Source organism: Meleagris gallopavo, chromosome 1 (assembly GCF_905368555.1).
Source record: "Meleagris gallopavo chromosome 1, MGAL_WU_HG_1.1, whole genome shotgun sequence".
Lineage (NCBI taxonomy): Eukaryota > Metazoa > Chordata > Aves > Galliformes > Phasianidae > Meleagris > Meleagris gallopavo.
Genome location: NC_139404.1, coordinates 158,522,585 through 158,594,673, shown reverse-complemented (window position 1 = coordinate 158,594,673; position 72,089 = coordinate 158,522,585). Strand labels below are relative to the sequence as shown.

The window sequence follows — 72,089 nt, the reverse complement described above, 5'->3', positions numbered from 1 at the left end:
TCTGGAGTGTCCAGGTCTGGAGCCCCCAGTACAAGAAAGACAGGGAGCTGTTGGAGAGGGTCCAGAGGAGGGCCACAAAGATGATTAGGGGACTGGAGCACCTCCCCTACAAAGACAGGCTGAGGGAGCTGGGCTTGTTCAGCCTGGAGAAAAGAAGGCTGCGAGGTGACCTCATTGCAGCCTTTCAGTACCTAAAGGGAGCCTACAAATGGGTGGGAAGTCAACTATTGTAAAGGGCAGATAATAGCAGGACAAGGGGAAATGGTTTTAAGTTGAAGGACGGAAGATTTAAGTTGGACATCAGGGGGAAGTTCTTTACAGAGAAAGTGGTGAGGTGCTGGAACAGGCTGCCCAGAGAGGTTATGCATGCCCCATCCATGGAGGTGTTCAAGGCCAGACTGGATGGGGCCCTGGGCAGCGTGGTCTAGTATTAAATGTGGAGGTTGGTGGCCCTGCATATGCGAGGGGGGTTGGAGATTCATGATCCTTGGGGTCCCTTCCAACCCATTCTGTGATTCTGTGAAAAAGAAATTTTATTTCTGCTTCCTAAACGTTTGTGACTCCGTTAGTCTTCCTAAAATTCTATGATGTTTCCTCATTTCTATACTGGAGATAGGACTGGAGATAGAGAAAATAAGATGATGAGTTCCAAAATATGTAAATAGCTATTTTTTTTAATCTCAGTGTATCTCTTGACCTTGTGAGAAATAATAGCAATAATAAAAAAATAAAATACAAAGCAAACGAAGAAATTAGAAGAGCAGCAACAGCTACAAAAAACAGTAAGTTTTCTATTGTGATGGGCCAAATAGGTATAAAGGAATATAGAAAGTTTTATATATGTGTGTGTATATATTTATATATACACGTACATACATATACATGTATATATACATACACACACACATATATATATACATACTTATATTTCTGTTTTCTTATTCTTTTTATCACTGAATATTTGGGCTTAGTTTTTCCAACTTGTAGGAAACATTCCAACTGCTTCTTACTTTGAAATAAAATCACACAGAACCACAGAACTGTAAGGCACCTCTGGAGATCATCTAGGTCACTCCCCTGCTAAAGCAGGTTCCCTAGAGTAGGTTACATGGGAAAGTATCCAGGTGGGTTTTGAGTATCTCCAGAGAATGAGACTCCACAAATTCTATGGGCAGCTTTTCCTAGTGCTGTGTTGCCATCAATGTAAAAATATTTTTCCTCATGTTTCTTGTGCTCTAGGTTTGTGTTCATTGCCCATTGTTCTGCTGCTGAGCACTACTGAAAAGAGTCCGGCCTTATCTACTTGACTCCTGCCTATTAGATATTCATAAGCACTGATAAGAACACCCTTCAGTCTTCTCCAAGCTGCACAGTTCCAGGTCTCTCAGCCTTTCCTCATACTGGAGATGCTCCCCTCCACTGGACTACCTATCTTCGTATTTCTTAATCTGGGGAGCAGAGGTCTGTTCACAGTAATACAGATATGGCCTCACCATAGGGCAGAGTAGAGAGGAAGGATCACCTCTCTTGACCTGCTGGGCATGCTCTTTTTAATGCAAGATATCATTGGTCTTCCAGGACAAGGGTGCACAACTGTCTCTTATCCACCAAGACACTTGGTCCTTCTCTGCAGAGCTCCTTTCCAGCAGGTCAGTTCCCAATCTGTACTTGTGCATATGGTGAATCCACTCGAGATGTAGACCCCTACACATGCCCTTATTAAACTTCATGAGGTTCCTTTCCACCATGCTCTCCAGTCTGCTCAGGTCTTATTGATTGGCAGCACAGTCTTCTGGTGTACCATCAGCTAACTTGATGAAGAGACAAATGCATTCTGTCTTTTCATCAGGGTTATTGATGAGTATGTTGGATATGACCAGTCCCAGTATCAAATACCTGAGGAACTCCACTTTCTACAGGCCTCCAACTAGACTGCTGATCACAATCCTCTTAGCTTTACTATTCAGTCAGTTCTCAGTGCACCCCATTGTCTTCTAATCTATCCCACACTTCCTAAATGTGCTAATAATAAATCCTTATATATATATATTAAAAAATATATATATATATATATATTTTTTTCAAAGAAGAATAATTGTGGGGCTGAAAATAGGGATTTACTGATGCGTTTGTTGCCTTTTTTATTTATTTTTTTCAATCATCTGGTCTCCCTCAATTTAGTGTCATCTATAAATTTGACCTCAGCAAGTGTCTTGCTATCTGCACAGTCCGAGCTTCTTTCTATTACTAACCTAGCAAGCCTTGTAATCTTGCACACCTTCATTCTATGTTGTTCCATGTAATACAACCTTCACATCAAGGTAGGGAAAACAAACAAACAAACAATCAAATAAATAAAAAAGCCTTATGCCCTCAGAGAGGGCTCATGAGATCAAATCAGCTCAGGAAGGACTTGGACCATTATGTCAGGGTATGATATCTGGATTCAGGTGAAGAGTTTTGGTAGTTATTTGTAGCAACTTGATAAGACTATGGTGCTCTTGAAGGGCTAAGGTATATTTTGAAGAAATGTCACACTATAAGAAGTAATTCAACTAGTTACTTTAAAACCCATTATGCAAAATGTCAGTGTCACCTAGCTAGCTATCTCAACCTCAGCACAATTTCCTTCCAAATATTATGATATTTTATTGAGGCTAGAGGTCTCTCTGAGTTCTTAGCCTAATGAATAGCATTTTAAGAAAAGTTAAATTGTCAACCTACTATTACAGTTGGATATTAGGAGCTAATAAAAATGCTACATAAGTGGAGTAGGATAGTATGTGTTTGCATCTCAGATTGAAGTACATAGTGCATACATTTTTTGACACTGACTTGTTTTTGATTAAATGATGGTATCTATATATTTCCAGTAGTCTTTTGGATCCTAAGTTCACCAGTGCAAATCTCATTACAGTAAAATGGGTGGCGATTGAGTAACAAAAAGGCATCAGAATACAGAGTTCATTCTCAAGAGGAGTACAGTAGTGGTGACTGGAGTTTAATCTTTTGCAGTTTTGCATCTGATTTATTATTTCTGCATATTTTCTGACATATTCTGTTTACTTGTACTTTGTTCATTGTTAACCACCAAACTATCTTTGCATATGAGCTATTAGTTAAAATTATGCAGTAACCTCCACACACATCCCAGTGAACAGAAAAAACTTGTTGCTCAACTACTACATATTTTAGACCTGTTTTATAGTAATATTCACAGTTAAGCTCCAACAGACACCAGGCAACAGACATGCTGGCATAGCTAAAGAAAACTAAAATCAGCTCAGATCAAAGCAAGATAAGTCTTGAGACAGTACGCTGTCAGGTCAGTATGCAGCTTATGACTTTTTACTAGTAATGGGAAAATCATGCTTTTTTTTCAAATTAAATTTATTTAAATATCTGCGTGTTTAATACATCAGTCAGAAGTCTAGATTTTTTTTCTCACTGAAATCAGCTATTGGAACTTGTATCACATTATTCTAGTCATACTTTTCTGAAACAAAAATGATGACTCAAAATTCCAATAAACTTATTAGAGAAATTACTTCAAATAGTATGGCAGTTTTTTGGTAGTGGTCGTGTTTGTTTGTTTGTTTTGTTTTGTTTTGTTTTCCAATCCGTACATAAAGATGCTCAAGATCAGGCTGGACAGGGCTCTGAGAAACCTTATCTAGCTGTCGATGTCCCTGCTCACTGCAGGGGAATTGGACTAGATTACCTTTGCGAGTCCTTTCCACTCAAACATTTTAATAATGCTATGATTCAATGATTATAAATAACTAACAAACCTAGCCATAACTCCTTTATATTCTGAGAGGTTACTTAACTCACACTAAACAACATAGAGTTAGAGGGAATGATAGAAAAATGTAATTGATAATTAACAAGAAAGGAACAATCAAATGAACAGAAGAACCAAATGAGTTATTCTGTTGTGAAGAATCTACTAAGAAACAGACCCTAACAGATATTTCCAGTTTCTGCCCTCTTTAAGAAAAAAACAAAAAACAAAAAACAACAAAAAACTCAAATTTCCATTATAGAGAAGAAAACAGACAAGTTTTTTCTAAGAATGCAGAAAAATTAAATGCTTATACTGTCATTTTACCCATGGTGAAATACTTCATATAAAATTGGTGGATGAAACATTAATGAAAGTATGCTAACACTTTCCTGTTTGAGAAAAGTAGTATTAAATCAGTATTTCAGTATTCAAATGGTATTTCATTTTAATTAGTTTCTCCTTGGCAAATATTATATGTATTTTTTATGATTTTTTTTTTTTTTTTTTTTCACTCGGACGGTGGTGATGAACAGGAATACGTTGCCCAAGGACCTTGTGGATGCTCCATCCCTCGATGCATTCAAGGTCAGGCTGGATGTGACGGCAGCCTGGTCTAGTGGTTGGCAACCCTGCCCACATCATGGGAGTTGAAACTGGATGATCCTTGAGGTCCTTTTCATCCAGACCATTCTCTGATTCTATTATTCTGTTCTATGATTCTGTATATTCATAAATTAACTATGTTCTTTGAAATTAATTTAGCAATTTTTAAAATCAAACTATTTTAAAAAGTGTCTTCATAACAATTGCTTAATTAACTTGCTATTTAAAAATAGGTTTCAGTTATTCTAACAAAATTTTACTTTCAAACTTCAGAGCATGGAAACTTTAAGGATGTAATTAGAAAACTGAAATATTTCCCTAGTTTTGCCCAGTTTTTCTTAGGCTTTTCATTTTCAATGATAATAATTCATAATAGATCACACAAAAATTCTATTTGTATATTGTCATTCTATTTTTATTCTTAAAAATTAAGATGTATTTGTTTGGTCTTTTGTTTGTTTGTTTGTTTAAAGAAATTTTGATGAGCATGTTCATCCTGATGCAATACTAATTTTCACTTGCTTTATTTTATTTCCCAGCCAGACCAAGTACACTGACAAAACTATGCAGCTTGGAGAAAAACAAACAAACAAACAAACAAAATCAAAAGAAAACAAAACAATGCCAAGGCTGGTGACCACTAAACTCAGTAGTAGATTGGATGTTAGCCTTTTCTCTTGTATCCATAAGTGAAAACACAAGTGACTAGTGGAATGCACCCATTTTTGTATTTACTTCTCTTCTGATAAAGTCATAAAACAGATAAAAATATTTGGAAAAAAAGTATAATTTATTTTGGAATAAATAAATATGTAAATCTCAAGATTGTTCAGCATTTATTTATATAAAAATACAGTGCCACACAGATGGTCATTAAAATCATTGGAATTTCTAGTATTTGTCTCCCTGTAAAATAGAAGCAACAGTGAGAATAAGTGGTATGTGGTTGAAGTGATGATTGCATTATTTACAAACTGTGAAATATTGTGGAAAACTGCCCAATTCTTTTGTCATATGAAAGTGAATTATATGTTTGAGAAGACAGTTATTAAAATATTTATAAGAGAACTGCACTGATACCAATTATGTCATGTCAATATTTAGCAGTACTTAAGCATGGCTTTTTATTTAACATGGAGAGCGTGAGTAGATAAAATAGAAAAATGTCTTTAATTCTGCTATGATTTGCTGTTTATTTTACTTTTCCATAGCTGGAATTCTGCTTCCTACACTTGACTTTTAATTTATTTTTTTTTTCCTCTCTCTCTAAAATTTGGCATGTATTATATATATATTTATATGCCATAATTTTGTTTCAGAGCCTATTGATAACACAGGAGTTTTGATAGTTAAGTTGCCTAAGTTGCCATTTGTATACATGTACTTGGATTTCTTATGACCTTAATAAAATGATATAGAAATATTTCAGCTACAGGAAAAAAAAAATGATACAATTAACACTAAACTTTTGACAGAATGAAGCTGATACCAAAAATTTAAATAGACACTGCAAAGAAGATAGGGTTAAGAAATAGGGATGGAAGACTTCAACTTTCTTGTTAGATAAGAGTCTTCAACAAGAAGAACTTAGGGTGAAAATGCATATTTGGAACTACAGTTCTGAATTGATCTACAATTTGAAAATTCAACATTCTTTGCTATATTTTTTTAATATAAAAAGAAATCCAGTTTTTGAAGAGCAATGTTTTTAAAATTTTTGTAGTAGTTGCAGAATCATCTACTGGTAATCTTTCATGGAAATTTTAGGAAAATGTGGCTAATAAAAATTTTAGAAGTTTGTTAAATCAGCAAAATATTAACTGAATGAGGGGTGGTCTCATTTTATGACAATACCCTGTCCTCTTGGAGGGCAGACTTTAACCTCTTTAGGACCATGGTTGAGAGAGTCCCATGGGAGGTAGTTTTGGAGAGCATGGGAGCCCAGAAAGGCTGGGAATTCTTTAAGGAAGTTATTTTAAAGGTTCAGGAGCTGACCATCCCCAAGGCACGGAAGACAAGCCAACAGGCAAGGAGGCCGGACTAGCTAAACAGAGACCTTTGGCTGGATTTCAAGAACAAAAGGAAAGTTTATGGTCTCTGGAAGAGTGGGCAAGCTACTTATGATGATTACAGGTATGAAATGAAGCTGTGCAAGAAGAAAATTAGAAAAGCCAAAGCCCAGCTAGAACTGAACTTGGCCACTAAGGTAAAGGAAAATAATAGGTATTTTTATAAATTCATCAAGAGCAAGAGGAGGGCTAGCGATAATCTCCATCCCTTGTTGGATGCCGAAGGCAACTTGGTGACAAAGGATCAGGATAAGGCTGAGGTACTTAATGCCTTCTTTGCTTTGATCCTTAATAGTAAGACTTGTTACCCCCTGGGAACACAGCCCCCTGCAGTGGTTGATAGGGATGTGGATCAGAATAGCTCTGCATGATCCATGATGAGATGGTTTTGGACCTGCTCTGAAAGCTGGATGCTCACAAGTTCATGGGGCCGGATGGATTGCACCCTAGACTGCTGAGGGAGTTGGTGGATGTGTTTGCCAAGCCACTCTCCATCATTCTTCAACAGTCCTCGTTAACTGGGGACTGGAGACTGGCAAATGTGATGCCCATCTTCAAAAAGGGCCAGAAAGATGATCCTGGTAGCTACAGACCTCTCAGTCTCACTTCGGTGCCTGGGAACGTTGTGGAATGGATAATCTCCAGAGCTATCATGGTCAACCAGGGGATCAGTCCCAGTCAGCATGGGTCTACAAATGGTAGATCCTGGCTGACAAACCTGATTTCATTCTATGACAAGGTGACCTGCTTAGTGGATGAGGGTAAGGCTGTTGATGTGGTCTACCTGGACTTCAGTAAGGCCTTTGACACTGTCACCATCAACATTCTTGTGAAGAAGCTGAATGGTCACGGTTTGGATGGGCGTACACTCGGCTGGGTGAAGCACTGGTTGGATGGCCGGGACCAAAGAGCTGTGGTCAGTGGAGTTAAATCCAGTTGGCAGCCAGTCATGAGCAGTGTCCCCCAGGGCTCGGTGCTGGGGCCACTTCTATTTAACATCTTTATTAATGATCTTGATGAGGGGATTGTGTGCACCCTCAGTAAGCTTGCACATGACACCAAGTTAGGAGAGAGTGTTGATATGCTTGAGGGGAGAAGGGAACTACAGAGGGACCTGGATAGACTGGATCAATGGGCCAAGGTTAACTGCATGAATTTTAATAGGGCCAAGTGCTGGATCCTGCATTTTGGTCACAACCCTAGGTAACCCTACAGGTGTGGGGAGGTGTGACTGGAAAGCTGCCTGATGGTAAGGGACGTTGGTGTACTGATGGACAGTTGGCTGAATATGAGCCAGCAGTGTGCCCAGGCGGCCAAGAAGGCCAATGGCATCCTGGCTTGTATCAGGAATGCTGTGGTGAGCAGGACTAGGGAAGTCATCCTGGCCCTGTACTCAGCATTGGTGAGGCCTCACCTCAAGTACTGTGTTCAGTTTTGGGCACCTCAGTACAAAAAGGACGTTGAGGTGCTGGAGCAAGTCCAAAGAAGGGCAACAAGGCTTCTGAAATTTTGCCCTATGAGTAGCGACTGAAGGATCTGGGGCTGTTTAGTCTGGGGAAAAGGAGGCTGAGGTAAGACATTATTGCTCTCTTCTAGTATCTGAAAGGTACTTACAGCGAGAGTGGGGTTGGTCTCTTCTCACTGGTGACAGGTGACAGGACGAGGGAAAATGGCCTCAAGTTGCACCAGAGTCAGTTTAGGTTGCATATTAGGAAACACTTCTTTACAGAAAGGGTTGTTAAGCACTGGAATAGGCTTCCCAGGGAGGTGGTAGAGTCACCATCCCTGGATGTGTTTAAAAGCTGTTTGGATGTGGTGCTCAGGGACATGATTTAGCTGAGGGTTGTTAGTTAGGGTAGTATGGTTAGGTCATGGTTGGACTCGATGATCTTTAAGGTCTTTTCCAACCTGTGTGATTCTATGATTTTATGATTCTACTGACATATAGCCTTAAATATGAGACTGCTATTATTCTCTGTTTTAAGTATATAATGTATGGAAAGAATGAAAAGGAGGAATCATGATGTTCCTTGCAACTGCGATATTGTCTTTGAGAGATTTCTGCCTATTTGTTTGTTAGAGTATTTATTGTTATTACATCTACCACATTTGAAGTTAGATTTTTTCTCATAATTCTTTCCTTTCCTTTCCTTTCCTTTCCTTTCCTTTCCTTTCCTTTCCTTTCCTTTCCTTTCCTTTCCTTTCCTTTCCTTTCCTTTCCTTTCCTTTCCTTTCCTTTCCTTTCCTTTCCTTTCCTTTCCTTTCCTTTCCTTTCCTTTCCTTTCCTTTCCTTTCCTTTCCTTTCCTTTCCTTTCCTTTCCTTTCCTTTCCTTTCCTTTCCTTTCCTTTCCTTTCCTTCCCTTCCTTCCTTCCCTTCCCTTCCCTTCCCTTCCCTTCCCTTCCCTTCCCTTCCCTTCCCTTCCCTTCCCTTCCCTTCCCTTCCCTTCCCTTCCCTTCCCTTCCTCCTTCCCTTTCCCTTTCCCTTTCCCTTTCCCTTTCCCTTTCCCTTTCCCTTTCCCTTTCCCTTTCCCTTTCCCTTTCCCTTTCCCTTTCCCTTTCCCTTTCCCTTTCCCTTTCCCTTTCCCTTTCCCTTTCCCTTTCCCTTTCCCTTTCCCTTTCCCTTTCCCTTTCCCTTTCCCTTTCCCTTTCCCTTTCCCTTTCCGTTGGAAAAGACCTTAAAGATCATCAAGTATGACCATGACCTAATCATACTACCCTAACAAACAACTCTCAGCTAAGTCATGACCCTGAGCACCATATCCAGGGATGGTGACTCAACCACCTCCCTGGGAAACCTATTCCAGTGCTTAACAACCCTCCCCTCCCTTCCCCTCCCCTCCCTGTTCCAACCTGAATGATTCTATGATTCAATGATTCTACAATCATCAGGCACTATCTTCTGACTGCCAACTGAAAGCTATATTTAAACATATCCTATATATAACTGGAATGTAGGATTAGATGGATATAAACTCTTTAGGAAAGACAGGCAGGAGAGAAGGGGAAGGGGTGTTGCCCTCTACATCAATGGACACCTGGAGTCCATGGAGATCTACCAGATGAGGAGCTGACAGAGAGCTTATGGCTTAGGGTTAAAGGGAAGGCAAAGGAAGGAAACGTCATAGTGGAGGTCTGATACAGGCTGCCTGATCAAGAAGACCAAATGGACAAGGAGCTCTATAAACAGATAGGGGCAACTTTGCATTCACAAAACATGGTCCTCATGGGAGACTTCAACCACTTCAATATCTGTTGGGGAGACAACCCAGCAGTGCACCAGAAATCGAAGAGTTTCTTGGAATGTGTTGATGATAATTTCCTATTCCAAATAGTACAGAAACCAACAAGGAAAGGTTCTATGCCGGACCTTGTCCTCATCAATAAGGAGAGGCTGGTGAGTAATGTGAAGCTCAAGAGCAGCCTTGGCTGAAGTGACCATGAAGTGGTGGAGTTCAAAATCCTTAGAGCATCATATTGGGTGCACAGCAAGCTTGATACTATGGACTTCAGGAAACCAGACTTTGAACTGTTGAGGGAACAGGCAGGGTGACATGGGATAAAGCCCTGGAGGGAACAGGAACCCGAGAAAGCTGATTGGTATTCAAGGAGGAGGTGGAGGAAGATCCAGGTGAGGGGCCCTCCTCAGAACCACCATTATCGGAGAAGGCAAAAGGAAAAACTAAGGGACATGCAGAATAGAGTGATGAAGAGGAAGTCTCTATTACTACTTGTCGGCCTCTGAAGATGACTGAAATCCAAGGCTCAAGAAAGGAGTTTACACAGTGCCCGAATGAAACTCTTGTTTCCTGACGTCATGGTTTCATGATTTTTGGTTATCAGTATTCCACATCATAACATCATTAATGCACTGGGGGTTTGACTGCTGATGCTCAAGTTCTGAGTGCCTGTCCGGAGGAGAAGAAGAACTACATTTCCCCAGGGGGCTTTGCAGTCAGCGAGGAGATATAACTCCTGGCAAGGTCACCTGATGTTCTCTTCTTCACCTGCGCTTCTTCATTGGCTCAACTGGACTGCACTTCTCATCTCAGCGTTGTGGTGAGGCCGATCCACCTTCCAGACACACACTCTTTCTCTCTCTCATTATATTCTGCTGATACTATATTTAGTAAATTTGTTTGTTTCACCTCAGATTGTTGCCACTGTTATCAATTATTTCGGGGTCCCCTATTTTCCTTTTCCAGGGGCGCGGATCCGCGGATCTCTTCGCCCTTCTAGTCACGGAACCAGACCGAACCAGCCCATAAGCCGTTGACATTCTTGGTGGAGAATGCGGGCAACAATTGCTTTTTAGCTTTTTGAACAAATCTCTCTCTCTGCTCTCAGAGAGCTTCATTGGGAAAGTTTATCTGTTCCACCAGTACTGTCTGAAAACGTGACCTTGAAAAGTCCAGGCGGACTGCCAATACTCTAGGATATTTGTAAACTTTGAGCCTTGCTATCTTGCTTCTGTAAAAGAAAAAAAATGCTTTCTCTTCTGAAACTGCCTTTCAAGGGGCTGCATGCCATTGTTTCTTCTTTTTTAATGCTAAAAACATACTGGGCCTTAATTAAGTTCACCACTTTGCTCTATGGAGCAATAGGTATATATAATCAATTGAAAACACTGATGGAAATAACTATGTGGCATCTGCATACTATGTGGCATACCATTCCAGAGGGAGCTGCTAATTTTACAGGACTGGGGATTTTTAAGCAGGTTTCCAGCCTCTCCTTTGAATTCTTTATGCGGATTTTCAATGCTCACCTGATCACGTTATTAATCTCCGTGAATGTACTGCTCACCATTTCACTCATTATTAGTATTTATTATATTTTGAGGAAGTCTGCCCCAAAACCAGAAAATACTGAGTGGCAGGGAATGTGGAGAGGCCTGGGAGAGACTTTAGAGAGATGGAAATCTTCGGTGTCATGGAACTTTACTCCTGAACATCTGAAAGACCCTGAAAATTTAAACAGATATTTGAGACAGGAATGTCGCGGCTCAGGCAGATCTGAGGAGGCACAAATGATTTGGGGCCTGGCTAATGCTTATCGGGCCTTATTCAATACTATCCTGGAGAGGGAAAGAGTTTGTGAAATTGAAAAGGAGAGTCTCAGGGAAATAGTCAAAATGAACGAGACAGTCTCCTGGTCGAGAGAAACAGCCTCCAATCTGAGAGAGATGCCCTCCAAATTGAGAGAGACTCCCTGCAATCCAAACTCAACAGTCTTCAATCTCAACAAGACACCCTCCAATCTGAGCTAGATACTCTCATAATCGAACGAGACAGGCTCCAAGCTGAACTGGAGGATGAGAGCATTGGAACTGACCGACCTGATCAACTACAGGAAACACCACAATTGATATCAGTTGCCCCTGTAAGAGGACAGAAAATGAAACGAATCTCGAGTCAGTTAGAAGAGAAGAAAGAGGAGGAGAGAGGTCCAGAGGAGTGGCTCCAAGATCCACAAGAAGCACTCCTGAGTCCAGGGGAGGGGCCCTCAGTAAGACCACGGTCACCAACGCCTATGAGGGCAACAAGAAGTCCTGAAAGAGTTAAGAGGTGAGCAAGACATCTTTACCACTGTTGATCGATCTCTGAAAATGAATGAAATTCGAAGTCTGAGAAAATACTTCTCACATCACCCAAATGAGCCTATTGCCACTTGGTTACTTCGATGCTGTGACAATGGGGCCAACAGTGTGTGGCTAGATAGTAGAGAAGCTCGCCAACTGGGTGGCATTGCTAGGGACTCAGCCATTGACAGAGGTATTAGTACATGCCAGAACCAGGCCTTTACCCTCTGGAAGCGGATGTTGTTAGCTGTAAAAGAAAGATACCCCTTCAAAGACGATCTGATGCCTGAGAAAAAGAAATGGTCTGATATGGAAGAAGGCATCTGTTATTTAAGAGAATATGCTGTGGTGGAAATGCTACATAGCCCCGATTTCATTCCTAACGAGCCAGACCAAGAGCATGATCCCGAGAGAGTCAGGTGTATACTAAACATGTGGCGTACATTCACAAGGACTGCACCAGAAAGGTACGCCAGCACACTTGCAGCAATGTATGGCAGAGGGGAAAGAAAACCCTTTATAAATGAATTGGTTATAAACTTCAAGACTTTGAGTTACATTTATGCCCTCTACGAGCTTGTGTTTCAGCCATTACAAAAGTAGCTGAAAAGCTGGACAGAATGGAGAACAAACAAGAAGATATAATAGACAAACTATCAACCGTGCCTGATGCTGATGGACCCACAGTGGTAACAGATACATCCAATGGAGACCAGAATTCCCAAAACAGCCTATTGGAGGGGCTGATCAACTTGATTTCCTCCCAGCTGGTGGCATCCAATGTCTCAGCTATCAGAAGAAGACGTTCCCCTGCTTGAGCAAGTGACAACAGTAAGACCACATCACATTTTGCCTTGTGGCATTACCTACGTGACCATAGAGAAGATATGAAGGAGTGGCATAAACAACCTACCCCTGTACTTCAAGCACGAGTAAGAGAATTACAAGACAAATCCACCACCAAGGTGAACTTCTCCAAAAAGGTGATTGCTCCAGTTGCTGCAGACAATGAAGGTAACAAATAGAGGGGCCCTGCCCCCAGCTGGGGGGGGAAAGGGATAATAGAGTTTATTGGACTGTGTGGATTAGATGGCCTGGCACATCAGAAACACGGGAATATAAGGCCCTGATGGATACTGGTGCACAGTGCACTCTAATGCCCTCGAGTCACCAAGGGACAAAATCAATTTATATTCATGGGGTGACTGGAGGTTCCCAAGAGCTGACTATGTTGGAGGCCAAAATCAGCCTCACTAGTAAAGACTGGCAAAAGCACCCTATTGTGACTGACCCAGGGGCTCCATATATACTTGATATTGATTACCTCAGAAGAGGATATTTTAAGGATCCCAAAGGGTATCGATGGGCCTTTGGAAAAGCTGCTGTAGACACAGAAGCAGTTGTCTATTTTGCCTGGCCTGTCAGAAGATCCATCTGCTGTGGGGTTGCTATGAGTGAAAGAGCAACAGGTACCAATTGCTACAAAAACGATGCACAGACGGCAGTACCGCACCAACAGGGATTCCTTGCTCCCCATTCAGAAGCTGATTCACCAACTAGAGAATCAGGGAGTGATTAGCAAGACTCACTCACCTTTTAACAGCCCCATATGGCCGGTGCGTAAAGCCAGTGGAGAATGGAGGCTGACAGTGGACTACCGTGACCTGAATGAAGTCACACCCCCATTGAGTGCTGCTGTGCCAGATATGTTAGAACTCCAATATGAATTGGAGTCAAAAGCAGCCAAATGGTACGCCACCATTGATATTGCTAATGCCTTTTTCTCCATTCCTTTGACCAAAGAATGTAGGCCACAGTTTGCTTTCACATGGAGGGGCATTCAGTATACCTGGAATCGTTTGCCCCAGGGGTGGAAACATAGCCCAGCCATTTGCCATGGGTTGATCCAAGCTGCACTGGAACAGGGAGGTGCTCCTGAGCACTTACAGTACATTGATGACATCATTGTGTGGGGCAACACAGCAAAAGAAGTTTTTGAGAAAGGAGAGCAAATAATCCAGATCCTTCTGCGTGCTGGTTTCGCTATTAAGCGGAGCAAAGTGAAAGGGCCTGCCCAGGAAATTCAGTTCCTAGGTATAAAGTGGCAAGATGGCCGTCGTCACATCCCAACAGATGTGATCAACAAAATCGGTGCCATGTCTCCACCCACTAATAAGAAAGAGACACAATAGTTTCTAAGTGTAGTGGGTTTTTGGAGAATGCATGTTCCAAACTACAGCCTCATTGTAAGCCCCCTTTATCAGGTGACACGGAAGAAGAATGATTTGGTGTGGGGTCCTGAGCAGCAGCAGGCTTTTGAGCAGATTAAACAAGAGATAGCCCGTGCCGTGGCCCTGAGGCCAGTACGGATGGAACAGGATGCGAAGAACATCCTCTACACTGCTGCTGGAGAGAAAGGTCCCACTTGGAGTTTGTGGCAAAGAGCCTCAGGAGAGACCCGAGGCCGACCCCTGGGATTCTGGAGTCGGGCGTACAGAGGGTCTGAAGAGTGCTACACTCCAACTGAGAAGGAGATCTTAGCCGCTTATGAGGGGGTTCGGGCTGCTTCCGAAGTAATCGGTACAGAAACACAGCTCCTTCTGGCACCTCGACTGCCAGTGCTGAACTGGATGTTCAAGGGAAAGGGTCCCTCACCCATCATGCTACTGATGCCACTTGGAGTAAGTGGATTGCGCTGATTACGCAGCGAGCGCGGATGGGGAATCTCAACCGTCCAGGAATCCTAGAGGTGATCATGGACTGGCCTGAAGGTAAAAAGTTTGGAACACCGCTAGCAGAAGAGGTGTCACGTGCTAAGGAGGCCCCACCATATAATGAATTACCAGAAAATGAGAAGACATATGCCCTATTCACAGATGGATCGTCTTGTATTGTGGGGAAGCATTGCAGATGGAAAGCTGCTGTGTGGAGCCCCACACGACAAGTTGCAGAGGCCACTGAAGGAAAAGGAGAATCGAGCCAATTTGCAGAGGTAAAGGCTGTCCAACTGGCCTTGGATGTTGCTGAACGGGAGAGGTGGCCAATGCTTTATCTTTACACTGACTCATGGATGGTGTAAATGGCAAATGCTCTATGGGGGTGGTTACAGCAGTGGGAGCAAAACAACTGGCAAAGAAAGGGTAAACCTATTTGGGCTGCTGACCTGTGGAAAGATATTGCTGCCCGAATAAAGAATATGGTTGTAAAGGTGTGCCATGTAGATGCTCATGTGCCCAAGAGTCGGGCTACTGAAGAACAGCAAAATAACCATCAGGTAGACCAAGCTGCCAAAATTGAGGTGGCTCAAATAGATCTGGACTGGCAGAACAAGGGTGAATTATTTCTAGCTCGGTGGGCCCATGAGACCTCGGGTCATCAAGGAAGAGATGCAACATATAAGTGGGCTAGAGACCGAGGGGTGGACTTAACTATGGACACTATTGCGCAGGTTATTCATGACTGTGAGACATGTGCCATAATCAAACAAGCCAAGAGGATGAAACCTCTCTGGGAGGAAGGGTGATGGCAAAAGTATAAATATGGGGAGGCATGGCAGGTTGATTATATCACCTTGCCATGAGCTCGCAGCAGTAAGTGTTATGTGCTTACCATGGTGGAGGCAACAACTGGGTGCCTTGAAACATATATAGTACCCCATGCTACTGCCCAAAACACCATATTAGGTCTTGAGAAACAAGTCCTATGGCGACATGGCACCCCAGAAAGAATTGAGTCCGATAATGGAACTCATTTCAAAAATTCTCTTGTAAATACTTGGGCCAAAGATCATGGCATTGAGTGGATTTACCATATTCCCTACCATGCACCAGCCTCAGGTAAGATTGAACGATACAATGGGTTGTTAAAAACTATGCTGAAAGCAATGGGAGGCGGTACATTTAAGAACTGGGAGAAGCATTTGGCAGAAACCACCTGGTTAGTCAATACCAGAGGATCTATCAATGGTGATAGTCCTACCCAGTCCAGCTCCCTACATATTGTAGAGGGAGATAAAGTCCCTGTTGTACATGTAAAGAGCATGTTGGGAAAAGTAGTTTGGGCTCTTCCAGCTCCTGGAAAGGGCAAATCTCTCCATGGTACTTTTTTTTTGCCTGTGGTCCAGGGTCCACTTGGTGGGTGATGCAGAAAAATGGGGATGTTCAGTGTGTACCACAAGGAAACCTGATGCTGGGTGAGTGCAGTCAGTAATTCTATGTATATATATATAGAGAGAGAGAGATGTGTGTGTAATGCATTTTAATCATTGTTTGTTTGTTTGTATATATATATATATATATGTAGTGATGTAGTGATGTAGAATAAGGGGTGGAATGTCATGGTTTTATGTTTTTTGGTTTTCAGTATTCCACATCATAACATCATGTAGTGCATTGGGAGTTAAAGTGTTAATGCTCCAAATCCAGGTACCTATTCCCCTATACATTTACGGAAGTCATGGGATCTGGCCCTTCCGGGTGGGGCAGTCTCTTACTGCCTGGCAGTGGGTGCTGGAGGGTGCTTTCCTAGCTGTTCCAAGCTTTTCAGGTTTGACTCGGTCTCAGGAACTCTCTCTTTTCTATCTTATTTGATTTATTAGTCTCAATTTTAATTAGATTGTATTATATTTTGTTATCTTGCATTCCGATATCATAGTTAGTAAAATAAGCTTTCCTCCATAGATCATCGCCACTGTTTTTTCTTCCTTCCTTGAGCCTAGCTTCCATCTCCCTATCCCTTTTCCTTTCCCCTTCCCGTTTTGGGGGGGGAGAGGGTAGGGGGCAGGGGTCTACTTCCCCCCTGTCATGGGCACAGATTGATCTAGTTAACTCTGTGGCAGGCATCCATAGCATTTGGTAATGGCAGCAGCAGTTTAAAACAAGATATCATGGGGGATTCAAAAAGGTATCATAGATGTGGGCAACAGTTCAGCAGGAGGGAAGGAAAGAAGGAAAGAAAGACAGAAGGGATGTAGGGAGAGAGGGAGAAGGGAAGGAGAAAAGGAAGGCATAAGGATACTTATACTACTGTATAAGTATCTGATGCCAGAGAGAAGATAAAAGACCTGAGAATTTGAAGAGCATTAAAATAACGCCTTCCAAGTTCTCGAATAGAATGGAACAGGAAAATACGATGGTTTTCTAACATATTCTGTTCATATTTACTTAAAGTGCTCAGAAATAGCCAGTACTGGATCCAAGTTACATGGTATTATATTAAGTAACATATCAAGTAATACTGTCCTCCAAAATCAACAAAATACAATGAATGAATAAATATGTTTGTTAAGGGGAAAAAAAAAATGTTCAAACCTTCATCTTTCCAAACTTTCAAAAGACCATTTCATCAGTAATCTCTCTTTTCATCCAGCTACCCTGAGGTTACTTCTGAAATTGTTTTTATCTCTTCCACTCCTGACTATTTCTTTAGCTTTCTTTCATTTTCATCCCAACCTTTGTTCTTGTTTTTTTTTTTTTTTTTTTTGTACATACTAATAACAGAAAACATGTTCTTCCCTATGTTCACCTTATCCAACTTGATTTTCTCATATTCCTTGCTTTTTGTCTCTTGAGACCATCATTTCTTCTTTAATGTTTATTGGTAGTAGTGATTGACAGAAGGACAGTAAAATAATGAAAAAGGTTTTCTCTTTAACTTTTTATCTATCTATCTATCTATCTATCTATCTATCTATCTATCTATCTATCTAGTACTTTCATCATATGAAAGGAATATGATCATACAATGTTGGCCAGAATTCACTTTTAAAATGCATTACAAATTGATAAAAAGCACATGGGTACTGATACAGATACATGCACTTATTTTCCAAAGTACATGAATACTGTATCTATTATGGTGATAATACAAATAGATATATCTTAGTACTGCTTTTTGGATGTATACAAATACTGTTTTTCAAACAATATTTGACAAGTTACAATTTTGTATGATAAATGAAGTCATACACCAGTGCACGATGCTTAATCAAAGTTAATAAAACTTCAAACAAACCCACCTAAATTTTAATTATTTAATTTCAATCTCTTTAAAGGTATCTCTTATACTTTCTAGTATAGAAACATTCCCAGGTACTTCAATGAAAGTAGAAGTTATCAAATTTAAATATCTTTAAATAGGCATTTTTATTAGCTATTAATTTTGTGTATATAAGATATTTCAAACAAGTGATCACATGCTACAGTGTCATATATTTTCCATGTTTCATAAACAAAGCTCTTAATGTTTGAAACATGAAAAGATGTGTACATATTCCCTCTAGCACTAAACACTGGAGACAAAAAATATTCATATTTCTTTGCTCCTTGGTATTTCTCAGTTTGTCTTTAGTCATCTTTAAGAATATATTTTCATGTTGAAATATGCTTTAAGCAGTATAATGAAATGAAGCCAATTGTCTTATTAGAAACTAGAATGCACATACTGTGACTTGATGGGAGCTACAGTAGTACTGATAGCTGAAATTTATATCTTTTGAATACAACATTTTTTTATTTTTATTTTTTTAAATATATATACAAGACTTATTACTTATACTATAATACAATATGCCCAGAGAAGAGTAGGCAAGAAATAGGATACGTGACTGGATTGTACATAGAATACATGCAGAGTTAATAAAAGGCTAATAGCTCTAATAATCTAATAGCCCTAATAATAATTTTTCAGCCCCTGTTTTTTTTCTATCTAGTAATAATAATAATAATAATAATAATAAAAAGAAAACAAACAAACAAAACAAACAAAAAAAGAACAGTATAGGACTCATTGACTCTCATCTATTTAATATAATATTGTAACACTTGATGAAAATGGCCAAGAAATACCAAAAATCGGTATGTTAAAGCAATGAATGTTAACACATTATATTGTATGCTGCTATGGATAGAAAATCAATTACTAACCTAGTCAGTACAATGTATTCATTAGGAATTCTGATTGCCTTGAAGATCAATACACAAATCAATACCTAAGGTGAATGAAATAAAAAATGTGAGTGGTCTGCACTTTAGATTTTGAAGTGAAATATATGACAAAACAAATGTAAATGCACAACAAATTTTGCTTAATTTGACTAAGTTGTACTTCCTGACATTAGCCCTTCCCTTGCTTTCAAGCAAATATTCAAAAGTAAAACAAACAAACAAACAAACAAACAAACAAAAAACCACAAAACATTGAAAATGAGATGACAAAAGAACAAGTTTCTTACAGTTTCTACAGCAAGAAAGATTGATACAGTTTGCAAAGTCACCTTCCTATGTTTTCTATATTTGTCATGGTTACCTTGCCTTCTTGTCATCTATTTCTCAAAAATTGCCAAAGATCATTTAAGATTATATCTGAGAAAAGGAGAGTGGTCTCTGTTCACAGTTAGATAAGGTTAGAGATGGTCTATCCCTTTCTGAGCTATCTCAATGGGCATTTGTGCTTCGGGGCATAACATGTCACCTTCATAACTGTATATATCACTCCATTCTTATAATACACATTCTGAATTCCGAATGGATCTTCAGTCCCTTTTTAAAGACAGTGAAGATGCATTTAGTAGCTAGTGAAAAATCATATTTATTCTGTGAAATGAGAAATGTAGAACTGAGTAGAGTTGAAATAAAAGTGCAGCTTTTAAGTAGTCTTGGATTACATTTAATCCTTTGGGCAAGGATCAAATTTACTTCTGTGCTAGATGTGTGGAAGAAGATGTCTTTGAGTTTGTTTAAATCTACCTATTTGTCAGTAGGAAAAAACTTTTAACTGATAAAAATCCAGCTAGTTCTTCTCTTGGCAAATTTATCTAATAAATTGAACACTGTGTTTCCAATTATTAAAAAGTATGGTTTTGCTAAGTGATTTAGAATGCAAAGTAGCAGAGCTTACAATTCAACTTTTCTTCTTCACAAACTCTCCTGTACTTATCAATCCAAAAGAGAGGTCCTTTTCTGCAAAAGTCAAGGGATACTGATTGCTCAGAGCAAGACCTTTTTAAGATTATCTACACCTGTGCTCTTGCCATCCTGGTCCAAAACTCTTATTGGGCATGTAGTGCCACCGTGCAAATTGTGTGTTAGAATAACCACAGTGTGAAAATGTTCTGCATGACTTGAGCATATTAATATGGAGAATTATAGAAGTGAAAGGAGCCAAAGGTATTAACCTTGCCATCCATTAGAATGGGTCTTCTTTCAACCCTGGCCTCGCCTTGAAGATTACCAGGTGAAAAAGCCAAAAATTGAACTAGGGGAAAATTTAGTGGTAGAGTAATATAAGCAATCAGAGTTCTTTTGACAGAAGGGCCATCAGACTCAAATTTGCCTAACAATCAGTCCTCAAAAAACATGACTTATCTCTGAGTTGCATTTTTCTAATGTAGTTGTGGGCATGATTATATGCTTCATTTCACATCACTTTGCCTATAAGGCTAAACAAAAGTTCATAAATGGTCTCTGATTCTGTATTCAACCAGTTTGTTGTATCTATGATGCATAAAGCTAGCACCTGCTACAGCAGGATGAAAACACAAACACTTGGTTTCTTATGATTACACCCACTCTGGCCTGCAGATCCTATCACATGGCATCATTGCTTTATGAGTTTTTTGGCAGAGTTTGAAATTAGACAAAAACTGTACTTCAAACAAGAAAAATGATTATTTTTAAATTGCATTATATTGATGATAAATGTAATAATTCCTTGGTGTCATATCAGGGCATATGAAAATGTACAAGGCTGCAACTTTGCAACCTATTCCCTTGTGAGCTACAGATATTCCAGCACTCAAAGCACCTAGGAGTGTCTGCAGGGTTGTTTTCTCTCTCTCTCCCTCTCTCTCTCTCTCTCTCCCCCCCTCCACCCCATCCTCCTTCCTCCCCCCCCCCAAAAAAAATAAGTATTTGCATGTTTAAATGGAATCTCCCCTTATTGCTGCTGAGCAACAGTAAGAAATTGGCCTCTTATTCATTCCTTTCTATCATGTATTTATACACATTGTCAAGATTACAGAAGCATGCTATGCAGACTCTCATGGATGAAAAGATGCACTGGAGAGTTATAGGCTCTAGAATGGACAGTCTGCAAAGAGAAGTGAATTTTGTTCTTTAGATGACAGATCAGCTGAAATGCATGGAGAATGGTCTGGGGATGGATGAGGAGCAGAGAGATTCTAGGTTAGTATTAAAGAGAGGATGGGTTAAGAAGACATTGTACCTAGTATCTGCTACAGGACACATAACTAAGAAGAACAAGTGGATGAGAACCTCTGCAGACAGTTAGGAGATGCCTCACTTTCATATGTCCTGATCTGCATGGAAACTTCAAGCATACTAATATCTGGTGGAGGGAAAAACAGGTGTAAGCAATGCAGTAGATTTCTGGAGTGCATTGACATTAACTTCCCATTCCAAGTGATAGAGGATCCAATAGAGAGATGTGTTCTGTTGGAACTCATTTTCACCAGCGGCAAAGATCTTGCTGGAAATGTGTAGGCCAAAATCAGCCTTTGCTACAGTCTTCATAAAATGATGAATTAGAATGAGATTGAGAATTGAATGAGAATGAGAACTGATGAATGAGATTAGGATGTTACATGCAGGGATGGTAAACAAGCTAGCAACTCTTGATTTCAGAAGGCAGATTCTGGCCTCTTTTAATGTCTAATTGGAGCAGCTCACTGAGTTAAAACCCTAGCAGGAATAAGAACCCAAGAAAGCTGATTCTTGTTCAAGAATCACTCCTCCAAGATAAAGAATGGTACAACCTAGTGAATAGAAAATCAAGAAAAATAACAGGAGAGCTGTGTGAATGAATAAGAAGCTCAAAAAGGAGGCATCCAGAGGGTGGAAGCAAAGACTGGTTACCTTGGAGGAATACAGAGACCTTGTCTGATCATCCAGGGATGAAGTTAGGAAAGCTGAAGCCCAACTGGAAATGCATCTGTCCAGGGATGCAAAGAAAATAGGGCTGCTATCAATAGATCAAAAACAAATAGAATACTAAGAAAAATAAGGACCCATTGCTAAACAAGACCTGGGAACTGTTTACACAGAACAGGGAAAATGCTGAGGTTCTGAATGTCTTCTTTGCTTCTGTCTTTACTAACCAGACAAATCTTCCCAGATACCAAAGACTACTAGTAAAGTCTGGAGCAAGGAAGATGTGGTCTTGGCGGAAGAGGATCAGATCAGAGAATACTTGAGTGAACTGGAACTGAAGAAAGTTTTTTTCTTGTATAATTGGTACACTAGAAGAATGGAAGAAAAGGTAAGAAAAGGTTGAAATGAAAGCATTGATCTGTACTGAATGGTTCCATAGTCTGAAAATGCAAGTATTTAAATCTAAAACAAATCTGGACCAAGAATGTAGAATTTGGATCGGAAGCACACTTTTTTTTTTTTTTTTCTTTTTTTTTTTTTAATGTGAAGATATTAGGGCAATGCTGCATCTCCAGTTATAACTCATTCTATTTCCAAAATGATAGTTAAGATTTCACAGACTCATGTTAAACTTTAAAAATAAAAATAAAGAGCAGATAATCTTACATTATTTAGGACACTCAGAGAAGATTAAGAGCATGTTTTCAAGCTTCTAATTGTCTGAGAATTCTGTTGGAATTATTTCACTTTAAAACTTAAAGCTGTCTATTGGTTTGATGGGTTCTGACAGATACGAACTTCTTGATCCAAATGATTCTTGCTGAATGAAGACTCAATAGTATTTGTGACATGAGTGTCAAAAATTCAAGTCATCTAGTTTGCTTTTATTTCTATTGAAAATTTTGTATAATATACAATACAGTCTGTATATATATATTATTCTTTAGGAATAGTTTTCATTATTATTTTTATTATTATTATTATTATTTTCAGAACACATTAGTTGTTTCATGGTCTGCTCTGTCTTAAAGTGCTGCTAAATCAAATCCTTGAAGTAATTAGTTATAGCAGAATTATAGTACTGTGACCAAAATAGATCTTTTTTTTTCCCCTTCTCTCTCTCTCTCTCTTTTTTTTTTTTTTTTTTTTTTGGCCATTCCTATAACCTTGTTCACAGCATAAAAAAATTAATTCAGGAAGGTGTGCCTGAAGATGAAGCATGTTCCAAGGGAGCAAATAGATTAAAGGCCAGGACTGTGAGTCTTCAGAAATTTATTAGTTTATAAATTAAAATCTGCAAAATATCTTAACTACTTCACTATAATTTGCATTTTTGCAGATGTAGAATGGTGCTGTAAGTGTGGATCTGTAACTATTTGTCACTGATGCTGCAAAATATATGTACTCTGACTTCTGTTACAAAAATCCACTCTGTCTCATATGCCTTCCCTGACTGTGTTAGAAAAACTGAAAATAGATGAATGCTGACATAGCTGTGATAAATCAGTTAGCTCTATTGCTAAGAGAAATTGTCAGTGGTATAAATAGCCTTTACAATTTCTACATATCCTCCAGAGTCTATCCAGTAATATAACCTCTGAAAATATTTGTACTTGCACTTTGCTTATAAATTAGATTTTTTCATCTATTTCAATGAGTAAATTTAAAGAAAAGCTTGCAGATTATTTTACAATTTGTTTATGTGTGCATTTATTTATTTATTTATTTATTCTGAGTCCTACAATTTGAAAGAAAATGATACAGAAGTACCTACATGTGCTCCAGGCAATTTAATCAAATATTGAAAAAGTAGACTGTAAGCATAAGCCCTGAAACTTGCTGCCACTCCTAAAAAACATGGTTCAAGCAACATTAGAGAGTTGTATGGAAAGAAATATAGAAAATGAGATTTTTCTTTTTCTTGGCTTTTTTTTTTTTTTTTCCCCCTTAAATAGTACTTTTTTCTCTTTATTGCAAATTATAAATAGGGAACTGAAGGGTAGAGCAAAATTCTGATGGAAACTAACATGAAACATAGTAACATTGACAAACTTCAGTTTTTTGAAAGAGTTTCCTACTGATACAATATTTTCTAATTGATTGTATAGCAGTAAATCTCACTAAGTATCGTTCTGTCTTCCTTATCAATCAAGGAAGATCTTATATCTGGTAAAGGACTCAATGCAACTTATCTTCAAAGCACTCAGAGGAATCAAAGTTGACCACTTCAGGAGCCTGTTCCACATCCAAAACTGACTCTGCAATGTGTGCAGCTATTATTTGTGTGAAAATCCCTCCTTTTCATAATCAAAGTCTAACAGACTCATTTAAAAAAAAAAAAAAAAAAAAAAAAAAAAAAAAAAAAGTCCAGATCAGAAGGATTCTCATTGTGTCTGTTTTTAACTATTCAATTTGTTCAATTCACAGTTTTAATCCTTTTTGTGAAACAATATATATTTGAGAACCGTATTTACTATCTAAGCTAGTGATAGAACAATGTTACATTCTGTTGTATTACAGTGATGTCAAGAGCGCATAGGGAAGTGTGAAGAAAACATCTGAGTGTTCTAGCACATTTTTGCTATCATCTCCGCATGTATGATGTTTTTTTATACATTTCTTCTTACTTTTATTGCTTGCTATTACATTGTAGATTGTTTGGTTTAAATGGGAATTTTTCTCAGGTTTAAATTCTGCATTTTTCACAGAATGTTTAATGTTGAAAGGGGCTCCTGGAGTCCTGCTCAAGGAAATAAAAGAATCTCCAAGGGGGATACTCCTTAACGTTTCCAGGTAACCTGTGCCAGTCAGTGCTCAGTCATCTGCACATTAAAGAAGTGCTTACTGATGCTCAATTTGTACCCATCTCCTCTTGTGATGGGCACCACTGAAAATAGTCTGTTTCCATCTTATGTGCATCCAATTTTGATCTATTTGGAGAAAAAGAAAGAAAAAAAAAAAAAGGAAAAAAATACGGGAATAAAAATACAATGTCTAAATGACCTATTTTAAAAATAACCATCAAGAATCAATAAATGATCTAAATGCTCAAACAGAGAAAGAAGACATTCCTTCTCTTAGGAGCTCTGCACTTTCATTAGCTTATGTATTATGTGTAGGATATAAGGTTTTTGTTATGAGTTTTTATTATTTTAGAACAAGCAATTCTTCATTTGATTTTTTGTTTGTTTGTTTTAGTGGAATAGAAGATTTTTATAAGAAAACTCAACAAAAGCAATACAAATCATAAATAAATATATTCAAAAACTATGTCTTTTTATTATTATTATATATATTTTTTTTTTTTGTACAGAAACTCACTTAGCCCTGTTTGAGGTAAAATTCTTCCTTGAATTGACTGATGTCAGTTCAAAGATTTATACTGAGGTGCAAGTGAAAGTGTTAGTCACTTATTAATTTAAATGAAGTATTATTTATATTTCTTGCAGCTGATAAATTTTTTATCTGTACGACATTTGGAAAAGAGAAAGCCTTTTTAACATATAAAGTGGTAAGATTACCCTGAATATTATTTCTTAGAAGAATAGTTATATATTTTGTGCTAATTCAAAAGAAAATGATCTTCTGAATTGGTATGTGTATGTATATGTCAAGTTTAATACATTATGAGATATTTTTCTTGCTGAAATAAAAATGTGAAAACATCTTGGTTTTTTGATATATTTAGATAAGACAGATGTGATACATAGTTGTCCCTATAGTAAATTCAATTCAGCATGTGGATGGAAACAAAGATCATTACATTTCAGGAAAACAGTTCATACCATATTCTTTTTCTACAAGAACATATTTTTCTCTCTTTACTGCCCTCCTTTCAAAGTGAGAATTCAGTCTGGTCACAAAAACAATAAATGTTTATTAGTCAGAAACTCCTCCTGGGCACTGGCTTTTCTCCGCAGCCTTTTTCTTTATTTTTGTAGTAGGATGTTTCCCTCCAGGCTTCTGAGAACAGGAATACTATTTCATTTTTTATAAGTGACTTTTCCTGCCTGCTCACCAGCTTTGTCATAATCTCATGGTTTTACTGTCATTTAAGACAGCATAGTCTGAATAGCAAAAAGTTTATTTCTAAATAAAAGAATAAAAGAAAGACAATTTTGGGCTTGCTTTTATTCAGTAGTCAATTATTTCTCTTGTTAATAGCAGATTTCATCTATATGGTAAAAGAATTTTCAGTCTGTCAAACATTAAATAATTCTGGAAAACTTATTAATGGAAATTATTCTATTTCTGGCATGTGGTTTTACCAGTACTAAATTCAGAAATGGCTCAGGAAATTTTTTACAAACTCTGCTCACATAGGCAGTTAGTATACAAATAGTTCCGTTGACTTCAGTAAGCCTCTTTAATACAAATAAAGATTGCAGTGCCATGAAGTAAGTCAGTATTGTTAAATGAAGAGTGATAGTGTTTGCTATTCAGCTTTGAGACCAAGAGAAAAAGTTTGGTTTTAGTTAAGTTGCATTGTTTCTGGGTCTCCTCTGTATTTCATATGTATGTACACATACATACACACATATCTTATTATTTTACAGATTGAAAATATTTGTAATATCTGTAGGGTTTGTTGTTATTGTTGTAGTTACTGTTTTAATAGTATGACACCAAAGATATGGCCTAGGATGTGCATGGAATAAGAGTACTGAGAGATGACTGAGTGAGCAAAATGATGGAATAATTTTGGAAGAACAGGAAGTCAAAACAGACCAATTCTGTCTGTATTGCTGTTGTGGTGTAGCCCATCTGGCAGTCAATTGTGACACAGCTGCTCACTCACTCCCATAATCCAGAGTGGGATGAGAAATAAAACTGAAAAGTGCAAGAACTCATGGAGTGAGATAAAAACAGTTTAGTAAGTAATAATAATAATGATAGTAAGAAAAATAATAACAACAAGAAGAATTAAAAAACAAATTATGTACAATGTATTTCTCATCACCTCTCAAGCGATGCTCAGCTAATCCTTGTCCCACATGGCCAACTCCCCCTTAGTTTTATTGTTCAGCGTAATGTCATATGGTATGAAATGCCCCTTTTCTGGCCATGTTCTGGTTTCAGCTGCAACAGAGTTGATTAGCTTCGTATTGTCTGGTATGGTGCTATGTTTCTCTTTGGGAGAAAAATATTGTTAATAACACACTAATGTTTCTAGTTGTTGAGATGTTTCAACTTCTTGTAGTGTCCTACCAGCGAGGGTCTGAAGTGCTACAAGAAGCTGGGAGGGGACAGCTGACCTAACCTGGCAAAAGGGATATTTCATACCATATGATATCATGTGAAAAAAAAAATACCTTTAAAAACTGTGAGGAGTTGGTGGAAGGGAGGGGGCAGCCCCTTCCTGGGAACAGACTGAGTATCAGCTTAAGGGTAGCTAGAAATTGCATTGTGCATCATGTGTTTTTAAAATACATAATTAACATTACTATTATTATTTTCCTTTTCCTTTCCTGTTTTAGTAAATCTTTATCTCAATCCACACTTTCTACTTTGTTGTTTGTTTTCTGATTTTATTCACTATCCCCTTAGGAAGAGGGAATGACTGAATGACTATGTGGCACATATGCTGGGTTAAACCATAACAAGCCAGTTAACTGATCTGGCTATGTCCCTTTCCAGCTTCTTGTGCACCTCCATCCACCTTGCTGGTAGGGAAAACTTTGAAGATGAAAAGTCCTCGACTTATTGTAAGCAGTTCTCAATAATAACTAAACCACTGATGTGCTATCAACATTATTCATAAACCTGAAACACAGCACTATACCAGGAAGAATATTTTCTCTGTCCTAGCTGAAACCAGGACGGCAGTTTATTGGGAGCATGGACAATATATGTGTTATCCCCCAGACCACGTTTAGTTGTTTTCTGACTTCTATGATTATGGAAAAAGCCTGTAACAGAGAAAATATTATCTATTCTGCTGTGTGAAGTATCAGTGGACTATCAGTGATGGAGCTTGTTTTTTGTCCCATTTTACTTTACTATGTGGATGTGCCATTTGTTCCCAATTGACCCAATATTTATTTGATTATATCTGTGTATTGCAATCTGCTACCACCTAAAAAAATGTTTAATATAAGATATACGGTTCAATGATTGTTGTAAAGAGGAATCTTTCTCTCATTACCTCATTTGTCTTGATGTTACTTTAAAAGTCACATAACCTGTTCTTGCAATGTTTTGTATACTGTTAAAATACATCAATAACTTCCTAAAAATCTAACACTAAACAGGTTAAGGTATTTATAAGACACTTTGATAGATTTTCACACAAAAGTATCTAACAGATAACAATTACTCTCATGAAAACCACTTACACAGATATTACCTTGAGTCTGAAAACTGATAGAGGGAAATATCCAGTTCATTCAGAGATTTAGGGATTGAATAAGCATTGCATATAAAACTAGAAAGATACATATGATTAGAGATGAAGAAATTCCAATAGATATTGTGTTGTTATTTAAAATTAATTTCTCTTTTGCGGATATATGGATATATATTGTGGATAAATGATACAACAAGCTGGTGGTTTTTTGTTTGTTTGTTTGTTTTTGTTGTTTTTTTTTCCCCCATAATAGCCCAGTGCACAAACTGATTCTACTCTAAATCTTTTATTTCTCCCCAGAAAGAATTTCATCAAAAATCACCAAGTACAAGCAATAAATGCTGGAACAGATGAAGTCTGTTAAAGTTATAAACAACTGAAATGTCAGCCAGACACAGTAACAGATAGTGATATCAGCCTGATCTAAAATACATTCTATTTCCCTATAGTAACAAGATTTTGATGTTTCAGCTAGTAACTTTAAAGAGGAAAAAGTCATGTGTTTAATTATATTCATATTAGATAAACATCTAACATACTTTCAAACATTCTCCGTTAGAATAGGCAATGTAAATCCCTTGAAGTAAATTTGTGATACTATCAACCATCTGAATTAATTAAAACTATGAGGGGAAGAGGATAGGGGTAAAGAGGAAAGCATGAAAGATAGCTTGTAATTTTGCTGTTACACAAAGTCACCTAGTTTAAGAATTCAACACTTCTAATGACTGCATACACTTTGTGTATGGCCTTTGTGTAAGGGAGATATATTTTTTTTCCCTTTGGTATTTTGTTGGTGGTGGTGGTCATGTGGGTATTTGTTCTATTTTGTTTGCCTTTTGTTTGTTTGTTTTGTCGTTTGTTCTAGTTTTTGGTTTTGTTTTAAAATAGTGGTTATTTTTCTCTGCAGTTAAAGCAATTCTTTACAAAAAAAAAAAAAAAAAAAGAAGAAAGAAAGAAAATAAACAAAAACTTTTCAGAAAAGGAGAAAAATATATTTTTGCTGCACTTATAAATAGAAAGGGTGATCAAAATTGATTGTGGGCATCTTTTCCATGGCTAAAAAAATAAAAATATCAAGTCACTGAGCTGTAAAAAGTATGTTTTACAGAATGCAGGAGAGATAATAGTTAACCTTTCACATCCACAGCATGACTGTGTCAACTGGAATTTGCATTATCCTCTGATATGAGGTTAAACCCACAAAACCATTTACTCTCAAACTGAACTGCATGTCATCAAATCAAGGACCTAAGCCCAATATACACTAGTAAAACAGAGAGCATGTGAAAAAAGAATTTGCTAGAGCCTGCCAATAAGCCAATATAAAAAATAATGTAAATGGAAACAAGAATAATTATAAATACTAGTTTATTGGCCAATATTTGTTGTGATGAGAAATTTACGTGATGATGTCAGCCTAGGGCTTATATGATTGCCTCTCTTACTGCTTTCACTCCTGTAAAATGGAATTTCTTTTCTTTTCTTTTTTTTTCCTCATGTAAATACATAATTTTCAGAACATTATCTATAAAGGGAATATTGGTTCCTTCTTTAGGAGTTTCCATTAGGTGGAAATAGCATAAAATACTCTGGTTGGGCTGGAGCAGGTGGTTAAGGAGAAAGGTGGAGGAAAGGACTTGAATTTGAATGTCATACTGAGAGGACTTCAAGAACAAAAAACTCTATAAAAACTAGGAGAAGGCTTTGTAAAGATGTGCTTCTACCTCACAAATGCAGCTTGAAATGTGAGATACTAAGCAGACAAAAATATCTCTTATGCTTCATCTTAGTGTAAATTAAGAATTGATTTCCCTTCACTTGTCTTTTATTACCTTTAACTATGCTGTCTTTATCAGATGCTGTAAATAAACACTTTATTTGCATTTTACTATAACCTTGTAAGTTTACAATAGCTTTAAAAGATACTCCTTACCAAAGTTGTGCTGATCCATATAACTAGGTCACTGCTGTATTTGTACGCAGAGCCCAGCACTCCTACCAATTTCCACAAGGAGGTCAAAGGGTAACAAGGTATACATCCACTAGAGCTCCATAAATCAATTTGAGAGTTAGTGCTATTGCGGTCAGAAGAGAAAGCATCTTCAGTGATAAGTGATAAAACCAGACAAAAATCACTCACAAGGCTGTAAGTTAGTGGGGAATATTGCCAAGGTTCCCAAAGGAGAATATATAAAAAAAAAAGTAGAATACTTTGTTTTGACAATGCTGCAATACTTCAAACTGTTTCTGTTTCAAGGTCACAAAAATCTCTCTTCATATAATTGTAAATTCTACTGAAGCTGCCAGACAATCTGGTTGATAATCAAAGATGAGATACAAATGCACATATCAAAATACATAAATCTTAACCTATGGCAAATAGTAAGTCTGCTGTCCATTCGTAGGTATTGTATAGATCATACAAGTAATGTTCAGTACACATACAGTAATAGAGCAACAAAAGGGAGAACTCTGCTTTTGTGCCATCTTTGCTACAGCATATTTCATCACGTTAAATCCTCAGGAAAGTAGAAAGGAAAAAGAGATTGCTGTTTCAACAGAAACAATTGAGGAAGATTTGGTCTTTTTAACTAAAGGGTAAGGACAGATCATAAATCAGAATAGCTTAGGTTGGGAGGGGCCTCAAGGATCACCAAGCTTCAACTCCTCCATCACAGGCAGGGCCACCAACCTCCCCATTTAATACTAGACCAAACTTCTCATGGCCCCATCCTACCTGTCCTCCGAGGATGGGGCACTCACAGCCTCTCTGGGCAGCTGTTCCAGCACCTCACCACTCTCTCTGTAAAGAACTTCACCCTGATATCCAACATAAATCTTTTCTCCTCCTACTTAAAACCATTTCAGATACAGAGAGATGCTAACGGGGGAATCTGTTGTAAAAGAAGAGATCAGAAGAGAAAGTGGAAAATTATATGCAAAGGGACAGAAGCAACACATTTAAATTACAGAAATACAGTGGGAAGGGAAAAGTTTTTTTATCTTATTCCAGCTACATAAAATATAAATTTAGACATCACTGCAGTCTTTTCACAGAACGTGAAAGTGAAATCTCAGGACTTTGACTCTTTGCTTGCTTGCTTACTTCCTCTGATTACCTAACTTTTAAGTATATTTAATCTCTAAATTAAATGACTCAACATATTATTATTACTACTACTACTACTACTATTATTATTATTATTGTTATTATTATTATTAATTGTGTAAATTAAAGGGAAGCACAATTTCTACTATGTAATTTCCAGACATCTTGGACCACAAGAGGGCAGTTCTAAAGGAAGGGCAGACTTTCAGTATGAAATAACATTAATGTTTCTGGCATTGTCCCATAATCCTGGATTGTTGGAGATCCCATCCCACTCAGTGAATCATAGAATCATAGAATCATAGAATCACCAAGGTTGGAAAAGACCTAAAAGATCATCCAGTCCAACTGTTCACCTATTACGAATAGCTCCCACTAAACCATGTCCCTCAACACAACATCCAGTGAAGAGGTGAATCTTTTTCTGTTTCCTGAGTCTCACCTCCCCTAGTCAGCAGGGATCTCTACTGTGGTGGAGTTATCCAAGACTCAAAGAAATAACATAAATCAACTTATTGAGAGTTTTCTGACAACAGGTAATGCTCTACTTGGAGGCAAAATCTGCTATTTTGCAAAAAAAAAAAAAAAACAATAAGAATTAGTAGAGAATTCTTTAGAATTAGTAAGAATACTTTGGCACAAAAATTACTTCTATGCTAGGAGTTCTAAGACAATATTAGGTAACAAGTACTGCAAAGTGTGTAAGTGTAGAAGAAGTGTCAATGGTTTACGGGCTGGTTCGGCCTGGTTCCGTGACTAGAAGGGCGGAGGGATCCGCGGATCCGCGCCCCCGGAAAAAAAGAAAATAAGGGACCCCGAAATAATTGAAAACAGTGGCAACAATCTGAGGTAAAACAAAGTAATTTACTAAATATGGTATCAACAGAATTTTATAAGGAGAGAGAATGTGAAATTGGTCGTGGATCGGCCTTACCACAACGCTGAGATGAGAAGCGCAGGCAGAGAAGCGCAGGCAGAGAAGCGCAAGCGAAGCAGCGCAGGCAAAGAAGAGAGCATCAGGTGACCTTGCCAGGAGTTATATCTCCTCGCTGACCGCAAAGCCCCCTGGGGAAATGTAGTTCTTCTTCTCCTCCGGACAGGCACCCGGAACTTGAGCATCAGCAGTCAAACCCCCAGTGCATTACATGATGTTATGATGTGGAATACCGATAACCAAAAATCATGAAACCATGACAAGAAGATAAAGAGAAAAGATGGAAAATGGGGAGAGACAGACAGAAAGACAAACAGACAGACAGATATATAAAAACGGCAAAACTGATCAGTACTCCTCAGTCCTACTATTCAAATGATTTCTTGATGTCAGGAGGTGCTGACCTTAGTAGTGACAGATTGCCCAAAATGTAATAATAAGATGATGATGACAATGAAAACACATGTTCTCTTACTTACAGTCCAGAATGGTCAAGATTATTCTTTGGAGTGACATTTTCTGGCTTCAGGAATCTCAGCAGGAATTCTTTTGTTCCTGTCTTCCAGGCCTTGGAAATTTAAATAAGAGGAAGCAGGGAGACTCCAGCTTGTATCTTATCTTCATAGGATACTATAGTATCATTTCCTAACTTCCTGCACTGAGCTGAAAAGAGTTGTTCCTAGGTCAAGTTTTCAGCCAGAAAACATTCCTGGGCCTTCTCATTTGAAGGCAAAAATCTTTTGGATCTGCCCAAAGAAATGCTTTCAAATGTAAAAATGTCCATTGAAAAAAACCTGTTGCTGATTTTCTCATGTTGATTAGAGACAATGCATTCCATACCAGTTTCAGAGTCAGAGAAACATGGAAGACTTTTGAAAATCGTTTTGTGTCTATTGCTATCACCTGGATGAGAAGCACTTTAATTAATTTCTTTTTTAGAGTTGAGCCAAACTGTTAAGTTTATTGGATCTGAAATTGAATATTCATTTTCATGTGATCCACAAATAAATAAATAAATGAAAGAAAGAAAGAAAGAAAGAAAGAAAGAAAGAAAGAGAGAAAGAAAGAAAGAAAGAAAGAAAGAAAATATTTGTAACAAGTTATTTTGATATGACATTTTTTTTTCCATCAAATGTAGCTGTCTTCCTGGAGAATTGCCTTGAAAACCAAATGCAATCCAAGTCAATCAAGTATATCATCAGAGGTGGAATGTGTCAGAACTAATATGTAAATTTATGTTTTTGTTCCTTATAGTTCTCTTTTTTTTTTTTTTTTTTTAAATTGATAAGTTATCCATTACAGAATTTATTCCACGATATTCCTTGCAGAAGAAAATATTCTTTACATTTTTGAGATAATGCTGATGCAATATAAGTGTAGAACAGAAGGTTTGATTGGTGCATGAAAAAGTGAAAAGATAGTTGATCATACTTCTCTGAAAATGAACCAGATAATTTTACAGAGCCGTATCTCTGTTCTAAGAAGCTATATTTGAATGTCTTAGATACTATACAAGAATATCAATTTTAATGTATTCGCTTTTAGAATCATGGCTGTTTTCAATACAGCAATATCACTACACCCCCTAAAATGGTTTCAATCACATCAATAATCTCAGTAACTTCCGTGCTAAAAGGTACTATAAATACACAGAATCACACAGAATCACAGAATGGCCAGAGTTGGAAGAGACTTCAAGGATCATGAATCTCCAGCCCCCCTGCCACATGCAGGGCCACCAACCTCCACATTTAATACTAAACCAGGCTGCCCAGGGCCCCATCTAATCTGGCCTTGAATACCTCCAGGGATGGGACATCCACAACCTCTCTGGGCAGCCTGTTCCCGCACCTCACCACTCTCTCTGTAAAGAACTTCCCCTTGACACCCAACCTAAATCTTCCCTCCCTCAACTTGAAACCATTTCCCCTTGTCCTGTTATCAACCCTTTCAAGGAGTTGATTCCCCTCCTGTTTGTAGGCTCCCTTTAGGTACTGAAAGGCTTCAAGAGGTCACCCCACAGCCTTCTTTTCTCCAGGCTGAACAAGCCCAGCTCCCTCAGCCTGTCTTCATAGGGGAGGTGCTCCAGTCCCCTGATCACCTTTGTGGCCCTCCTCTGGACCCTCTCCAACAGCTCCCTGTCTTTCTTGTACTGGGAGCTCCCGACCTGGACATAGTACTCCAGATGGGACCTCACAAGAGCAGAGTAGAGGGGGACAATCACCTCCCTGACCCTGCTGGCCACCCCTCTTCTGATGGAGCCCAGGATACCATTTGCTTTTCGAGCTGCAAAGGCACATTGCGGGCTCATGTTAAGTTTTTCATCTATCAAGATCCCCAGGTCCTTCTCCACAGGGCTGCTCTCAAGGACCACTCCTTCCAGTCTGTATGGATACCTGTGATTCCTCTGGCCCAAATGCCAAACTCTGCACTTATAAGTGTTGAACCTCATCAGGTTCACTTGGGCCCACCAATACAGTATGGTTTTAAATTCAGAGTGATTATTAGGAGCTAATTCTGAGCTTCTGTGTGTTCATATAATGTAATTCAGCTTTCAGTACAAACAAACAAACAACCTTAAAATTACATACTTTTAAGAAACAATAACTTAAGATAATGCATCAGCATTCAGACTGTGCTATGTGTTATGTGTTGACCCATATACAAATATGATTAGATTAAATTTCACTATTAACCGGATATTTCATATCTCTACTGAATCCTATAATATTACTAGTTTAGTGTTAAAATGCCAATAAAACTCATTCTTTGTTGGTTTTTAACTGTTGCTTCTTTATTCTTTGATTTCTTTAACAGCTCAAATGCTGAATAATAGCACATATGTGAAACAGGAGGGCTGAAAGAAAGAGGAAAAATGTCAGATCCCTTAAAAAATATCTCAAAGCATAAAACCTACAATGTTATTTCACACTGTCTTACTCTTTCTAAACTAAGATTTGAAGAACTTAGAACAAATACTAAAACAACTACAGTGTGTTGGCTTTTAGTGTGGGATTGTTCTAATACTGCTACCATTTGGAATGGCACTCAACAGCTTTCAGAAGGTGTATTTTTCGTCTACGTATTGATCCAAATATATGCAAGATACTAAAGTTTTTGGAGTATAGGCTATGGATTAATATCTATGAATGTCTAGGGAATAGGAAATCAATTTTTCAGAACCTGTTGAGATTCATTTTTATCCCTTAATATAAACAAATAAACAAACAACAACAGAAACAGAGACATTTCAAAGTTCTTAAAGAGTATAACATCTTAGAGAACTGAAACAGTAAGTACCACTGAACCAAGCATATCTTAGATATTCATGTTTCTGCTCTGAAACAGATAAGTCAATAATTTTTCAGAGTTTTAATGATCTTTCTCTCGCATCAGAATTCCAATCTAGACCTGAGAGACAGTTTTTCAAACCTATGACAGTCTGCTGAAAAGAAAAATTGCCAATTCTAACACACATCTGTGCCATCATTTCTCCTACATTACTTCATAGCTCCCCAGTGAACCAAGGAAGATATGTTGCAAGCACTGTCATACAATGAACCTTACAAGATTTTTTGCATTAAATTTGTACTGAGAGAACTGGTATTGATTGTGGTCATTCTACTGCTTAGGTCTGAAAAAGAATATCTGGGACAGAGCACCAAAGAATCAATGTTACTAGAATTATGCAACTGTGCATCAAATCAAGACAACTGAGTTAAAAGAAAAGTAAAAATAGCATATAAAATTATCAGAGTTTCTATAAGCTTTCAATTTAATTTAAAAAGAAGATTCCACAACTCCATTTAGTCTCCACTTTTTAAATGATAGTTCCAAAGGTTAAGAAATCAAGAAATGTGGCATTTCTTTTTGACTAAGAGAGCAAAAATGTCTAAACAGTATATATTTAAAAAATAATAATAATAATAAAAAATAAAAAAAAAGGAAGAAAGAAAAGGAAAAAAAAAAAGTGAAAAAGAAATATAGGAACAAAACACACTATTTTTTTCCCTAAATCAGATCAGTAGAATAGAGAAAACGATAATATAAGAGAAGCTTAACTGGGGAAGAAAAGTTCTTCTAAGACTGGAAATTTTGGGAGTGTGGGGGGCAGCTGGGAGGAAGAAGAGGTATTTTAATTAGTAGGTGGGTTTGATCTATATTTGGAGTGATGTGCACACTGTGAAATGCAGAATGCAATTTTTCTTTCCTGGTTATTAAAATGTTAAGATCTTCTCCATATTTCTAGAATATCCATAAAGTTTTTAGTTTTCTAGCAATGATTCAGTTAATTTTGCAAGCAGATGAATATTCAAGTAAAAGCAACAATTATTTGATTTTCTGAATTGTGAATGATTAGCTTTTATTAAGCATTCAGTCATGGTGATCTATGAGTGAATTTTTACAAGTCTGTACTATAGGCTTTGTATAGGATCAGTACATTAAGTTCTATTATTATATAACAAAGTTCCTATTATATACTGTTTGCTAGTACCATAAGGAATCTTTCAGAAAGCTATATCCACAACTCACAAAGAACAACATATGTATGTATTATATACACAGAAATATACTGTAGAGTTCAGTGTTTACTTTTCTGCTTTTGATTTTTTTATGCTTGTGCATTTTATGATGTTGGATGTTTTTAATTAGATGTCCTCTGATTAACATATATTAATATAGTTTTTTCCTCCTCGCTTTCACTCATTTTTCACACTCAGATTCATAGCTTCTCCCAGTTATGTAACATTTGCATGCAGTTAGCTCCACATGTTGAAAAACTTTGCTCTTTTGTCTGCAACTTACAGTAAAATAAATCTGAAAACAGATCTTCCTAATTGCTGAGCAAAAATAAAGGTTTATGGTTTCCAGTGTATTGGCTGTCTTGTGGCCAAGTGCTGGCAATGTGGGAAGCTGCTGGGCTCCTCTGAGAAGAGATACTGGGGCTGCCTTTTACTGGACACAGACCATTCCATTCAGCTCTGACAGCAGCACTACAGGGCATAGTTGCACCCAGCCAGTGGCCTGGGAAAAGTATATTTAAGAAACAGCATAAAAGCAGTGACATAAAATTATGAGAAACAACCTCAGAGAAAAACATCAGAGAAAAATTAGGAGAGAAGGTGCACTAGGCACTAGAACAGAGATTCCCTTGCAGCCCATGGAGGACTCCACAGTGGAGCTAGTATTTGTATGTTTGTTTGTTTTTGGTCTTTCTTTCTCAGTACCAAAATTCATTTTAATTAAAAAATATTTTTTCACAAATTGAGTCTGTTTTACCTGTGATGGTAATTGGTAGATGATTTCTTATTTGTGAATTTTTACACTGTGTTTTCTCCCCTCATTCTATTGAGAAGTGAGTAAATATCTGGATGGGAGTCCAGCCCCTAACTAAAGCTCACCCACAACATTCTGCTTACATTTGGAACTAGTTCTAGCATGGAAAGAGGTATTAGCAACTGAGAATAGTAGGATTCAAAGTCTAAGGTTGTATCTGCTTCTGTCTGTTTAAGCTTGCCCTTTAAACAGCCTCTTTTCTGATGAACTGCAGCAACAAAGCTGATCTAGGGCATAGTGTTTTATGCTCACATGCAATATTCAGCCCACAGCAGGTTGTCCTCAAAGTTGTCCCTTTCCATCTTTTTCCTTTCCAGTTCTTTCTCAGAAATACTGACTGTGCCCTTACTGTCTTTCTTTGACTTCATGACAGATATGACTTGTGTTTCAGTGAGTTCGGAGCTCTGCTTGTTCTGACTTGGCATCTTGACTATGTCTGCAAATAGGCCAGCCTGACTTCTTTTCTTGACATCAAAAGGACTTTTTTTCAGTATTGAGGCCTTCGTCCTGTGCCACATTTATTTGAAATTGTCCAGTTTCAAAGTTTCTGATGAGATGAGAAAAGACTGTGTTAGGGCAAACATAGTTTAAGCCCCGTTTTCTTAAAAAAAAACAACAAACCCACACGATCTAATGAAAATAAAAAAATATATTAAAAAGTCAGATAATGCTGAAGCTAGAGACAACATCTACTTCAAAGACAGAAACTCTGAATTTTCAGGTTTTTGTTGCTGTTCAGTCTGTTTTGACACAGAAACATGGTCTATTTGATCATACAATTTTTTTTTATTCTTGAAGCAATATGTAAGCACCTCACTCAGCATCTCATGTATGTCCTTTTCTGAGATCTTCATCTAGGGTTCATATTTCATGTTTCATTTTATACAAAATATTTCATACTTCATATAGTCTGATCTCTGCAACAACCTTTTGTTGTTGCACATACTTGGAAAATTCAAAAAGAAGATGGGACATGTAGATTCTTTTTGTTCCTTAGCCTAACCTAATCCAAGACAATGCCTCTTCAGTGACTTCCACAGCTAACGGTTTAGAAATTTATCACCTCTTTCTCTGTATTTGTTGTTGTTGTTCTTGTTGTTGTTTCCTTGTTTTTGTTTCTTTTGTCCTACTCTTTCTCATCTTCCAAAATTAAATCACGAGACATCTGAAAATTTATATTCAGCCTGAGTAGAGATTTCCTGGCAAAAAAAATAAAAATAAAAAAAATTCCAAAGATGGCAGAAGCACATTTAAGTTTCTTTCATCTGGAAAGGGCACTAAACCCAGGAATCTTTGACAAAGGCAAAGATTCAGTCACAAAGGTGTTGTTAGAGCATGACTAACACACACTGACAGAACCTGAGTCTTTACAAACTATCACTTACTCTTTAGTGCCGTAACTGTCAGGCTATAAGTTATTCATGCCTCTTGGAACACTATTCACTGCTCCGAGTGAAGCTATGTTACTGTGCAGGAAAGAATTCAAGATTTATGAAGTTAGAAAAAGTACTAAGTGAGTTTAACCAAGTATCTTTACAGATGGAACATCTACTTCAAAGACAGAAACTCTGAATTTTCAGGTTTTTGTTGTTGTTCAGTCTGTTTTGACACAGAAACATGGTCTATTTGATCATACAATTTTTTTTATTCTTGAAGCAATATTTCATTTCAACCAGCTTTGACAGAGATGTGAGAGATCTAAGTTTGTTATTTCAAACTTTACAAATAGAAAGTTAAAAAATGGAGGCCCTTGAATCTGAGAAAAAGTGCATTAATAAATTAAGTACACAAAATGGCGTGGTGAATTTCAGAGACAGAAATTTTAAAATAGAAGAAGCTTAACTTTTGAGGAGTGACTTTACCTTTTTTTTTCATGTTTTCTGACCCATAATCTCGTACCTTCCAGTATTATGCTTCATTTTGATTTTGGGACCTTCCGGTTCCCAGATAAAACCTCAGTTCCATGTCTCCTATTTCTTGCAAACTCTTCCTTTCCTACCCCATACCACCTTATTCCAAGTGTCCTTGACATGAACATAGAGCCTTCCCAGCATCTACACTGGCATCCTTGTAGCTTTGATTAATCTTCATTGATTTCAACATCTTCTTATGTGTATTGTTAGATTGGTGTCACCTTGCATTCCCAATCCCAAAAATCTTTACTCTTTTACTTCTGCTGACATATAAATCCCCAGATTTAGATACGTCAGCTCATGGTTGCAAGCCATTGGCAAAACCTGAACATCCACTATTCATGAGGAAATAAATTAAAATGAGATAAGACATATTAGAGTGGTCAAGACACTCTTCTCTTCATGAATCAAGAATAATCCTTTGGTGATATAATTTGTTTAATGTGGAAAAGCTTTATCTGAATGATGTAATTAATAGTCTTTACCTAGGCCATGTGAAAGATAAAGCATAGTAGTAGTATCACTTAGGTTTTAATAATGTCAAATTTGGTCTGTATTTATGACAGTTTATGTCCCTTCAAAGATATTTTGGAGCTCTCTGAGTGATTTAAAGCAGATTTAAGAGAAGGGTAGAATTATCTATGTTTGTGCTATTTTAATAGATGTAAGTTGGGATGACTGGTGCTGAAATTGAGGTTTAATCACTTTTACACTGTCATACAATTGCCATATTTCTTTGCAGAAAAAGGCATGATAAAATTAGATAATTCATTGCACTAAGTCCAAGTTACTGAAAAATTAATTTACTAAAATTAGCTTAATGAAAAACAGAAAACTGTAGGAACAGGGCTTTGCTATAACTCTTCCTCTGTAACTGGTGGGATGTGAAGAGGTGTAATCTGACCTATTAAGGAAGTGAATTAACTAGCACTTTTGTCCTGTTAGTACTTTAGACTTTTACTATGTCACATTTATAGGTCAGTCTCTATTTCTTTTTATTTATTTTATTTCTATATTAAAAACAAAACAAAAAAAGGTTATTTAGCTTTGTGATTTTAAAGCATTATGGATAAGTGGAGGTCTCACTGAAACATTAAAAGATTGATTGGACCCTGGCTTTATAATTTCCTAATAGCTAGCATTAGATTCTTGCACATAATCTGATCTGTGCTTATATGAAATACATTCTGAAGTACTCCATTACAAAATTTAGGAAACTTATTGCATTAATTAAGTTTATCTTCCCTGCCATAGGCTTGGCAGTGCTTACACTGGTGAGTGCATCTCACTTTTAGGCACCTTTGACTTTTACTGGAGCTAGCTTAGACTATCTTAAGTAAATACTTCATAGATCAAAATATTATGACAAAGGAAATGCAGTGAATTTGGAATAATTTCTACAAGCCTGTTTCTCTAACTATTTTGAACTGAAAATATCTCAAGTAACAGTTATACTAAAATAGTTTTACCACATCAGTGCGGAATAAATTATCAAGAAGTAGTATGACTGAGATATGCTTTAGAATTTCCAAGCAGACAAAAGTGGGGACAGAATTTCTTTCTCAGTTATGAAATGAAACATAGTTACATTTTATTTGTTTATCTTGTCTTTAGTTTATGTAACTTGAGCAGTGGCAATTTCTCATTATATATTCTCAAATAATATTTGATATTAAATTCATGTTAAAGGCCATGTCCTACAAGCAATTTCAAAGTGTACCAAATTTTCCTTACCCTAGAGGTCCATAATAATTTGAAAATGAAAACGTTAATATTGAAAATCCATGTTGTGATGTCTATTTCACAAGTTAAATGTGTTCAGAAAAAAAGTTAAGCTGCATGCTTTCAGTTATTTTAGTTATTATATTAAAACAAACAAACAAACAAAAACCTCACCAACACATGTATTAAACACAGACATTAAAACGTTTTTGCAAGGTTGCAAGTTGTATGAGATAAATAAGCTTGGCAGTGAACAAATACATATTTCTCAGATATCTGTAACTTAAAATTTTATTCACTGTGACTTCTAAAAATTATGATCCATTTATTTAAACCCAGTGGAGCATAATGACTTGTATTTGGACAGCCTCAGAGCTACATACCCACTGTGAACTTGTGTTTGTGTTATCATTATGTAAACTTTTGACTGGTCATAGAATCTCATGAATTAAAATTCAAGCTTGATCTCTGAGGTTCGCTGTTTCGGAGCTGTTCCAGCCAGAACCGCAGCAACTGACCGTGAGGTACAGGGGCGTTTCGGTCAGTTCCCAAATTCAGGGATCCCCAAAGACAGCAGAGCAGCCAGGTACTACAATATAAAAAAAAAAGAAAAAAAAAATTAAAACTATTAGCTTCTAAGGGAGGTCTACAGAGATGATGAAAGTCTAGAAGGCAAGACATATGGGGAGTACCTGAAATCCCTTGATTTGTTTAGCCAGGAAGAGACTGAGAAAGTGGCCTCATGGTGACCTACTGCTCCTCATGACAGAGTGGAAGGGCAGGTGCTGATCCCCGTCTGGTGGCAGTGACAGGACCCAAGGGAAAAGCATGGAGATGTGTCAGGGGAAGGTCAGGTTGGTATTAGGAGAAAGTTCTTCACTGGAGGGTGGCTAAGAACTGGAACAGGCTCCCCAGAGCAGTGGTCATGGTACTGAGCTTCCGGAGTTCAAGGAGCATTTGGACAATGCTCTCAGACATGGAGTCTGAATTTCGGGTGATCTTGTGTAGAGCCAGGAGTTGGACTAAGTGATCCTTGTGTGTCCCTTCCAACTCAGGATATTCTACAATTTTTATAATAAGAGTTAAATTAAATGTCTTAAGAATCTTTTTCTGAAGTTGCAAATTATGGATTTCACCCCATCATAAGAGAGAATTAATTTTTTGCAATACCAGTTTTATTAACAACCAGGGAATTTATATGTTTAACAGACGTGTTACAGTACATATAGGAATTGCATGCTTATACTTTTTTTTTTTTTTTTTTTTCCCCAAGAATGTTGCTTCATGTTTATTCTAAAGGAAATATAATAGTACAACTTTAATAACTTGTAACTAAATGACTGCCACTAGTTCTCTGTTAACAATATCCTTAAGGGCAAATCTGTATTCCTTCTAAGATTTTTAACAGTATTATCTGACTGTATATTTCCAATTAATTCTAATTAGTTTTAGGCTTTGTACAAGCAGTCAGAACCTGGAGAAACATACTCAGTGTAATTAAATGTAATGGCAGTAAAAAAATACTTCCTTTTTCTCTTATTTAATCTATGGCTTCGAATTTTCATATTATTTAAATAATATTTATTGATAACATTAACATAAGGCAGAAATAGTTATAGCAAAAAAAAAAAATCTACTACTATCTAAAATTTATTTTAATTTCTTAAACATTTTTTGATAGGATTTTCTAGCTGCTTTACAGTTTGTGTTTTACCTCTAAGCAATTCATTTGCAAAACTATTTTGGGATGTTTTCCTCTATTACTCTGATGGTACTCCATAGGCCCAGTCTCAAGTCTTATGAAATCACCCATGCACACCTAGCATATTTTATAGAAAAATGCTTTCTCCATTAACAGCTGCTATCAAAAGTCCAAAAAATGTGAAAGAGAATTGAGGTCTAAAGACAGAAGGTGATGCTGGGGCAAGCAGCAGCATATTGAAGCTGTAAAGGAAACTTAAGAGGATTAATGTAAATAGCATGTGTTTGCCTGAAGGCAGAAGATAGATTTTAAAGGTCACTCACAAATAAATGATGCCAGAGGACTTGAAGTTTTCAATATATTTTTGTCACTTCCCTACTGCTATGAGATCCACCTACATTTTCAGAAATCCCCATGCAAAAATAAATAAGTAAACAAGTACTGAAAATGTCAGAGGAACAGCTCAACACTTTCGAAATTGTTTTAGAAATTTAACACAGTAAAGAGCAGCATTACAAAAAGATTAATATAACAACATGATAGTCTGTCTTTACGTAGCTAAACTACATAGCTGTTATGCACTGTTCTACATACTAAATTGTATTTGCCTTAATTTCTTCTTTAGATGTTTGTTCAAATTAAAAAAAAAAAAAAAAAAAACTTGATGTTCGTAAGGTTTGTTCCACCATCCCGAGTTCACAGCAGTACCTGACCAATTCATTATTGTCTGAATTTACTACTATCTGCTTTGGATGTTCAGTATACTGTTTAAATATATTACTTCAGTTTAAATGTCTTAGTTAAGTTGCCTCAAAAAGCTTAACTGGAAATAGAATCAAGTCTGAGTTTGTTCCATTATGTCTTACAATAAAAAAGTGTGATTTAATAGCCCACATTCCTGAAAACCACTGTTACATTTTTTTTTTCTAATAATATTAGAAATAAAATACTTTTTTTTCCATTGAAAATTTATCTCACATTATCACTCTCTTTCTTTGTGATCTGCCTGTGACCATGTTGAAGACCTGTGATCACAAGAGTCATGGGCTACAATGATTCAGTTTAGAGGATTAATTTTTCTCACTGCTTTTTTAGCATTTGTACTATAGAATTATTGAAGCTCATGTAGGGACATTTTTGGTTTAAAGTATCTTGTAACATCTTGATAAGTTTAATGGATAGCCCTGACCTTTAAATTATAACACATGTTCAATGAATCAGCAGAATAATAGGTCATCCAGAAAACATGAGTTGTACCTCCAATTTATATAAAGACCAAACACAACAAACTCACATCTGATCATTGATAAAATATTCTACACCATACAAATAAAACATTTGTTTATCCTATTAAAATGTCAAATATTATTAACTTGAAGAGGTCTCCAGCTAGACCTCCACACACATGCATGTTAATTTGTTGTGGTATAAAGGAAAACAAGAGAATATCACCAGTATCTTTTGACAGAAGTTCATACTGTCTCACATATTCTTACCTTTGGAGATATCAGTAACTGAACACATTTAACCATTTAGTTCCTTTAAAAGTCAGATACCTATGCAAGATATGCAGCCTTGCAAAATATGGTATTAATGTAAGCTAACAGAGGCAGTGTTGATCTAAAGAGTAGTTGAATAATAGGTGTACATGTACAGATATGAAAGGACAGAACCAAATTATGACCACAAAATATGTAAATTTTTATTTTCCTAAATAAATACCTCTCTCATTAACCACTTTGCCCAATATTTTACTGCTTATTACAACAGCATTGTGGGAAATCATGTAATGTATCAATAACATGTGCTGACAAATAGATAAGGTGATTTTGCACAGAACGTTTTGTGCAAAGTGAGGCTATGCTCTTCCAATAACAACAACAAGACAGTAAAAGTATGTAAAACCATCTCTGAGTGTTCAATTGTCCTTAGCCTAATTGCATGGAGAGATATTGATGAACTTCTATCATCTACTCTCTTGTGGGAGAAAAATATAATTTACGTTTAAACTGTAGAATTAAGGGAAATGTAAAATAGCAAGAATGAAAAATCTGGAAAGGATAGAAAAGAAAAGAGTAACTAAAGTTCCTTACCAGTATTTCCGGCACTATAAGGACAGTTATAAAAACATAGTGTTAGTGCTGAAAAATCTTATTTTGCAATTGCAAAATTGCAGTAGAAATGTTAAAAGATCCAATATTAAAACATTGCATTGTGCTATATCACATGTTCAAACTCATCTCCCCTCCCCAACCCCCAAATATATATCAAAATAGAACAATATAATTTCTTTTGAAAAGTTAAAGATTATGAGAAGCCATTTAGGGATATTATCTCACTGACATACTATGCATGACCTGTGCCTAAAAGGTTTTAGCCACCAAAAGTTTAATTCTTATATAACTCATAATCCCTATGAAGAGTATCTCTGAGAAGTAAAGGTAGTTTAAGTTGATCTTGAGAATGTCAGCCCTTTCCTAATTTTACACAGAGGAAATATTATTTGTCCTCAATACTATTGCAGAAGCACTGCTCTACACCATGAGAAAAGCAAAGATCATTTTTATAACCTTATACAACAATTGTACAACAGTGACTATGGAAATCTTCAAAGAGAGATTCAAACTTGACCTAAATTTCCCTAATTATGCTTTAAAAATCCTAACAGAAAAATTTCAGAGTTTTCTTATGGCCATGCATCTAACACATAACTTCTGTAGAGCATAAAATCATAAAATTTAAGTAAAATAAAACAGGTATCAGGTGAGGAGCTGGCCTTTGGAATTTATGGAAAAGAATAACAACAAAAAATCCTCAATATCTTTGCAGCAGTTATTTTTCAGATTTGAATTGCTAACATTCAGATACTCAGCACTTGATGTAACACCTGGAACTTCTGTAGAGTTTTTCATTTCAGACACATATCAATACATATATATAGAATAAGTCTTTTACCTCAGCTACATTTGCACTACAAGCAACTTTCAAACTGTATTGATCATAGCAGCCTTCTAATGTGGCAAGGGCATTATACATCATAGCTTTCCAATATTTTAGCTCAGCTGGTATTTTTAGCATGTGCAGAGTAGTGGTAAGCTTCAAATTGAACTTCAGTATTGAACAGATCTCTTACACCATGGTGATGGCATATAACTGCTGGTAAGTATATTTGTGCTTCACTTGTATTAAGTAAATTTTACTGTAGCAGAAAGATAGACTGTGGCTGCTACAATTCCTCTTCTGATTACATTAAAATGGAGTAAAGAAGACATTAACTTATCCAAGGTCAAGGTGAAGAAACAAAATATGTTTTTTTACCTCATCATTTGAGTTAGATGGTGATGAATGTTTTCCCTTCACGTAATGAAGTTGAGGCCGTTTGGCAGCACACCTATTTTTCCCCAGTCCCTGCTATCCTCTCTAGATTGCATCTGTGCCTACACTGAATGGTGAAGCAGAGATTAGTTAACAATCATGACAGGAATTGCAGAAGAATTGGCAGGAATTCTTAAGAGAATTGTAGTTTCATTTCCTGTCAACGGTTTACGGGCTGGTTCGGCCCGGTTCCGTGACTAGAAGGGCAGAGGGATCCGCGGATCCGCGCCCCCGGAAAAAGAAAGAAAATAAGGGACCCCGAAATAATTGAAAACAGTGGCAACAATCTGAGGTAAAACAAAGTAATTTACTAAATATGGTATCAACAGAATTTTATAAGGAGAGAGAATGTGAAATTGATGGTGGATCGGCCTTACCACAACGCTGAGATGAGAAGCGCAGGCAGAGAAGCGCAGGCGAGAAGCGCAGGCAGAGAAGCGCAAGCGAAGCAGCGCAGGCAGAGAAGCGCAAGCGAAGCAGCGCAGGCAGAGAAGAGAGCATCAGGTGACCTTGCCGGGAGTTATATCTCCTCGCTGACCGCAAAGCCCCCTGGGGAAACGTAGCTGCTCTTCTCCGCTGGACAGGCACCCGGAACTTGAGCATCAGCAGTCAAACCCCCAGTGCATTGCATGATGTTATGATGTGGAATACCGATAATGAAAAATCATGAAACCATGACATTCCACCCCTTATTCCACATCACTACATCATGGTTAATATAGACAAACAAAATATAAACACACGCACTAGGAATTACTGACTGCACTCCCTCAACATCAAGTTCCCTTGCGGTACACATTGAACATCCCCGTTTTCCTGCATCACCCACCAAGTGGACCCAGGTCCCTGGGCAAAAACAGTTCCACGAAGAGGTTTGTCCTTCTCAGAGGCTGGAATAACCCAAACTGCCTTTCCCAACATATTCTTTACATGTACAACAGGGACTTTATCTCCCTCTACGGTGTGTAGGGAGCTGGACTGGGTTGGACCACCACGATTGATAGATCCTCTGGTATTGACTAACCAGGTGGCTTCTGCCAAATGCTTCTCCCAGTGCTTAAATGTACCGCCTCCCATTGCTTTCAGCATAGTTTTTAACAACCCATTGTATCGTTCAATCTTACCTGAGGCCGGTGCATGGTAGGGAATATGGTAAATCCACTCAATACCATGACCTTTAGCCCAGGTACCTACAAGAGAATTTTTAAAATGAGTCCCATTATCTGACTCAATTCTTTCTGGGGTACCATGTCGCCACAGGACTTGTGTCTCAAGACCTAGTATGGTATTTCGGGCGGTAGCGTGGGGTACTGCATAGGTTTCAAGCCACCCAGTTGTTGCCTCCACCATGGTGAGCACATAACGCTTACCATTACGAGATCGTGGCAAGGTGATATAATCAACCTGCCATGCCTCCCCATATTTGTACTTTTGCCATCGCCCTTCCTCCCAGAGAGGTTTCATTCTCTTGGCTTGTTTAATTGTGGCACACGTGTCACAGTCGTGAATGATTTGCGCAATAGCATCCATAGTTAAATCCACCCCTCGGTCTCTAGCCCACTTATATGTCGCATCTCTCCCTTGATGGCCTGAGGTCTCATGGGCTCATCGGGCTAGAAATAATTCACCCTTGTTCTGCCAGTCCAGATCTATTTGGGCCACCTCAATTCTGGCAGCTCTGTCTACCTGATGGTTATTTTGCTGCTCTTCAGTAGCCCTATTCTTGGGCACATGGGCATCTACGTGACGCACCTTTATAACCATATTCTTTATTCGGGCAGCAATATCTTTCCACAGGTCAGCAGCCCAAATAGGTTTACCCTTTCTTTGCCAGTTGTTTTGCTCCCACTGCTGTAACCACCCCCATAGAGCATTTGCCACCATCCACGAGTCAGTGTAAACATAAAGCATTGGCCACCTCTCCCGTTCAGCAACATCCAAGGCCAGTTGGACAGCCTTTACCTCTGCAAATTGGCTCGATTCTCCTTTTCCTTCAGTGGCCTCTGCAACTTGTCGTGTGGGGCTCCACACAGCGGCTTTCCATCTGCGGTGTTTCCCCACAATACAACACGATCCATCTGTGAATAGGGCATATGTCTTCTCATTTTCGGGTAGTTCATTATATGGTGGGGCCTCTTTAGCACGTGATATCTCTTCTGCTGGCGGTGTTCCAAACTTTTTGCCTTCAGGCCAGTCCATGATCACCTCTAGGATTCCTGGACGGTTGAGATTCCCCATCCGCGCTCGCTGCGTAATCAGCGCAATCCACTTACTCCAAGTGGCATCAGTAGCATGATGGGTGGAGGGACCCTTTCCCTTGAACATCCAGTTCAGCACTGGCAGTCGAGGTGCCAGAAGGAGCTGTGTTTCTGTACCGATTACTTCGGAAGCAGCCCGAACCCCCTCATACGCGGCTAAGATCTCCTTCTCAGTTGGAGTGTAGCACTCTTCAGACCCTCTGTACGCCCGACTCCAGAATCCCAGGGGTCGGCCTCGGGTCTCTCCTGAGGCTCTTTGCCACAAACTCCAAGTGGGACCTTTCTCTCCAGCAGCAGTGTAGAGGATGTTCTTCGCATCCTGTTCCATCCGTACTGGCCCCAGGGCCACGGCACGGGCTATCTCTTGTTTAATCTGCTCAAAAGCCTGCTGCTGCTCAGAACCCCACATAAAATCATTCTTCTTCCGTGTCACCTGATAAAGGGGGCTTACAATGAGGCTGTAGTTTGGAACATGCATTCTCCAAAAACCCACTACACCCAGGAACGATTGTGTCTCTTTCTTATTAGTGGGTGGAGACATGGCACTGATTTTGTTGATCACATCTGTTGGGATGTGACGACGGCCATCTTGCCACTTTATACCTAGGAACTGAATTTCCTGGGCAGGCCCTTTCACTTTGCTTCGCTTAATAGCGAAACCAGCACGCAGAAGGATCTGGATTATTTGCTCTCCTTTCTCAAAAACTTCCTTTGCTGTGTTGCCCCACACGATGATGTCATCAATATACTGTAAGTGCTCAGGAGCACCTCCCTGTTCCAGTGCAGCTTGGATCAACCCATGGCAAATGGTTGGGCTATGTTTCCACCCCTGGGGCAAACGATTCCAGGTATACTGAATGCCCCTCCAGGTGAAAGCAAACTGTGGCCTAGATTCTTTGGTCAAAGGAATGGAGAAAAAGGCGTTAGCAATATCAATGGTGGCGTACCATTTGGCTGCCTTTGACTCCAATTCATATTGGAGTTCTAACATATCTGGCACAGCAGCACTCAATGGGGGTGTGACTTCATTCAGGCCACGGTAGTCCACCGTCAGCCTCCATTCTCCACTGGCTTTACGCACTGGCCATATGGGGCTGTTAAAAGGTGAGTGAGTCTTGCTAATCACTCCCTGATTCTCTAGTTGGTGAATCAGCTTCTGAATGGGGAGCAAGGAATCCCTGTTGGTGCGGTACTGCCGTCTGTGCACCGTTTTTGTAGCAATCGGTACTTGTTGCTCTTTCACTCGTAGCAACCCCACGGCAGATGGATCTTCTGACAGGCCAGGCAAAATAGACAACTGCTTAACACCTTCTGTGTCTACAGCAGCTATTCCAAAGGCCCATCGATACCCTTTGGGATCCTTAAAATATCCCCTTCTGAGGTAATCAATACCAAGTATGCATGGAGCCCCTGGGCCAGTCACAATAGGGTGCTTTTGCCAGTCTTTACCAGTGAGGCTGATTTCGGCCTCCAACATAGTCAGCTCTTGGGAACCTCCAGTCACCCCATGAATATAAATTGATTTTGTCCCTTGGTGACTCGAGGGCATTAGAGTGCACTGTGCACCAGTATCCACCAGGGCCTTATATTTTCGTGATTCTGATGTGCCAGGCCATCTAATCCACACAGTCCAATAAACTCTATTATCCCTTTCCCCCCCCTGGCTGGGGGCAGGGCCCCTCTATTTGTTACCTTCATTGTCTGCAGCAACTGGAGCAATCACCTTTTTGGAGAAGTTCACCTTGGTGGTTGATTTGTCTTGTAACTCTCTTACCCGTGCTTGAAGTACAGGAGTAGGTTGTTTATGCCACTCCTTCATATCTTCTCCATGGTCACGTAGGTAATGCCACAAGGCAAAACGTGATGTGGTCTTACTGTTGTCACTTGCTCGAGCAGGAGAACGTCTTCTTTTGATGGCTGAGACATTAGATGCCACCGGCTGGGAGGAAATCAAGTTGATGAGCCCCTCCAATAGGCTGTTTTGGGGATTCTGGTCCCCATTTGATGTATCCGTTACCTCCACGGATTTATCAGCTTCAGGCACGGTTGATAGTTTGTCTATTATATCTTCTTGTTTGTTCTCCATTCTGTCCAGCTTTTCAGCTACTTTTGTAATGGCTGAAACACAAGCTCGCAGAGGGCTTAAATGTAACTCAAAGTCTTGAAGTTTATTAACCAATTCACTTATAAGGGGTCTTCTTTCCCCTCTGCCATACATTGCCGCAAATGTGCTGGCGTACCTTTCTGGTGCGGTCTTTGTGAATGTACGCCACATGTTTGGTGTACACCTGACTCTCTCGGGATCATGCTCTTGGTCTGGCTCGTCAGGAATGAAATCGGGGCTATGTAGCATTTCCACCACAGCATATTCTCTTAAATAACAGATGCCTTCTTCCATATCAGCCCATTTCTTTTTCTCAGGCATCAGATCATCTTTGAAGGGGTATCTTTCTTTTACAGCTAACAACATCCGCTTCCAGAGGGTAAAGGCCTGGTTCTGGCATGTACTAATACCTCTGTCAATGGCTGAGTCCCTAGCAATGCCACCCAGTTGGCGAGCTTCTCTACTATCCAGCCACACACTGTTGGCCCCATTGTCCCAACATCGAAGTAACCAAGTGGCAATAGGCTCATTTGGGTGACGTGAAAAGTCTTTTCTCAGACTTCGAATTTCATTCATTTTCAGAGATCGATCAACAATAGTAACGATATCTTGCTCACCTCTTACTCTTTCGGGACTTCTTGTTGCCCTCATTGGCGCCGGTGACCGTGGTCTTACTGAGGGCCCCTCCCCTGGACTTAGGGGTGCTTCTTGTGGATCTTGGAGCCACTCCTCTGGACCTCTCTCCTCTTCTTTCTTCTCTTCTAACTGAGTCGAGATTCGTTTCATTTTCCGTCCTCTTACAGGGGCAAGTGACATCAATTGTGGTGCTTCTTGTAGTTGATCAGGTTGGTCAGTTCCAATGCTCTCATCCTCCAGTTCAGCTCGGAGCCTGTCTCGTTCGATTATGAGAGTATCTAGCTCAGATTGGAGGGTGTCTTGTTGAGATTGAAGACTGTTGAGTTTGGATTGCAGGGAGTCTCTCTCAATTCGGAGGGCATCTCTCTCAGATTGGAGGCTGTTTCTCTCGACCAGGAGACTCTCTCGCTCATTTTGCACTGTTTCCCTGAGACTCTCCTTTTCAATTTCACAAACTCTTTCCCTCTCCAGGATAGTATTGAATAAGGCCCGGTAAGCATTAGCCAGGCCCCAAATAATTTGGGCCTCCTCAGATCTTCCTGAGCCGCGACATTCCTGTCTCAAATATCTGTTTAAATTTTCAGGGTCTTTCAGGTGTTCTGGAGTAAAGTTCCATGACACCGAAGATTTCCATCTCTCTAAAGTCTCACCCAGGCCTCTCCACATTCCCTGCCACTCAGTATTTACTGGTTTTGGGGCAGACTTCCACAAAATATAATAAATACTAATAATAAGTGAAATGGTGAGCAGTACATTCACGGAGATTAATAACGTGATCAGGTGAGCATTGAAAATCCGCATAAAGAATTCAAAGGAGAGGCTGGAAACGTGCTTAAAAATCCCCAACCCTGTAAAATTAGCAGCTCCCTCTGGAATGGTATGCCACATAATATGCAGATGCCACATAGTTATTTCCATCCATGTTTTCAATTGGCTATATATACCTATTGCTCCATAGAGCAAAGTGGTGAACTTAATTAAGGCCCAGTATGTTTTTAGCATTAAGAAAGAAGAGACAGTGGCATGCAGCCCCTTAAAAGGCAGTTTCAGTAGAGAAAGCATTTTTTCTCTTTTTTTTTTTTCTTTTACAGAAACAAGATAGCAAGGCTCAAAGTTTACAAATATCCTAGAGTACTGGCCGTCCGCCTGGACTTTTCAAGGTCACGCTTTCAGACAGTACTGGTGAAACAGATAAACTTTCCCAATGAAGCTGTCTGAGAGCGGAGAGAGAGATTTGTTCAAAAAGCTAAAAAGCAACTGTTGCCCGCATTCTCCACCAAGAATGTCAACGGTTTACGGGCTGGTTCGGCCCGGTTCCGTGACTAGAAGGGCAGAGGGATCCGCGGATCCGCGCCCCCGGAAAAAGAAAGAAAATAAGGGACCCCGAAATAATTGAAAACAGTGGCAACAATCTGAGGTAAAACAAAGTAATTTACTAAATATGGTATCAACAGAATTTTATAAGGAGAGAGAATGTGAAATTGATGGTGGATCGGCCTTACCACAACGCTGAGATGAGAAGCGCAGGCAGAGAAGCGCAGGCGAGAAGCGCAGGCAGAGAAGCGCAAGCGAAGCAGCGCAGGCAGAGAAGAGCAAGCGAAGCAGCGCAGGCAGAGAAGAGAGCATCAGGTGACCTTGCCGGGAGTTATATCTCCTCGCTGACCGCAAAGCCCCCTGGGGAAACGTAGCTGCTCTTCTCCGCTGGACAGGCACCCGGAACTTGAGCATCAGCAGTCAAACCCCCAGTGCATTGCATGATGTTATGATGTGGAATACCGATAATGAAAAATCATGAAACCATGACATTTCCTAAAACCTTCTTTCCTTCTGTCAGTAACCAAAGATACAAAAGCAGAGTAACTGGCCAATTATCCTCTTTAAATAAGGATAATCTTGTTCTAGAGTTACATACTGATAATAGTTTAATTCTCCATCCTGAATATGATGCATAACAAATTTAAAAACCAGTGGTTATATATTATTTTAGGGCTGCTTCATGGGTAGTAGTTTCTGCTTGGATAGATGATGTGTTGTTTGCCAATTTCTGTTAGACTCAGTGATTCTATGTCCATGCATTGTCTCATGTTAGTAGATCTTAGTACTATGATATAGTAAGGTTTGGTGCTAAAAGCTGGTAAGTGGAGTGAAAGAGAAAAACAGAAAAAACTACAGTAGTAGTAGAGAGAGGTAAACAAAATGATATGTAGAAAGACATTTAATTATTTCTCTCTCTAAAAATACTGTAATGATGAATAAAGTGCTATTATAAGACATTAGAATCATAGAATCATAGAATGGTATGGGTTGAAAAGGACCACAATGATCATTATGTTTCAAACCCCCTGCTGTGTGCAGGGTTGTCAACTACTAGACCAGGCTGCCCAGAGTCACATCCAGTCTGACCTTGAATGCATCCAAGGATTGGGCACCCACAACCTCCTCGGGCAACCTGTTCTAGTGCTTCACCACCTGCTGTGTGAAAAACTTCCTCCTAATATTTAACCTAAACCTCCCCTATCTCAGTTTAAGACCATTCATCCTTGTGCTATCACTATCCACCATCGTAAACAGCTGTTCCCCTTCCTGTTTATATGCTTCCTTCAAATATTGGAAGGTCGCAATGAGGTCTCCCCAGAGCCTTCTCTTCTTCAAGCTAAACAAGCCCAGTTCCCTCAACCTTTCCTCATAGGAGAGGTGCTCCAACCCTCTGATCATCTTAGTGGCCCTCCTCTGGACCCACTCCAAGATCTCCATGTCCTTCCTGTACTGGGGGCCCCAGGCGTGGATACAGTACTCCAGATGGGGCCTCACAAGAACTGAGTAGAGAGGGACAGTCACTGCCCTCTCCTTGCTGGCCACCCCTTTTTTAAAACAACCCAGAGCACAGTTGGCCTTCCGGGCTGCAAGCGCACACTGCTGGCTCATGTCCAGCTTCTCATCCACCAGGACCCCCAAGTCCTTCTCCACAGGGCTACACTTGAGGAGATCTTCCAGTTTGTATAAGTACAAGATTGCTCCATGACCCAGTCATGAGTGATATTCCCCAGGGGTTGGTGCTGGGGCCTGTCCTGTTCAGGATCTTTAGTGATGATCTGGATGAGAGCATTGAGCGCACTCTCAGTAAATTTGTAGATGACACCAAATTGGTTGGAAGTATCGATCTGCCTGGGGATAGTGAGGCCCTACAAGGGGATCTGGACAGGCTGGATAGCTGGGCTGAAGCCAATGGGATAAGATTCAACAAGACTATATGCCTGGTCCTGCACTTTAGCCACAACAACCCCAGGCAGTGCTACAGGCTTGGGGCAGACTGGAAGACTGTGTAGAGGAGATGGACCTGGGGGTATCGATTGATGCTTGGCTGAACATGAGCCAGCAGTGTGCCCAGGTGGGCAAGAAGGCCAATTACATCCAGGCTTGCATCAGAAACAGTGTTGCCAGCAGGAATAGGGAAGTGATTGTCCCCCTGTACTCAGCTCTGGTGAGGCTGTACCTCAAGTACTGTGTCCAGTTTTGGGCCCCTCACTGCAAGAAAGACATTGAGGCCTTGGAGCGGGTTCAAAAAAGGGCAATAAAGCTGGTGAGGGGTCTGGAGCGCAGGCCCTATGAGGAGCGGCTGAAGGAGCTGGGATTGTTCAGTCTGGAGAAGAGGAGGCTCAGGGGAGACCTTATTGCTTTCTATAACTACCTGAAGTGAGGTTGTAGGTAGCTGGGGGCCTCTTCTCTTGTGAAACTAGTGATAGGACTAGAGGGAATGGCTTCAAGCTGTGCCAGGGGAGATTCAGGCTGTACGTTAGGAAATACTACTCCTGTGAAAGAGTGATCAGGCACTGGAATGGGCTGCCCAGGGAGGTGGTGGAGTCACCGAACCTGGAGGTGTTGAAGGAACATTTGGACATTGTGTTGAAGGATATGGGTTAGTGATAGGTGGATGGTTGGACTGGATGATCTTGTAGGTCTTTTCCAACCTTGGTGATTCAGTGATTATGTGACCCAAATGCAGCACTTGGCCTTGTTGAACCTCATTAGGTTTTCATGGGCCCACTTCTCCAGCATGTCCAGGTCCCTCTGGATAACTTCTCTTCCTTCCAGTGTATCGACTGCACTGCTCAGCTTGGTGTCATCAACAAACTTGCTGAGGGTGCACTCAATGCTATCGTCTGTTTCATTGATGAAGATGCTGAATAGCACCAGTCCCAAGACCGACTTCTGAGGGACACCTCACGTGATCAGTCTCCACCCTGACACAGAACCACTGATCAGAGCCCTTTGGCTGATTCCAGCCAGCCTATTCCTTATGCATCAAACAGTTTCATCCTTCAGATCCACACCTCTCCAATTTAGAGAGAAGGATGTGGTGAGGGACCATGTCAAAGGCTTTACCAGGTAGATGACATTCACCATCCTTCCCCTATACACTGAGAACGTCACTCCATGATAGAAGGCCACCAGATTGGTCATGCAAGATCTGCCCTTGGTGAAGCCATGCTGGCTGTCTCAAATCACCTCTTTGTCCCATATGTGCCTTAACATAGCTTCTAGGAGGATCTGCTCCATGATCTTCCCAGGCACCGAGGTGAGGCTCACCTGCCTGTAGTTCCCCAGGTTTTCCTTTCTCCCTTTCTTAAAAAATGGGAGTACTGTTTCCCTTTTTCCAGTCACTGGGGACTTCACCAGACAGCCATGATTTTTCAAATATGATGGAGAGTGGCTCAGCAACCACATTTGCCATCTCTCTCAGAACCCTAGGATGTATATCATCTAGCCCCATGGACTTATACACGTTCAGTTTCATGAGGAGGACTCAGACTTGTTCCACTGTTACAGTGAGACAGTAACCACTCCCCACACCCTCACCTAGAGGCTCATGGTCCTGGCAGACACGGGAAGCCTGACCACCCGTGAAGGCTGAGGCAAAGCACTCATTGAGTACCTCAGCTTTTTCTATGCCTGAGGAAGCCAGCTCCCCATTACCTTTCATCAGAACTGGAACACTCTCCTCGGCCTGTCTCTTCCTGCCTATGTACCTGTAGAACGCCTTCTTGTTATCTTTCACATCCCTCACCAAGTTCAGCTCCATCTGTGCCTTGGCTTTCCTAATCCTATCTCTACACACATGGACAACAGCATTGTACTCCTCCCAGTCCACACAACCCTGCTTCCACTTTCTGTACATTTCCCTCTTTTTTTTTCAGTTTAAACTGCAGGTCCTTTCACAGACATGATGGTCGCCGGCATCTGTCTCGCTCCAATTTATGGGAGGGAGATGAGGTTCTTTTAATATCTGTATGCCAGGCGTGAGATTAAGAAACAACGGTTCATATGTTAGTCCAACCAGTTTATTATAAATCCTAATCAGGGAGACGGGGAAGGAAAGGAGGGCGATAGAAAAGATAGGAAAGAAGCAAGAATTGCGTAAAGCAGGGATAGTCACCACCAAGATCCAGCAGCGATCCCGCTGCACGACGTTTCGAAGGTCCGAGGCAGAAGCAGCAGGGGGAGAGAGAGCAGCAGCGTGGCCGGCCTTGGGCAGCAAGCAGGTAGCAGGAGGAAGTCACGGAGCCAATCCAGGAGGAAGCAAGACACAGGTAGCAGGTCCAGGAGAGTTTGTCAGCATGCAGGCATTCTGTAGTGAGGAATCTGATGGCAGACACCTTTGTTTTTCTTCAGCATCATGGTAGAGTGCAGAGCAAGTCCAGGAGGGAGAGAGGCAGGTCGTGAGGCTTCTCATGGCAGAAACCTCTTCTTCTCCATGAGGAATCTCTTGCCAGAAAAACCCTAAACCTCATGATTGTAGGTCCCCATTTTATCCTTCTTCTTTTTCTGCCCACGTGACATCCCTGGGTGCTTGAGCACCCATGTGAGTACCCCCTGAGATGGCTGTCTTCCTCAAGATAAGCCCACACAAAAGACCACTTCACAGCTGCAGCTTATCTCTCTTGTTGCCCCTGGCCTTGTCCATCTGTGTCCCTCAGACAAAGGATTTCACAACCTTTGCCCAGGACTTGTCCATCAAAGTTCTCCAGACAAAGGGTCTCTCAACCCCTGCCCAAGTCTTGCCTGGACTTGTTCATCTGTGTCTGCAGCAAGCTTTGAGATGATGATGTAAAAGAATAATATCTTACAGCAACCCCTGCTCAACTTCTTCCTCTGGGGGACAGAGAGCCGTTGTGCTCTCAGAAGGATATCTTTAAAATTGCTGCCAGCTCTGTTCTGTGCCCATGTCCTTAAAGACAGTTTCCCAGGGGACCCTACTCAGCAGTTCCTTGAGCAGCCAGAAGTTTGCACTCCTAAAGCACAGGGTCCTAGCTCTGCTTTTCGCCAGGCCTTCATTCTTCAAGATCACAAACTCCAACAAGGCATGGTTACTACAGCCCAGGCTACCTGCAATCTTAACCTGTCTAACACTATCCTCTGCATTAGTGAGCACCAGGTACAGTAAGGCTTCACCTCAGGTTGGTTCATCTACAACCTGGGCCAGGATGTTGTCCTCAACAGACTCCATGAATGTCCTGGATTGTCTGCCACTATCCCAGCAGATATTCGGACGGTTAAAATCCCTCATCAGGACAAGAGCCTGTGAGCACGACACCTCCTACAGCTGACACAAGAAGGCCTCGTTAACATCCTCCTCCTGATCAGGTGACCTGTAGCAGACCCCAACCACTACATGCCCTTTACTGGACCGATCCTTGATTTTTACCCACAAGCTGTTGACCTGATCATGGCTGTTTCTCAGACACAGCTCTTCGCAATCTATTCACTTCCTAACATAGAGGGCAACTCCGCCCCTCTCTTACCCTGTCTATCCCTTTTGAAAAGCCTGTAGTCCTCAATCAGGGTATTCCAATCATGGGATTCATCCCACCATGTTTCTGTGATAGCAATTAGGTCATACTTTCCCAATTGCACCATGGTCTATAGCTCCTCCTGTTTATTTCCCATGCTGCGCGCATTGGTATAGAGGCACTTCAGCTTAGCTATTGGCCTTGTTGCCTTCTCGGAGGAGCCCTCCCTAGTACCTCCAGGACAAGTCTGGGGTTTTCCCTTACTGCCTCCAAGGTGACAGCATACTCGTGCACTTCTCTGTCACCTAGTACACGCCCTTCCCCCATCATATCTAGTTAATTTCCATTTCTCACTATCATTTAACTTACAGAGATATTTATTGTTATACTCTGATTATTTGAAGACATTTTCCTAACTGTTATGACTTTAGCATTAATTTCTAAAATTATCTAGAAACCATTTTTGAAGGCTTTTTTTTTTAATATGAGCTTTTTTAGTTGTTAGAATTTTGATTATTTTGTTTGTTTTTTTTTTTTTTTTGTATTTGCACAAGTGATGTTTTTTAATGCTCTTATTTTATTTAATGTAATTGATTTCTAAATTATTTTCATCCAACGTATTGGAACTTCTAGACTCCTAAATCATCTGACATATGTGAATAAGTCACACCGCATGTCAAAAATGCTACAGTTATACACATGACATTCACACATATTTACTACTTGAGCTTCTGATTTTCTGAGTACTTGAAAAAACAATCCTTTCAAAACACTATACTCTTAAGGTCTATCTCCATGAAATGGAATTCTTCATAGTCATGTCAAAAATTTTGTTCTTACCACTAAGTCTCACAGAGTTATTGGAAACCATTCTGTGGAAGTTCTTCACTATCCAAAGGAGAGTTTCTCATGATATAAAGAGGCTGACTGATTTTTTATATTGTTCTAATGCCAATACCCCATACCTATTTCATCTCTGTTAACAAAAATGGGGAGTTCAAAACATCACAGCTTTGCAACTTCTTTAAATGTTCTTTTCATGTCTTGGGTATATCTTTACTTCAAAAAAGTACATAGTTTGTATCTGAAGTACATTTCCCCCTCCCTTACTCCACTCCTATTTATTTATTTTGGTGACAAATTATATTGGTCTTGCTTTTTTTTCTCCTTTTCTCTTAATGGAAAAATTTATCAGAGTAAAGTACATTCCTGCATTGATTTGATAGCATATTATATGTTCTTGTCCATTTCCTTCAATTTTGACAAACTATTGCTTTCTTTACCCTTCTTTTGCAGTCAAATAATTCAGTGAATATTCAGTTTACTGCTCTGTGATCATTTACAGTGGTCTCAAATGCTAAACAACAGACCAAATGATTCTTCTCATAGTATGTTGTCATCTGTAAGAGTTTTCCATTTAAAAAGTAATGTCTGTTGATTCATCTGTCATTTTTCAGTTGGCAATGCAGAAACTCAGAGAATCACAACACTAAACAGAATCTCAATGGATGCTTTCCTTCTCTGTCAGGAAACAAGAATAGAGGTATTGGCACAAAACAAATTCAATACTCGTAACACATTTACTTACCACAGTCCTCAAATCATTTTGGAAACAAATCAAAACAACTTTATCTGATATACGTTGATTTATTTATATTAGTTGTTCCTCCCCTAGGCTATTCCTCTTTTTTTGTTAAAACAACAGTTCTGTAGTCATAAAAATGCACAAAATAATCTGAGACGATGTCTCTATTTTTATATTAATATAAATACATAATCCCTTCTTTTGTTCCTGCTGATCATTTGACTGTAGAACCGTCTCTGCTGACTTTTTTTTTTTTCTTTTCAGTAGTTTTCATATAATCTGAAATACAGGACACTTAAGCAGTAATTTGGCATATATTTAAGCCTGTATTATCATTAAAAAACAAACATTTCTTTCACCTGAGTTCCTCTTTGGACTTTTACTGTTGTGTACAGATAGCATTTGGGCAGTCTCTTGAATGGAATAATTTTTTTTTTTTTTTTTTTTTTCTGCTCTGACATGAAGGAGTGGTATGTTTTGCTCTTCATCGGATCTATCTCTGACTGAGTTGACTGACAAGGTAACTACGTGTGGTATTGCAGCAGCATAGGAACAGAATAAAAGGCCAAAGGAAGGGATTATGGCACCTATCTCTATAGAAGCAGTCTCCAACTAGCAGTGCATGAAACTGCATCACAAGTATAAGTGTAAAGTAGAGGGTCATTAAATGCCAGTGACCTTCTTTTCAAAATGAGGAAACGATAGATGAAGATCTCGAAGATCTGGGCGAGTTAAATTTTATAGGTCAAAAAATCTCTTCATAAGGAGAAGAACTTAGGGATGCTGGTTTTGTGGTTGACTAAGAAAGACAAATAAAGAAATGGCACAGATGCTGAAAAGGCAGCAGAACTGCTTAGAGCAGCTTTCTCTGCATTAAAAAAAAAAGAAGATAGAAACTGGTGAGTTCAAGAAAAGGACATATGAAAATCAGAAAGAATGCTGACAGAAGATTTTGAAGCCAAGGCAGATAATGACATGTGAATATTCCTTATTTCATACTATGCTTATTGCATTTGGACTGTTATAAAAAATGATTTTTCTATGAAATTTTCATCTTATCTTTCAATTTTATTTTATTCCTTAAGTAGGCTTATAAACCAGAGAATCTGTGAATGGGATAGTGGGGCACTTATGAAAGGATATAACTGAGTTATTATCTGAAAGTGCTGAAGATGGGGTAAAGTATATGGAATTGATCAAGGGCTAGTTACCTTTTTCTGAAAGTCTCTGTTCAGAAAGTATACCTGATGCAGGCTTCAAGGCCAGGATAATGAAAGTCAAGGAAAGTTTGAAAAGTATGTTACACAGATCAAGAGAAATTTAAAAACAATGCGTTGAATTTTGGTACCTTAGAGGGATAAACTGAAACATATCAAGGTCATTTACAGCTTATTTTTCAAATAACTTAAAACAGCTCACTGTTGCTAACTACATCAGTTCCATGGGGTTCGATTATTTCACAGATTTCCTTCTCCTTAGTGCTTTAATCATAATCTTTTTCTGTTCCTATTTTAAATTTTATGGAAGAAATCATTTTGCTCTGATAAGTAGCTAAAAAGACGTAAAAAATCAAGATCCTGTATTGTCTCATTCATTTAACTCAAAGACTGTCTGTAGCTTATCTTGTGACCAAACAACAAAATACCATGTTGCAATGTCATGTTGCGATATTGTGCAGCCTTGTTTAGTCACTAACTGATGAATATTAATAGTTAAGATCACAGCTCTATTGCTGCAGCTATCTGCAACTCTTCATTGTCATTCATTAATGTGCTGAAGTCTTAAAAGAAAAATAAGGGTATTTATATGCTAAATTTGACCAAGTATCAGTGATCAGACATTTTCAGACCAAGCATTTTAAGTTTCCTACCACAGAAAATTTGCAGCAGTGCTGAAATTGACATGCTCATGTTTGCAAATAAAAGCTACATTTAGAAACTATCTAGCAATAATTATGCTTGCTTGATTTTTATCTGACGGAAGGAAAATATCCCATCTATCCCATCAAAGCAGTGGCTTTTTTTTTTTTTTTTTCACTCAGGAGATTTGAGATGTAAAAACCAATGAATTAAGTAGTGGTACTGTTGAGAAACTGCAAAAAAAAATCAGTCCAGCTGTAATTTACATGCAACCTAAGATAGAGAGGAGAGGAGATACTTCAACATCTTAAAAGAGCCCAAAAGCTAGAGGTCAGGAGCAAACTTTGTTTGTTTGTTTGTTTGTTTCATTTTTCCCCAGAAGTTGAAAAAAGAGATAATAGGTTTTCTGTAATTGTCCTGTTAGTCATATTAAACAGAACGTAAGATATATCTGCAGTATTTGTTTCTCAATGTAGAGGAAAGATGTGTTTCTTAAAAATTACATTCAACAGATTAGAGGGAGGGTGGGGGGGCAGAAGAAAATTTCATATATTTGTCCATATTGAGGCACAGATAGAAATGCTAACACATAATACCTCCATTTTCTTTGAACAAGACAATTGTGACTGTGGCTATTTTGCTCCAGAAAATACAGTCATGGAAATTTATTAAAAGATATTTCTTTGATATCTGATTTTTATGTGACCAGTAAAATGAGTTCTTGTGTATTTAATTTAAATAGGAAATTACAGATATGTCTGAAAAAGCAGTTATCTGTAGCTGGGAATTACTTTGACAGAATATTAAGATAGATGTAGATATCTATAAAACCACCAGATGTTCCTTTGTCCTTCATCAGTATCAATTTTTTGCTGACCTGTTCAAAATATGCCTGGGTACCTCTTCCTGTCATTTTTCTCTATGAACACCTTCTGAAATTAATTTATGTGGAATTCCTTTGGAATCCTAGTCAGATTTGAATCCTGTTCTACAGGTAGAAAAAGAAAAAGAAAAAGAAAAAGAAAAAGAAAAAGAAAAAGAAAAAGAAAAAGAAAAAGAAAAAGAAAAAGAAAAAGAAAAAGAAAAAGAGATTGAATCTGTTTACTTTTAGCTTTTTACAGATTCCGAGTCATGTCAGTATGTTCTCATTACTGCTTATTCTTCAAAGATGTTTATAAAAATTACATCCCTATGTAGCTTATCATGCTTCCATTTTCTATCTGATTCAATACAGGCTGCATTTCAGTAGTTTAGAATCCACTGGAAATCACGTGCAGTACAGAAAGAATGAGAATGAGAAATATGTTCCCCTTGGAATATGGATATGGGACTTACATATGTAACATATCTCTGTTTTTGTGTACTCTGGATCTCCAGAAAAAGATCTTCATCATCACTGACAGGTTCACCTCTAAGATGTCTATGAGTAATATACATTGTCATTTGAATAACTGTCTTGTGAAGTCTGAATTCTAACCTATGCAGTTTTTTCACTTTCAGTAAGAGAAATCAAAAGAAACGTCTCCTGTAGAGCTGGGAAAACTCATTCAATGTTTCATAAAACAGAAACTTGTTCTTTAGCAAATGGTGATAAATGTTCGTATATGTGAAATTAGTCATATATTAAATTGGTCAGTTTGCCTTGTTAATACAAACATATCTGATTTCAACAATGCAGCATTATGGTTTAACTCCAGTAGACAGATCAGCACCACACAACCATTCACTCATTCTTCTCACCAGGTGTCGTGGGTGAGAAAATTGGAAAGGTAAAAGTGCAAGAATTCATGGGTTAAGACAAAGATATCATAATAGGTGAAGCAAAAGCTGCACATACAAGCAAAACAAACCAAGGAATTAATTTGCTAGTTTCCATTGGCAAACAGATATTCATCCACATCTAGAAAATCAGGGCTTATCGTGCATAATTCTTTAATGGGAACTCCATCATCCAAACATGCCTCTCATTCCTCCTTCTTTACCCTAGTTTTTATTTCTGATCATGATGTCATAGAGTGTGGAATATCTCTTTGTTCAATTTTGGTCAGATGTTGGCTCTGTCCCCTCCCACCCAGCCTTCTTACTGTTAGGGCAGTACAAGAAGTAGTAAAGACCTTGGCTCTATTTAAGCACTGCTTTGTAACAACTGAAAATATCACATTTTTCATTAAAAAGTCCCAAACACAACATCATACAAGATTCTATGAAGAAAATTGACTCCATCCCATCCAAAACCATGACTGACTAGGCTCCACAGGGAGGTGGTTGAGTCACCATCCCTGAATGTGTCTAAAAACCATTTGGATGTGGTGCTCAGAGACATGATTTAGTGGATGGTTGTTAGGGTAGTACAGTTAGGTTGCTGTTAGACTTGATGATATTTAAGATAAAATAAACATCCAATGCCTATCAAACATATCAAACACAGAATATAATTTTTTTTTTTTTTTTTTTTTTTGAGTGAAAAACACCTATTGTCTATCTATTTTGTCATACTCATTTGTCTAGAAGCTGGAACTGTATAGAGTATATGCCAGAGCGCTTCCGTCTAAAGCAATACTCAGGAATAACTGCCTTCTTTGAGTCATGGGAAGGTTAATAGCATCTCTGTCCATTATCAGATACAGTCTATTTAATATATTTATCGAATGAAATATTTCATTCAAGTTAAAGATCTTAGTCACAATATGGTTCTGTATGCAAGCTCAGCAGTTTGCATGGCTTGATGTTTGCCAAACAGTTTATAAAAGCTCCCTTGCATACTGCCAGAGATTATGAGACAGTACCCTTGACTGATAGTTCATCTTCTGATACTGTTGTCAGCTTTCCTATCACACTGTGTAGTCCATGATCATCTGTTTTAGATACCCAATACCAAACATGAGAAATAGTTAGGGAGGTGAGGTACGTGGACTGTTACTCAAAGACCAGAAGAAAATGTCAGGTAGATATGATTTTTACTTTAATAGAGGCAGTAAATAAGTTCTGAGGTCAATAAAACTCTTAAGTTCTAGGTTTTTAAAAGTAGGTGAAAATTCATTCTTTTTCATTTCTGTACATTAGATAGAGTGAGTCAGAGCGGAGAGTTTATAGTTTTTATTGCATGGTAAAACCTTACTCTAACTTTTCCATTAAAGAGATTGCTCTGTATTCCACATGGAGTAACTTCAGTAATGCATTGTTTTGTGTATAGAATAAAAAGAAACAAATTAGTGCTTTTAACTTTCCTTTAAAGTTTCTTCCCTAGAGCCAGCAATTGCTCCTACAGTATTTCAAATGAATCTTTTATTAAAGTTTTATAACACAGGGGTTTTTTTGTTTTTGTTTTTGTTTTTTTTTCAGCTTTGATTGTACAAAAGATACTGAAGTGCTTTCCAAAGTACCTTTACAGGTCATTTGAATCCAGCTTCATATTTTGTCCAAACATTGTTTTGACCCAGTCAAAATACCAATGAGTATTTTTTCAGTGACATTTTTCTGAATTCCAAAACTTCAGTTTGTCTACTGATTAAATGTCAAAATCTTTTTAAAGTCATAATAAGATTACTAATCTTGAGTATGTTGGTAATTTACCCATAATTCCCAAACCATTAAGTACAAAATAGATAGACAATAGGTGTTTTTCACTCAAAAAAATAAAATTAAATTTTTATATTCTGTGTTTGATATGTTTGATAAGCATTGGATGTTTATTTTATCTGACTTGAATCTTATTCCCTGCTTGCAAAAGGCAACAGGAAGATTCACACATCAGTTCCATCTTACTTTTATTTACTTTGTTACCCAAGAGTGTCCTCTTAGACTTTATTTTCTTTCATCTAAGTGAAAAATTGTAATTAAGCAATTAGATCTTCATTTTGTATAATGATCAAAACTGTCTCTTTAAGAAACAGATTTCATATATTGTTGGATTTAAGCTTTGTTCTTTTTCATGTTACACACATCAGTTGTTTTTAATTGAAACTAGTGTTACAGTACAGCCACTGAGAAAGTCAGTGTTTTTTAAAAAGCCCAGATTTCACTTATATATTTTCAGTTGTTTCAGTTTAGTGAGTATTCTATTTACACATATGCTCGGATAGAATAAGATGACCCAACTTCTTCCACTGAAAACCTTTGCTTTTACCTATTTAGTTTATACTCTCTTGAAAGATTGCTTTCCTGCCCTCTTTTTTTTTTTTTTTTTTTTTTTTTTTCCTGCTTTACAGGTAAAAATAGTTTTTAAACACAAGTGTTTTCCAACTTTTCCGTACAGTTTAATAGTGTATCCAATATTCAAATGTAGCTCAGATTTCACTGATAAGAGACAGCTATTTAATTTCCTTCTTACACTTCAAAGGAGTGCTGTGAACTTGGAAATTATTAGGTGCATGCACGTAAATCCATTGCTTGTAATTTCCTCTAATGCCCATCAGAAGGTGATCTGTTTAAAAATAATCTCTATTTGTATTTTGATATCTTTCTTCTCCCAGGCGGCTTCTCTATTTTCTAGACTATTGCTTGTTTCACACATTCCTTTCATCACAAATTTATATAGCTGATAGAACATTTTCTATTCAACTCAGGAACTGCAAGCTTTAGATCTTTGCAGGCAGAATTTTAACACAAAAGAAAGTGGCCATATTCTGAAATGGAATAAATACTAAGGAAGATGGTGCATTTAGGCTGTAAAATTCTTTTCCATTTTCCAGCAGAGTGTGAGAAGATAAGGAATTTTTCTGTATATAATAACTCATGTCACTGTGTCATATGAGATAACCAAAGCCACTGTTACATGCCTTGCATACATTTTGCCTGCCCTTTAGGGTATGTCTTCCACCACCTGAGAATGTAAACCAGCTCACTTCCAAATGGTTAATTATTACCAGTATTTGTCTTCAACTTTTCCCAGTAGGAATTTACAGATAACTACAAATGTTAGGTTTCCCTGAAAATTTAATCTCTAAAACTATAGGAGAATATTTTTTATTTTCCAGTGCCTAAGGGAGGATACCTCCTTGAATAGGGACGCCTCTCAAGTTTACACTTGCACAGAAATACACTTGCACCTTGACTTCCAGATGCCTTGCTGATACAGATCCTTGGTAAGTGTTGAATTCTTTGTTTTAGGCTTTGTTAGCCTCACTAAGATCACATCTTAGATTGGTTGTAAGCTTTGTTACCTTCACTAAGATTATGTCTTAGACTTATTGTGCATATATAATCACTTAGAAATAGACTAAGTCTGGGGGTAGGACTAGGATTCAGTCACCCCTAGGCTCCTTACCTCTGTGATTTAAGGAGTTTTGAAAGCAAGAGAGTCCACTCTGAACCTAGTGACTCAATAAGAGTGTCTCTTATGGAGTTGTGTTTACCATTTAAGTAGTAAATAAGTGTACCCAGCTATCTTGAAACTTGATGTTTCTTTCTGGATCTGTTAAATCTCTACATTATATCAATATTATGTTAATAAATACATTGTAGCTCCTCTCTTATGACTGCAGTATAGAGTAATTTTTTTCCATCTGCTAGTCCAGGTTCCGACATAAGCAGAATAGGAGATAATCAAGTTAATTACATACAGAAAGTGAACAAAAACTCAAAATCTACAGACTATTGATACACAAGATGTCTTGAATGTAATATTCAGAAATGTGCTAACTTCTACATATACAAAATCAAATACAGAACAGAGGGAGATGTAAGGTGCGAGGGGACAAATCAATCAAGAGTCTTTATCTGGAAAGTTAAGGATCATAAGTAGTAAAAAGGCATAGTTACAAAAAATTGCTATTAACTTCACTCAAACTGACAAGAGTAATAGCCAGGAAGTTCAAAATGAATGTAGGCAGGTCATTAAGAGAAAAAATAATGAACAGAGAATTAAAGGTAAATTAAAGGTGACTTTAATATATAATTTCCCATTTAAAATTCTTAGAAAGAAGCCAGAAAAAATATTTGAGGTTCTGTGTTAAGAAAAAGAATTAATACCAAAACTCTTGAATACTAACTGAAAGCTCAAAATATAAGTTGAATTATTTCATAAGGAATTTTTCAGATCTATTGAAAATAAGGGAAAAAAAAAAAAAAAAGGAAATTTGATTTGAAATACTAGTATTGCTATTTTCTTTAAATATGTAATAAGTCATTGAAAATCTTTATTTTTCTGAATCAAAACCAGATTTGGAACTGCTTTGTTCTATGTTATTTTCTTAACCATTGGGATTTTGGGTGTGCTGGAATGATTATTCCTTCCTTCCTTCCTTCCTTCCTTCCTTCCTTCCTTCCTTCCTTCCTTCCTTCCTTCCTTCCTTTCTCTTTTTGTTTTTAAATACTTATATTCTGATCCAATCTCCCCCAAATAGTATTTTTTGCATTGATATTCTTGTTTTGCTGTAGATCACTATTTTCTTTTGAATTTTATAAGTAATTTATCTGAGATATAAAACAACAACAACAAAAAAAGCAAGTACATCTCAAATATGACAACTGCTATTTCTGTGAAGTCATACAGTCTTATCTTACTAGATGAGAAAAGAAATATAAACCAGATTTTTATAAAAATTCTTTGACGTGAAACAATTTGAAATTTGATATTAGTGTATCCCAATAAAGAAGAACTTGGGCAAAAATGTCAGGAGGCCTGTATGGATGAATAGGGAGCGTCTGGATCAACTGAATACAAAAAGAATATCTATAGTGGGTTGAAGAAAGGACAGACAAGCGGAGAGGAATTGGGACATTGGGATATTTTCTGAGCCACAAGTCAAGAAGGCTAAAGCCCAGATAGAATTTAATCTGGCCAAGGACATCAAAGAACACAAGGACCACAAGGACCACAAGAAAAGTTTCTACAAATACCTCAAGAGAAAACACAAAAGGGAGACCAGACAAAATGTGAGACCTCTCCTGAAGAAATAGAAGGTCTAGTTACCTAAGGCAGTGGGGAAAAAAAAAAAAAAAAAAAAAAAAAAACCACAAGGTACCAAATGCTTTCTTTGCCTCAGTAATTATCATTAAGATTGGTCTTTAGGAATCCCAGATCTCATAGGCCAGGCTGAAAGAAGGATGTACCCTTGATGGAAGAGGATTAGGTCAGGAAATACTTGAGCTAACAGGACATTCATCAAGTCCATGGGCCCTGATGGTATGTGTCCTTAGAGAACTAGCAGTTGTGATTGCATTTTTTTTTTTTTTTTTTTCCTCTATTATTACAACCGGGGGATGTCCCTGCAAACTGTAATGTAATTCCTATCTTCAAGAAGGGCAAGAAGGAAGATTCAGGGAACTACAGGCCAGTCAGCCACACCTCAATCCTTGGGAAGATGACAGAACACCTAATCCTGGAAACCACTTCCAGGCACATTAAGGGGGAGAAATTCATCAGGATTTATCAAAGGCAAGCTGTCCAAGCTGATAAGCTTCCATAATGAAATGGCCGGCCTGATGAATACTGGGAGAGGCAGAAGATATTGTCTTCCTGGATTTCAAGAAGGCCTTTGGACCAGCTCCTGTAAAATATTCATAAAGCAGTTGTTTGTGAGCACAGAAAGTGAAATAGATTACAAACTGGCAAAATAGCTGGTCTCAAATGGTATTGGTCAGTGGTGCAAAATTTACTTGGATTAACAAGTGTAGCAACCCCACGAGTCAATACAGTGGCCAATCTGTTTAATATTTTCATTAATAGTTTGAACAATGGAGCAGAGGATGACACAAAGCTGAGGGCAGTGACTGACTCAAGAGAGGACTACACAGCCAGAAAGTGCGGGTCCTGGCTAGGTTGGGGAGGTGAACTGACAGCGCTGTCATCAAGCTCAGCCAGAAGAAGTGGAGAGACCTGTGTGTTGGAGGTGGCAGAACCTGTGGGTGCTGAGGGCCACCCACATGGAAAGTACCTCTTCAGAAATGGATTTAGGAGTCCTGGTAGACACCCAGTTGAATTTGAGTTAGCAATGGTCCCTTGTCACTAAGAAGGCTAATGGTATTGTTACTTCTTTAGACAAAATATAATCAGCAATTCCTGAGGGGTGATCCTTTTCCTCTACCCAGTAATGGTGAGGCTCCACTTGGAGTACCAAGTCCAATTCCAGGCTATGCAGTGCAAGTTAGATGTAGGCATACTGGAAAGATTCCAGTGGAGGGCCATCAAGATGATCAAGGGACTTGGAGCACCTCTCCTATGAGGAGAAGCTGAGAGGACTGCTCAGCTTAGAGAAGACGATGCTAAGGGGGGATCTTATATTTAAAAAATAAAATATATATGTACCTCAATGGAGGATGCAATGAAGATAGAGCCATGCTCTATCTCAGGGATTCCTATTGCCATAAAATTAGGCAGTGGGCACAAACTGGAACGTAGGACATTCTGTCTAAACATCAGGAAGCACTTCTTTACTATGTGAATGATGTAGCACTGGAACAGATTAACTGGAGAGGTTGTAGATTCTGTATCCCTGGAGATCTTCAAATGCCATCTGGACATGACGTGCTCTGGGTTTCCCTGCCTAAGCATCAAGTGACCCACAGAGTTCCCTTTTCACCTCAACCATGCTGTGATTCTGTGTGGTATCAGTATAGAATCTTTTTCTCTTGCATTGTTATTAGTCTTATGAGAGTGTAAAGTGCCACACTAGGCATTGTTTTCTACATTCTTAATAAGTATATGCTTATTTTAATGTAAAAGGGGAAAAAGTGCCTTAATAATTGATCCATCACATCTGCATCCTACAACGTCATCGTGCATTACTTCTGTCAGAGGATATATCCTTTGTTTAGGATATCCTTTGTTTCAGAATGAAAATAGTAGTGAAATAAAGAGTTAGATGTGATTCAGACATTCTTACTGATACCAGTTGTGCTATCAGCTGGCATGGAAATAAAAATAATTCTCTGTGACACTTAGTTGGATCACAAGTTATAACTCAGTAAAGTAGGTAGACTTTAGATACTGCCTGATGCTCATTTTAAAATGCATCATAGTAAATGGTGTATTTTTCTGCAGTTAAAAAAAGCACTTATAAAATCTACATTTTGTACTAAACTTAAATTAATATGTACTTTGAACTGTAATACTGGCATAAGTTTCATATGCTCAGCATTTAAACAGAGCTTTAATAGAAACAGTGCTGTGAAATTGCAGTAGATTTATTTCATTGGACAAAATTAAGTCTAACAAAAACACTAGAATCACTGTAATGTGTGGAGGGGGTATATTTTATTTTTTTTTAAACAGTGTAGCTAAAGCAGACATACATATACTTAGTTAGAGGACCCTTTACTGTATATACATGGATACTTGTCACTGCCTATAACCTAAAGGTGCACTTAAAATGCAAACAGAAATAATTCAGTTTCCATTAATTTACAGTACGAGCCATTTGAATTTCATGAGCATTCCTATTCTGCATTCGCTGACTTCAGAGGGAACAGAAGCAAGCACTAGTTCTACTCATCTCGACTCGGTTTTTAGGAATATTAGCAATTAAACTATAGTTCAGATAACCTATAATTCAGTACCGAAGTTGAATATAGAAAGAAATGCAGTGATATTTGACTGCAAGAATAATTGATTGTGAACAACGGTACTTTTTTACTAAAGTAGTTTTAAGCAATAAATTCAGTTTGTTTCTCTGTTAAAGCATCTTTCAGCACTTCAGCCTTGTAAGCGTAAATGTACTGTTCATGTTCCAAATTTCTCTACTAGTAAGCAATTTATGGAAGATGTTGCATTTCAGCATCACCTTAAACATGTCCAGAGATGAAGCAACTTCTCAACAGCCTGTTCCAGTGCCTTACCACCATCTGAGTAAAGGATTTCTTCCTCATATTTAATTTAAGCCTACTGCCTTTTATGTTAAAAACTTTACGTCTTGTCCGGTCACTACACTCTCTGAACAGTCTCTCCCCATCTTTCCTGTACACCTCCTTTAAGTATTGGAAAACTACTACAATGTCTCACCAGAGTATTTTTTTTTCTTTATGTTTAACAACCCTAATTTGTTCAGCCTCATCTATACTAGGAAGTTATCCTCAATTACTTCAGTATTCTCCAGTAATCTCCCAGACTGCTTACAATTTGTTGTGCCCCTTTTCCAGCTGATGTCAAGGTGGTGGAAACAACCTAGCAGAATTAGAGCCTGTGTGATGCCTCCTGCCACTGAACAAAAAACTCTTAACATACTCATTCAAGTGACCTGTAGTAGACATCAATCACAGCACTGGAAATGCCTATTGCAGTGTATCTTAATAATATGGGATACAAACTACATAGATTTTAACATTAAGATATAAAAATTAGTGCAGTATACTTTTGATATAATGAACTTGTAACATCCCTAAACAAATGTCTCTTTTAATTATCAGTAGAGTTAACTATAGTGTAGCTCATAATCATAGTTAGGTCTGTAGTGATTATCTAGTATTATGAAAGTCTGAAACCTCATTAAATTAAACAATCTGTGTTATGTACATTACGTGTAGAATTTAATTCACCTACATGTGACCTTTGAAATA

General features: G+C 38.4%; 1 long non-coding RNA gene across 1 annotated transcript; it reads left to right on the top strand.

The window, feature by feature from the left end:
* Positions 1 to 16,505: 16,505 nt before the first annotated feature.
* On the top strand, positions 16,506 to 66,679 carry LOC146545747 (uncharacterized). The gene is made up of 3 exons (XR_014881276.1): positions 16,506 to 16,582; positions 22,155 to 22,312; positions 66,572 to 66,679. It is a non-coding gene; the product is annotated as an uncharacterized LOC146545747 (long non-coding RNA).
* Positions 66,680 to 72,089: the final 5,410 nt, after the last annotated feature.